Here is a 60,948-nt window from a genome sequence, read left to right as displayed (position 1 = left end):
CAAGTCAGGAGGACATCATTGTAGAACATTTTGGAAAAAGTAAAATGTATATAAAGAGAAGAAAAAAAGTTATCCACAATTTAAGTGCATTAAAAAAACCACTATTAACATTTCATATTTCCTTACTTTTTATGTTTTAATTTATGTATTAACAAATATATTTTATATATCTTTAGCCATGTATAATCTTAAATGTGTATATACCATGTATATGTTCAGTTAAAATTTTTTAACATTAGATCATAAGTACTTTTATATCATTAATTATTGCTCAACACCTTATTTTATATGATTGCATAGTATGTCCCTATATGGACATAAGTAATTCATTCAGTCATTTCCCAGTTGTTGGACATTTAGGTTACCTAAATTTTCTTATTATTGTAAATTCATCAAGCATAAATATGATACAATGGAGGTATTACTCAAAGGAACACAAGCCTACAAATGATAAACTGAGCTCCTACTGAGAGAAATAAATATAATGGTGATGTGCCAGTGGATTGGATGGTAAGATCAGAGAGACCCCTAGGGGGAGAACAGGTAGTGAGGGCTAACCACAGTCCCAGCTATAGGAACAGAAAGGAAGAGGTGGCTATGAAACCGTTGTGTTAGCACTTGACAGGACTTGGCAAAGGTGAATACTCATGAGGCAGGAGTCAAGATTACTTCAAAGTTTAATTCACATGCTGGGAAAACCCAGTGCCATAAACAGAAATTGTCAGAATTGGAGGAGAGATTAGCATGTTGAGTGGCATCCATTTACCATGACCCTGATGTCAGTTGAGCTGAACTGGAGCTTTGATGGCTTCTTGGGACTGGAGATGACAGTACAAGTCATAATGGAGAGAGAACATCCAGGTGGATCTGGGGGAATAACTGATACATCTGAGGGTGATTTGGCACAAGTGGAGAAAATATAGCCCCGTTGAAATCTTTAGGAATTGCCCCTATTTTGATGAAAAGGAAGGAATAATAACCAGTGAGAGAAGAATAGGGAGAGAAAGTGAGAATGAATGAATGCACAAATTAAAAATCCAGCAATGGAAATCGCTAGGAGCCCAGGAAGAAAGAGAGTCTCAGGAATAAAATCTACAGTGTTAAGAGCCACAGACAGCTATGCCCAGGCCAGGCAACTGAGAGGCTAATTGCAACCTTAAAAACCAACCCTACTTAACAAATGATACGATGCTAAGCCAAGTCAAAAGGTATTGAGGGACAAATGGATGGTATCTATGGTTTAGAAAACTTGGAAGAAGCAGGGATGTACACGTGACAGGAGAGCCTGGAAGAGGGAATATGCATGTCCTCCTGCTTCCTTCAGTCTCCTTCCAACAGACATGGACTCTCACCAGAAAGCTGCCCAGGGAATAGAAGAGATCATTCACATAGGTCCTCTACCATGTTATCCTGAACACTATTATTAAGACAAATCCTTTATCTTTGAAGAAACTTCAAGGGAATACTTTATTCAAGGGGGAAAAATATCTTTTTCAGGCAAACAATGAGGAAACTGAACTCAACAGCCAAGAGGATGAGAATGATGGTGGAAAACCAAGAAAAGGGAATGCAGAACTTGCCTCCTCAGGTTTGTTTCTTACCACAACTAGTTTTAAGGTAAAATATGATGATAACTAGAAAGATATAATGGAGTTGAGGTTTCCTAATGAATCAGAAAGGTTAAGTAGGTACTCTACAAGGGGTGTGCTTGTGCTGCCCCCTGGAGGCTTCCTGGGGAACTTCTGACCCTAGAACTAAAGTTGCTATAAAAAGAAAAGCCCAGGCTTAAATTAGTGCTTGGTTATGTTTTGTTTGTTTTGTTTCTTGAGAGTGTGTTTCCATTATCATAAAAAATATTATATTTTCTCATATAAATAACTCTACAATTGAGGATCCTTTTTTTTTTTTTTTTTTTTTTTTTTTTTTTTTGGTACCAGGCATTGAACCCAGGGGTGCTTAACCACTAAACCACATCCCCAACCCTTTTTTAATTTTTTTGAGACAGAGACTCACTAAGTTGCTTAGGGACTCCCTAAGTTGCTGAGGCTGGCTTTGAACTCCCCAATCCTCCTGCCTCAGGCTCCTGAGCCACTGAGATCACAGGCATGTGCCATCACGCCTGGCTTGATGGTCATATATTGACACACTATAGCAGCAATAGATAAGACATATGTCAAAAAAATTTCATAAAAACTGGGCTGGAAAAGAGGGGTGGGAGGGGTGGAGGGGAAGGGAAAAAAATAACAGAATGAATCAAACAACATTACCCTATGTAAATTTATGATTACACAAATGGTATGCCTTGACTCCATGTACAAATAGATAAACAACGTGTATCCCATTTGTTTACAATAAAAAAAATTTAATTACAGATATCTTCAATTATATGTAAGAAATTGACAGGGAAAATTCTGAATTATTTCTCTTTACCGTAATTTTCCTGATTTATCTTGTTAATGTAAATGTAAATTTTTTAAATGAACTTGAGAATAATTTTGTCATGTGCCCAAGAAGGATATGGGGGTGGAAGTGGAGGGGAGGTGGATTCTAATAAATACATGAAAAATTTTAGGAGAAAAAAAAGACCTATTTCTCTGTTTGTTATAAAGTTTTGGTATATTTTTATGCCAATTTGTTATTCATAGTCATTTTCTATAAACTTCCAATTTTTTTTGCTGGGTGAATATTTTTAAATATTTTTTGTGAAATTACTTAACCCTTTGCATTCCACTTACATGGCACTTCCCAAATTTCAGGTATTTATTTATTGTAATTATAATTATTATTTTATTTTAAACCAATAATGTGTAATCAATCAGTTTTTCTTTTGTGGAGTTTAGAAATTGTTTCTTATTCAGAAATTTCTTACTACAAAAACTTGCCTATATTCTTTGCTTAATGTATTTGGTATATACTTGTTGTATTTGATTGTTTTACACACATAGAAGCATTTTGGATTATGAAAAAATAAAAAGAAGCAGGTTTGCTTTCTCAAAAAAAAAAAAAAAAAAAACTGGGCTGGGGTATAGCTCAGTGGTAGAGCATTTACCTAGCACGTACAAGGCCCTGGGTTCCATCCCGCATCACCACCACACGTTTATCATCAACCGTAATTCAGTATCTTATTGCCAGGGGAGGACCTAGACTAAGCTCTCATCGTGGCATTGTTGGAACATGGCCCCTCGTATGATTTTCTGTTTCTTCTTTCTGTGTCTGGCTCTAATTCCCTTCTAGAGCCGCAGCATTTCACAACAACGGTGACTCGATGCAGCCCGACTGTGGCCTTTGTGGAGTTCTCCTCCAGCCCCCAGCTAAAGAACGAGGTGCCAGAAGAAAAAGACCAGAAGAAGCCAGAAAATGAAATGAGCGGAAAGGTGGAGCTAGTGCTATCACAAAAGGTGAAGTACAGAGTGGAGGAAGGCGGTGAGATCCAGCCGTGCTCCTGCTGCCTGCAGCCTGCAGCTGGGCTGTGCTTGATCACAGAGATTTCGTTTTCTCTTCTAATCCGCTTTCCTATCTTTAATCTGTATTTTTCTCTGGAAACCAATAAGCTTCATGACCGTTGTGAAGAATTTATATAAAAACATACAAAGATATATACATATAAATATGTAACAAATATGCAATACTGTAATATGTAATTATATATTTAAATACACACAGAAATAGGATGAGAGAGGGATAAGCCACTGAAACTTACCTCTTTATTAGTAATACTGAGCATATATTCTTTCATCATCTTTTAAAATTTATTTTAAAATTTTTTTTAATTTTGAAGAATTCAATATACTTGAAAGAAGAACATAAATACCATTTATAAAGCCTTGAAGTTAGATTTTCATTTACCATTCATAAGCTTGCTTATTTTGCTTTTAAATCCGTCGGCATTCTAGAGATTTTTTTTCTAATATTTACCTGTTTTTAGTGATGGTACTTCGGATGCCTCTGGATTTGAATAACAAGAAACTTAGGAAATTATTATTCTTCTATAATTTTAAATTTGTATTCTTTAAATTTTCTTCCATGTTTGGAGTCTCATCTCATTTACATTAGTTTGGTTTGTTTTCAAGCACTAGGTCTTTATCATTTACCCTATTTATTCTCAACCTTGGCTACCCTGTAGATTTAAAAAATACTAAACCCACTCCAGACCATCAGAGTCTTTGGAGACAGGGACAAGGCATCTGTATTTTTGAAGACTCCCAGGTAATTCTAACAGGCCACCAAGAAAGAGAACCACTGCCTTGCATGACTGGCAAAGTCATCATGGTGGTACATCACCATTAGGATAACCCACAATTTGGATCTGACTTTAAAGTGAAAAATTCATCACTTTGTTCATTAATCTGTCATTAACTCAACCAGTACTGACCATGCCATCTGTGCCAGGCATCGCAGTAGATACTGGATATTCAACAAGAAATGCCACGTCCCTGGCTCAGAAGGGAGAGCAGTGTGTCCCTGGAAGAGCCTCTAAAGCCCATTGCCTTGATGCTCTGGGGACCTTTCTTAAGTATATAGAGAAATGTGTAGGGTTTTTTATATTATTAGCTAGTCCTCAATTTTACATAGAGAATTCAAGAAGGATCTGAAGGTCTGCAAAGCAGAATTAAATTGTAGATACAAACCATGGGTTTGGGACAGGCAGGATTCCCCACCTTTGCAGATTTTGCCTTATTCACAATAAACTCAAAGACATTTTATATTTATTGTCTTTCCAAACTCATTTTTTTTTTCATTTAAATCTAAACTGAAAGGAAAACTCTATATCACTCCTAGATTTTTTTTAATCAAACAAAATGAAAACCATGACTAAAAAGTATTCGTTGGCATTCTTCATCTGTGTCTGCTCATTGGTATAAGCCATCTTTGAATCTGAGTATCGTATCTACCCCACTATGGAAAAAAATTGTCTCCAGGCATCTTCAAGTTTGATTTTTGGTTTTTATGCCATGAATAATCAAAGCTAGCTTGTAAAGGTTTTTCTCAGAACATTTTAAGGCATTAAATAAAATATACAAGATTACTGAATTATCCCTGATATCTAATAGTACCAAGTACATACACACCCTGCATTCCATTTTGTGGACTCCACGTTAACCAACACCTATTAGTTGCTTAGCAGATAGAATGAGAGTCTTTTTACCCAGTGATTTTTCTCACCTTTCCCATGTGAATTTCTCCCATTCCCTTCCCTACTGATAGTGGCGTAGATAAATGTGATCACAGTGTTTGCAAAAACTTTTATTTATGATTTCACTTGAGGGGGTCATCTTTGTAAAACAAAGCTCCTGTGCCCAGAGGCTGGAACCTTTTAAAACAGCATCATTCTGTGTATTTCTACTAACAATTAACTATTTTATTTACAACCCAGACTTTATCTGAAACGTGTTTTTGTCGGCCTCATCTTGGAGGAAATGGAACCAGGTTAAGATTTTGAGGTCTGTCAACTTTGATAAGACTAGCTTCTGCTGTATGTTTAATACCAAGTTCATTTGGACATCTGGTTGACCTCAGTAATGATGAACGAGTTGATGAACTGTATTTTACTCTGGATTCTTTTTGGGTTGAATATATGATTAATAAAGAAAATGAAATACTATGGACAAGGAAATTTATACATTCCTTTATCCTGAGAACCGAATCACACATCGCGCTGTGATGAAAGAAGTGGTCCATTAGCCTGCCTCACCTTCAGGTCATTAGCTATCACATTAATCTACTGGGAACCACAGCTTCCAGCCAGAGACTGAGATCAGCACTAAGTCCTGCAAGCAGCATGCAAGAACGTGGACGGATGCAGCTGTGTTTTCATTCAAGATTCAGGCTCAGAGTCTACGGACTCTTGTTTTAGATATTGTTTAAGTACGTTTGAAAATCTGGTCTTTAGCAGGAAGCACGCAAGTCTGTAGAGGGTGCTTCTATGAAGGGTCATTAGATTAGGGTAAAACAAATAAAATAAATAGTAATAATAGAAAAATCCATTTTAACAAAGCAAACATTAGACTTTTTAGAGTCCTGTAATTTTGGGACTATTGACTATAAGGAAAGATGTCCAAAGTGTACAAAATTCCCTAAGGGGCATCAGTGCTGTGGCACTGTTTGATAGTGGTTATTTCTAATAATGCTCTTTGCCAACAGGCAAGTATATTGTCTTTAATGTGCTTTGTATAAGCTTGTGGCTGTTTGAATAGTGTCTTGAGAATAATGCTCATTAAAGGTAATATTTCTATAATGTTAGCAGCTTACAGAGTAGATTTTCTTTTAAGCATCTTAGGTGTTATATCTCATTACCTGACATTATGGATTTTGATATTATGTGGGACTAGAGGAGAACATGTGATTGGCCAATAAGAAAAGGAAAGAGAGTAATGTATAGTTTAGACAGTCTACCTGTCTTCTGGGGCTTTGTCTACTGTTTTTTTGTTGTTGTTGTTGTTGTTGGGGGGTTTTTTTGTAATTTATTTAGAAACAGGTCTCACTGAGTTGGTTATAACCTCACTTTTACTGAGGCTGGCTTTGACTTAAATCCTCCTGCCTTAGCCTCCAAGAGCCACTGAGATTGTCCTTTGGGTTTGAAGGGAAGTGATCATCACATTTCTTGCTCTTATTGATTTCTCGGAAAATTACCCTCTGTATTGATTGAAAAGCACGAAAGGGGTTTAGGGAAGGGGCAAAGTTCCATTTAAAAATTAAATATTTGAGCTTATTCTGTAATAGCCAGGATCCTTCAACTTTCTTTCATGTACATTTATTAATAGACAATGTGTGTAACGTGTACATCTGTTTCCCCTGGTCCAGGTGATGAAGCCAAAATCCCCAGAACCAGAAGCAACCCTGACATTTCCATTTTTGGACAAAATGCCTGAAACCAACCAACTACATTTGCCAATCTCAACTCTCAAGGTAAAGAAAAGGAAATGTTGTAATTTTATGTCTACATATTCTGCTGGGCCCATCTCTAGTAAAATATTTTATTTTAAAGGATGACTACACCCTTTATTGTGATGTCCCTTTAGACAGGGTGTATTTGACAGAGTCCACGATAACTTCAAAATGAAAAAACTGAGGCCACATTCCCTATTTGATCAAGCTGAGGACCCTGTCACCAACACCAGGCATTATAGGGTATAAAGGGCCTATCCAAATGTTTGAGGCCTTAAACATTTTTTGTATTATCTCCAAAACATAAAAAGGCAATTAAAATGTTTTTTAAATCAGTAAGTGTTTTGAAAAGTTTATAATCTTAATATCATGTCAAATTTATTATTGATTTTGGTCTTCATAGAATGTCCATTTAACTTGACAATGATTTTGTTAAAAGTCAGATTTTTTACTCCATTAATAATTTCTGGGTGTACATGATGATGAGGAAGCATTCACTATACAGATTAAACATGTTCCTTGCAGGCAAACAATTTAACCTTTCTAACAATTCTTTCTAGTAAGAGGATACTTGAAACAAACAAAAAAAAATCCTCAGTGTGTATGTGAGAACATGTTTTAATATGTGTAAAACACATACTGAGGATATATTTTAATGTGCTGCATATATTTTGATACATTTAACATAATGGGAGAAGGGGTGACCTCTAAATATAGGAGGGTAGGGCCTATGAAGGTCTTAGAATAGTACCTACTACTGCCATGGAAGATCTCAAAATAACACCGACCCCCCAAGTACCTCATAGGCCATCTATGGGTTATGAATTTACCCTTTTGCTCTTTAAGAACCCAAATTTAATCCCTTGTCCTTGTGAGAAACTCAGGTGTTCATACCACCAGGAAGGACCCTTACAATGTGAACTCTGGAGGATGGGTCCTAGGGTTCCACCATCTGTGGGGATTTTCTTCAAAACAGATAGATCCCTGGACTGTACCAAGGCAGTTCTCTAGAAGGGGAAACAGCGAGAGTTTGGGAGGCCGGACAGTAAGATTCCTTGTGTTTCTTTTAAATTTTTGCTTTCCCCACTGTGTATTATAGATTTGATTTATCAGTCCAGGCAAAGAGAGGATGGTATGAGTTGTAGTACCTGGGACTTGTCATTACTTCTCTTTAAAGGGTGGGGCAGCTCTTTGGAGTCACTGTTGGCAGAATCTATGTTGCCTCCCATTAGTCTTGGTTGATAGTTTTTTGGGCCCTACATACAAACAAGGGAGCACTTGGTGAGGAATTAACTTGCACATGTACATCTCTTCATGTGGAAGTAACCTCATACTATCTTCAGAGTATTTGCTTTAAATTGTCAGTCCCACCATCCTGAAGGGAATTGGCAAAAATCAAGTCTCACAACTGGGCCAGCAATTGGTTATATTTAGACAGATTTTAATTCTACCCTATTTCTATCACTTGTGTAGATAAGGAATATAGAGTGGGAATAGAATATTTTAAGCCATATTAATTAGTTTTATTGTCATATATTTATATATTCCATTACCTATTGTAAGGCATTTTGATTTGGGGAAATGTGCTATTGAATTAAGAACTTTATGCTTTAACCTACGCTGAATGATTAAAAAAACAAAATTTAGGTAGCACTGGAGCATTTCAAAATTTGTTCTTCAAGATAGAATTATATTTGGAGTACACCTTTTCTGTGCTCTTTTCTGGAAATTGTAGCTGCAGAAACTACAGCTGATGATAGAATGTCTGGGTTCAAATTGTTGCTCAACTGGTTCTTCCCTGTGCGCCCATCAGGTTCTCCCTCATGTCTAATTGCTACCTGTAAATTAGAAATGATAATTATACCATCCTTTAGGAATATCAGAAGTATTGCCTGAGAAAATCTGTAGAAGTGTTTTGCTTAGTACCTAGCCTGGAATAAGCACTGATAATGTAATCTAGTGGTTGTAGAATAGTAGCAATAGGAGCAGAGATGTAGAACGAGATGTCCAGCAGAAATAAACTATTCCTGAATGCTTTCCTTAAAAGAAAAGTACTCACATTACAGAGTCATGACTGCAAGCAGGAGTTCTCAAATGTGAGTGTATGCCCAGGCCCTGTGGGGCACAGGGCCCACCCTCACTGGGTCTGAGTCTGTAGTCTGGACAGGAGCCAAGAACTTGCATTTCTTACAAGTTCCCAAGTGGTGCTAATGTGGCAGACCTAGGGACCACACCCCAAAAACCACTGACTCAAAGTATTTATTTAAATCGTGCCTCAAAGACATCATTGATAGTTTAAAAAATAACAGTAATACTTATGTGGCATTTATGAAATTCTTATCTTAAAGGAAGCAAAAGAACTTTAATAAATGTCACCTTAAAAAACATGGTTTGTCTTTTATGAGCTTGGAGCAGGAGGGAAATAATGGGTCTCTGCCCAGATATAAAACGTCAATATAGCCAGGTATGGTGGCACACACCTGTATTTCCAGGAGCTCAGGAGTCTGAGACAGGAGGATCGCAAGTTCAAAGCCAGCTTCAGCAACTTAGCGAGGCCTAAGCAACTCAGTGAAAATCCTGTCTCTAATAAAATACAAAAAAGGGCTGCGAATATTGCTTAGTGACTAAGTGCCTGAGTTCAATCCCTAGTAGCAAAAAAAAAAAAAAAAAGTATATTTAAGTGACTAGTCTTAAATCCAGCACCAGTCCAAAGAACCATAAGGTTAAGATCAGGAATCCTGGAGCCATACCTAATAAATACTCTCAGAAATAACAACAACAACAGTAATAATAATATTACCCCAGAAAGTGATATCACCCATATCTCTTTAAAGTCATCTGTTTATGAACCAATCACACTGCCACTAAAGATCTGCAAGTAAATCCTAACTGTTGTTCCACAGGTTTCCCCAACACACATGTATACATCAATTCAGTCTTTAAATGCTATGAAAACTTTCATAAAGACATTTAAAGGTGACCAACATCCCTTTCTCAACTCTCACACAACAGTAGAAAGATACCTCAAAATTGTTTCAGTAAAATAAATGCACACTTTAAAAACTGGACTTGTAAGGATATGAACACGTGCCATGAACCTCCTTCACCGCATACAGACGCGGACACTTCTTTTATCGACCATAGACTTGCACACATAACCTTCATGAAGTGACATGTGTATAAAGTAATTAAACGCCTGTCTCTGCTGCCTTTTATACTTTCTAGTGTTCTCCCAAAGCAATGTCAACTGTGCATTTTTCTCCTGCCTAGCATATTGTTTTATCATTTTGAGACATAAAGTTTAAACAATAGCATTGTTAAATATGAGCCTGTAAAAGTTCACCTCACCCCAGGAAGACAGACAAAAGAGCATAAACTGCCCCAGTTCTCCCAACTTTTGTCATTGTCTTCAGGCTTATGTTTTTGTACAACATTTTGTGCTTTGGGGTCACTGGCTCTCAATTCTCGTGTCGACTGTAATCAAGCCTTCTTTGATACATGGGGACATGGCCCTATTCAGTTCTCACTGGTTTCATGGTTTTCTGTTCTGTTCTGCCGTCCGATCTAGAGTCGCCTGGCACTGCCAGTGTTCCGCTTAGAGTTCAGAACTCTTGGCGACGTTCCCAGTTTTTCTCCCAGTCAGGTAAACTGCTTACTGGGTAGCTGCATTTCTTCTGTGCAAAAAATCCATGTTGGGGGCAACCAATGATGTCTCTGGCATTTGTCTTCATTTCTGATTTCAGGGAAAAATGCTTGTTTTCTGACACACAGTTAGCAAAGAGCTTGCTTTTTGAGAGCAATACCAGTTACACTAAAATTGAAATTCATAGAATTTCATGTCAATTTTGAAAATCCAAAGAAATGATATTATCCACCACATTCTTTATTGTCCACTCCCACCTTTTTCAAACCAAGATTAGAAGCATTTACCAGAAACTGGTAATGGTTCTCTTGTTAACTGTGTTACTCTCTTTCCTTCCTGGATGACATCTGACCTCTCTGTATCCTCTCCATCTAGGCAGGCAAGGAACTGCTCAGTTAAGACAGAATGCAAGGTGTATTGAGACCAGCACTCAAAGGGATAGTTTTTGCTCCTAGTGTAGTACCTGGTGCTAATTGATGTGGTCAATCATTTTACACTGGAAACCTGTGCTTCTTTTGGTGATGGGTACCACCTGCTTCAGGGTTTGGGGGTCTGCTTTATTATGATTTTCTAATGCTCTTGAATTTTATATATATATATATATATAGTTTTCAAGCTGACCTACGAACTACACACTACTTTGAGAGGATCAAAAAGAAAGATAGGAATAACTCACATCATTAATCTTTTTTTCTTTCTTTTATTCTGTGCAGTAGATTCTCCAAGCAGTGGAAAAGTCACCTGCAACTACACCTGTAAGTAACCCATTTGAAAGAGCAAGATCAGTCATGTGATTTTACTTTACAGCATATTTGAGTTTGTTTGTTTGTTTTTAACAATATTCAGCCAGCCAGGCATGGTGGTGCACTCCCGTAATCCCAGTTATTGGGAGGCTGAGGCAGGAGGACCACAAATTCAAGGCTAGTCTCAGCAACTCAGCAAGACTTTTCTCAAAATAAAAAATAATAGGGGCCTGGGACGTGGCTCAGGGGTAAAGCACCCCTGGGTTCAATCCTCAGTACCACCAAAAAAGAAAGAAAAAAATCTATATATAAACCAAAAATAAGACCCAAATAATTGATTTTAAAAGAACAATTTAAAGTCATGCATAATACTGTCAGGCAAATTATGAATACATGGATTATCATTATGTGAGGTTGGAATCAAGCCTGGAAACCAAATGATAAGTCAGGAATATAAAGTCTAAAGAAGCACTTAAAATTAATGTAATAGTAGGATTTAGTACTAAAATAGAAAATTTCTGTAGTCATTCAAACTTTTTTTTTTTAAATAAGGACCATGCTTCAGTGTGGCAAATTGCTGACAGAGAGGACCCAGACTGGGCTTTTTCTGGGAGACCACCAAGGCCTTGACTCATTCCCCTTCTCTGCATCAGGATCTTAAATTATATCACTTGTACATATTGTTTTCTATTTTTTACTTCCATGAAGTAAGAAAGTATTTGCTAATGAAAATATCAAGACACATGCTTGCTTCTGAATTTTATCTGAAAACTGAATTGGTGTTTCCAGTGCTTGGTCTATCATCCTCCTTCAGCCTCTGAAATCCCCATCCACCTGGTGATGTCCTGTAGCATTGCCTCTGATCCACTTGGGGGCAGCCATGTGATCACTGTTATACCTTAGATTCCAAATTTATTAGCCATGTGACCCTGAAGATATTATGTAAGTTCTCTGTACTCCATCTTCCTTGATTGTGCGATGAGATAATAATAGCTGTCTTTCATGGTTGTTGTGAGCCTTAGTTGAAGAGCCGTTTAGCACAGTGCCTTTTAGTGACCTAATCATCCCTCCCCAATGGCTAATCCAAGAGACAGGCTGCAGCCAATACCAATTCTTAACCTCGAGGCAGATTGTCTCACCTTGGGACTCCAGAAGTGCCTGTGTAGAATGGAGAAGGGACCTATCATTGTCATATAACCTTCAATCTCTCCTGCCATATTCCAGACTTAGGGACCATTTGTGGAGACTCAGGTACAAGCCAGTACTGGTAATCCCAAGTTTCTGGGAAAGCTGAGTTCACCTGTGATGGATGAGAACCCCCAGAGATATCCCAAAGCTGGCGTTCATGATACAGATCTGAAGAGCGGGACGTGCCCACTGGTTTCCATTTTAAGCTGCATTCAGAGCAAGGGTGTTCAATTGTTCACTTGCCCCCTGGGCAGGAGTAGAGTGAAAAGGCACCCCAAAGAGATACATTCTTATTTCTGGCTTATAGAAAATAGAACAAGGAAGAGAAAAATCACTGACCTATTTAAGTAAATTCTCTGACAGTACCCCCCTCAAGCATGATGTTCTTTCAATAGTAATTGGCTCCCCATAGGATAGGAAAGTATAAGAGACTTGGAAATAAGGAAAGCCTAAGGAGGAACTAAGCGTGAGATGGTGCCAACCTCAGCAGACTGACTGATTTCAGTGGGACCATGTAGTACTGGAGGCCACAGGCCTGTGAAGGAAAAAATCCCATCACCCCCCATGAAGTGCTTACGTTCACTTATTCAACAAACATTTATTGAGGGCCCAAAACAACAGACCTTGAGAAACTTAAAGGGAAAAGAGGCATCCCTGCCTTGTAGGAAGATACAGACCTATGAACAGATGCATTGTGGGACTAAGTTGGGCTCAATGCTCTCCAATGTGACCTCCTCTAGCACCTCTTGCCTCTCCTTGAGACGGATGGTCACACTGTCTTCTGATGATCATTATGTACACTCAGCTGTGAGCTCCGCAGGCTGGGCCTCTTGGTGGGTGACCCACCCCACCCCACCTGTAGTAAGAGCTCAGCAAATAATCACCAAAGGAGGAAGATCGCTCTTTCTCCCCTCTTGTTTATTATGCAGTTGTCTTCCTCCTCATCTTCCTCCTCAAATGTTTTCTCTCTCTTGCTTTTTAACCAATATTTAGTGCTTTCTGTGCTAAATTCCCACCCCACACTTCCATCTTTCTACTGCTTATGTGGCTTACTCTTGAGATTACCGCTTAGCATTAATCTGAGACTTGAATATTCCTAATAGATTCTCTCATTTCCCTTCTTTTGGACTTTCCTCACTGATCCCCCTATGTTTTTAGTCACATAAACATCCCTCTTCTACACAAAGAAGGGCCATGCCCCTGAGCTTCTAGACATCACAACTGCCTCCAAGTCCTACAAGAATGCCAGCAACATTAAAATCCAGTACAATTTCCATTGGAATCCACACTAGGATGACATTTCATGGTCATTTGAGGACATTTGGGAAACTTTAGTTTATATACAATTAAGTACCCCCTCCTACCTTGCCGTAGCCTATGGCATGCATATGTGCAATATGAACCCCAAGGGTGGAAACTAGGAAGTACATTTCCCTATCCTAGAGACCTGTCTTTCTTTACTATTCTGTGAGCATCATGGCCATTCCAACTATTCATGAGAACCACAGCAAGAATGAGGCCCACATTCCATCTACCTAAATACACTAAAGTGATGGCAGCCTGGTCTGCACTCTCTGCCTGGAGAGGCTTCCCTGGACCAACTGGCCATCAGGCACCTGAGTGATGTTACAACTCTTTTGGGGATAGAGCAGGGTGCAAGTGGGCTGGCCCCAGTATCCTGGAAATAAGGAAACTAGACCTATTGACCCCTTAGACAGGACTGACCCTGGCCAGCTTCCCAGATGCTGGGGGAGATAGATTCTGCTGGCTCCCCACCCTGCCCCACTCAGCCTCTCCCATCTCTCCCCAACTCCTTCACCTTCACTCTCTTTTGCCACTCAAGATTCCCAGGCAGTTTCTAAGTGCCTCCCAAAAACTGCTCTATCAGAACAGAGAGAAGGGGGAGAACATAGTTATTGATGGACTTGGTCTGCCTGGCACCTACCCTGGTGACTGGGTGGCTGGGCTTTAAATGCAGGAGCCTATCCTTTGCTAATTTTCCAGGGACAGGCTGTGATTTCTCTCCTTCCATCCCTGAACCCTCCTAGTCCCACATTCTGCAGCATGGGTACCTGCTTCGGTCTATGCCTCCTTCTGTAACTACAGCCATCCCTTAGTGTCCTCAGGGGACTGGTTTCAAGCCTTCCTCAGATACTCAAATCCTTGGATGGCCAAGGCCCTTATATAAAACAGCACATCATTTGCACATAACCCCTTACATAGCTTCCCATATACTTTGAATCTTCTCTAGATTATTTATAATTCCTAATCCAATGTAAATGCTATGTAACTAGTCATTAATTCAGTTGTTTAGGGAATAATAACAAGAAAAGGTCTGTATATTTTCAGTACAATTTAAAAAATTATTTTTTTTTTCTTTTTCTGAAGGGCTGTGGATGGAACCCAGGGCTTTGCACACACTAGGCAAGCACTCTACCACTGAGTTATACCTACTCCCCTTTTGAATTCTATCTGTGATTGGTTGAACCATGGGTTCAGAGGACTAGCTGTATTCCGGTTCATTCAGTTGATTCCCAAACTTGCAAAATCCTTCTGCCAAGATTTTTTTTTAAGTCTTTGAGTTTGAGTGTTTTGTCAGCCTCAGGTCAGGGATTTGCCTTGCCTGGATCCTAGGAGCTATAGGTGGACATTGGTGAGTTAAATAACCCACTTTAGGGAATGCTGGTATGGAAAAATAATTGCAATGTAAAGTATTGGCTATATAGTACAGCAGACACTTGTTCTTACAAAATGCATTTCTGCTGAAATAATTGGTCCCATTGGCTTGGATCTAGGATCAGTATGTAGATCAAACATCTCGTGCTCAGGAATGTGAATGCAATTAAGACATCACTTCTAAAAGAAATGAAGCAAAATCTTCCCCCTCCTCCACCCCACAGCTACTTATGTTTCATTAGTTCCCAAAAGCCTCACAGAATCACACCAGCACCTTGGAAGTACACTGAATAGGGAGTAAGACCAAACACTGGTCTCTAACACCAAAAAGCACATTTGGATATGTGCAGGCTTGAGCTTGTGCATCTCCATTAGCTGGAGACAAATTGTCTTCTTTCGCCCTGGCCTATCCCTGAGGACAGAGCTCAATTCTGATCTTGTTTTTATTTCTCTGAGCAGTTTAAGTTCTGGGCATGGGACCCAGAAGAGGAGCGCAGGCGACAGGAAAAGTGGCAGCAGGAGCAGGAACGTTTGCTCCAGGTAGGAATGGGTTTGCTGCTGCCCTCTCCCCTAACCTTCCTTAGAAGATGTTCTCTTCATTTCTGCTGCATTAAATCTATCTTTAGCACAGGAAACGGATAGAAGCCAGTTCTTCTCCGAAGTTGGTGAGTCTAAGTCAATGCATTTCATGTCCAGGTAACAGCATCCTATATCTAACTCTCTGCCAGAGGTGCAGTGATGAAAGGAGAAACCATTCACATGAACACTTTAAAAACCTCCGTGTACTGATTAAGGCCCAGTCTATCCATTCATCACCTCCTTAGTTACTAATTTCCAGTGCAAGTGACAGTGAGATGAATTATCCAAAAGCTATTTGTTAACATGTAGTGGAGTAAAATTTGGCCTCAGTCTAGTTCCTCAAGCAGAAATGTTTATCACCTTTAAGTAAAAGCTGCTAATTGTCAATTCTAGAAAAATTCTGGGAGTACATTTATCATGCCCCCCGGCTTCATGCCTGCTTCATGGATTAGCAGGGCTTCTAAAAGTAACCTGGTGCCTGGCCCAGTGGTGCACACCTGTAATCCCAGTGGCTCAGGAGGCCAAGGTAGGAGGATCACGAGTTCAAAGTCAGCCTCAGCAACAGCAAGGTGCTAAGCAGCTCAGCAAGACCCTGTCTCTAAATAAAATACAAAAAAAGGTCTGGGGGCTATGACTCAGGGTTTGAGTGTCCCTGAGTTCAATCCCTGGTACCCCCCACCAAAAAAAAAGTAACCAGGTAACCTTAGAAACTAACCTATGTTGACTACCTAGGATGTACCAGAAACTGTGGTTGGTGGTGACTTTTATCTCATTTAATCCTCATGTAGCCCTTCAGAGTATGTCTTATTAGCCCTTGTTTGAAACTTAGGAACTAGACTCATGTCAGTTAAATTAATTGTCCAAGATCACACAGCTAACAGGTGTCGAGCCTGGATTCAATTCCAAGTCTACATGACTTTAAAACTTTCCATTACACTCCCAATCATGCTAAGACCACCAGAAAGTCATAAAGAAGAATGTTGAATCTCATTAAGTTTGATGACTTTTTGCTGCTGTTATAAAGTGATGCTTAATGCAAGTTTATTTCACTTACTTTTTATTTTTCTTTTTTATCTTTCTTTTCCCATTGTTTTACTTCTTTTTGGCCTAACTTCCAGGGTTGGGGTTGGGAAGTTAGATATTTAATCAATTGTAATGTGTATTAGCTCTGCCAGTTAAATTTGGCATTTTTGAAAATTGCAGAGGGTTAGATCTTCAATACCAAAATGTCAGGAAGAACCTAATTCATCAAAGTTCCAGAGTGGTTGGACTTTTAGGACCGTTGGGAGACTTCAGACCAGCACTAGCCATCTGCTGTTGTCTTGGAAATGAACTGCTTATTTCTCAGGCAATTGGGAGTCACAATTCCACAGAGAAAAGAAGACAGAGGAGTATATGTCCCATCCTGGCCCTCTGTCTATCACACTCTGAAGGGTGGTCGTGCTCACAGATGCAGGCAGCAGGCCTGGGCATTGCTCCTATCCCACCTGGTGTGGTATGGTGGGTTGTGAGCCAAGTTGTTTATGAAAGAAAGCAGGGTGTGTGTGTGTGTATGTGTGTGTATGTGTGGTATGTTTGCCTTGTGTATTGCATTTAGTATCTGTGTTGTGTGTGTGGTATAGTGCGTGTATGTTATAATTGTGTGTGTGTGTGTGTGTGTGTGTGTGTGTGTGCTGTCAACACATAAACTGCATCATTCACTCCCTGCATCCTCAGGTCATCCTCCTGGTGAGTGAGGCTCATGACAAGGGTTCCTGGAACTGATAAGCCTATAAGAAGCTTTGCTTTGTTTCCAGCTTTTATATAGATTTGGGTCTGTCTCCTCTGTTCTGAAAAGTTCTTCACATTCCTCTCTTAACTTTACCATACAATATTGTTTTGATGATAACTTTTATCCTGGAGTTTAAGAGCCCACCATGTGTTGACCAACAGTGGTTTTGCAAGAGCATCAGTAAGAATGCAAGTCTCTGGACATTCCAGTGAAGTCCTTTTGCTCCTAATAGAGTGGTACCTGGAAGAAATCTCAGTGCCTTCCTGGAAGGTGAAGTGCAGATTGCTTTCGTGTCAGAGAGAGGACTGACAATCGTTGGCCTCAAATAACTGGAGTCTGTGTAGCGCACATCAATGATTCCTTTGTCTCTGTCATGTCAGGATGCCGTCCCCAAGGCAGTCAGGTGTCTGTTCTCATTTCAAGCATTATTTAAATCTCCACTTATTCATTCCTTCTAGTCAGCTGTCAGGAACTCCAGTGTCTGTCCGTCTGTCTCTCCCTGCTGCTGCTGGGGATGGAGCCCAGGGTCTCATGCTTGCTAGGCAGGTGCTCTACCACTGAGCTGCAGCCCCAGCCAGCCATATATTTCTATCACTGGGCTAGCAAAACTCATCCCTGCAGGCCCAGGTGAAGCCAACTGTTGTTTTAGGACCAAACTCAAGCTCAGGAAGATTTTTGGATCTTTTCATCATTCCATCTTTTCTCTTTCCACAAGCAAACGTCTTACTTACGACACTCGAGTAAGTCCACAAAACACAGCAGGAGAAAACACTGCTCTCTTTTGGGTTTTTTGTTCCTAAAATTTTTCAGTGGCACAAAGTAGTATTTCCCTTTTATGGCATGAATCAATTAGACTCAGACTATCACCACAGGAAGGTACTCTTGCAACATAGTGTACCTGGTGGCTTAGAGGAGGAAAAAAAATCCCAGTGATGTATGCAGTGGTCAGTTCCAAACCATCTATGGACCTCCCATAACAGGAGAGATACCAGAAGGAGCAGGACAAGCTGAAGGAAGAGTGGAAAAGGCCCAAAAGGAGGTGGAAGAGGAAGAACGCAGATCTATGAGAGGTAGGAAATTCCCAGAAGGATTTGACCTTATCATCTCAGTTTCTCAAAGTCTGTCAGCACCTATTTGTGTCTGTTGGCAATGTGTATGCATGTGGCTATGTCTGACTGTCTACACTCTCAACAGGGCCAACCCATCTCTTTAAAAGAATCATATCATAGCCAGGCACAGTGGTACACACCCATAATCACAGCAACTCAGGAGGCTAAGGCAGAAGGATCACAAGTTGGGAGGCCAGCCTCAGCAACTTAGCAAGGCCCTAAGAAACTTAGTGAGACTCTGTCTCAAAATAAAAATAAAAAGGGCTGGGGATGTGGCTCATTGGTGGAGCACCTGTGGGTTAGGTCCCCAGTACCAAAAAAATTAAAAATTTTTTAAAATTTTTAAAAGAGTCATATAGGCTCTAAAAATAACAGTACCCCCAATATGGCTTGTGGTAAGGGTATGTTGAGCCACCATCAAGGCCATGAAACAATTACATCTGATCACCTATTAAAGTCTGATTCTTGATCAGGCTTAGAGAGATGATATCAAAAAGTCAATTTATTTATTTGTGTATGTGCTTGTTTGTAACAAGCATGTTTGGTCATAATGAATTAATTCTATGAGGATGATTTTGGTATTGAGGCTAATGAATATATTCTTACTACTGCGTTTACTATTTGGCACTCGAGATATATAGAGAAGAATTCTACTTTGTTTCATTTTATTTATTTATTTTTTAAATAACGGAATTTGAAGGTGGCTATGTTTTAAGTATGTTATTTAAAATTTGTTTATGATTTAAATCATCATACCTTTTTTTGGTAGATAGTCAGATCCCTAACAGCATTTCTTAACTGGGCCTCTTGAATCACACTAATTCAGACTTTGGTTTTCTAAATTCAATGTTTATTTCTAAACTATTGCCCATAAAGAGTGTTATATGATTTGCATGCTTTTGGAAAATAAGGTTTGTTTGTTTTTTTTAATGCCTTCCTTGTTTGTATGTAGCCTGATATATATTTTCCCCCTGAAGTTCCTTAGTGTAATTTTTCTCTTTACAAATACTTTTTTTAAATTTCCCCCGTTCATTGATTCCTATCCTTCCCTTCAGGAGCGTAAGATCATCGAAGACACTGTGGTTCCATTCACTATCTCTTCAAGTTCCGCAGACCAGCTGTCTACATCCTCCTCTATCACTGAAGGCAGTGGGACAGTGGTGAGGCCGCCCATTAAAAGCAATTTGCAACATAAATAAACTCAAGTAGAAGTACAAAACCACAAGGCCAGGTTCCACCCCACAGTCCATGGTTTCAACCCAGGACTAGCTGTCCCCTCAGAATCGCATCCGCGGCCACATGGCCTTTTCACTCACTGCATTGCCACTACCGTGCCAAACCCTGGCCTCTTCCTGAGGAGCAGCAGAGTCGTTGCAATGGCCAGATCTGTCCCGACAGCTTGGCAGGCTCTCTGAAGCCTCTCTCCTGCCTCTCTCCTGGGTCGCTCATTCCTTCGACAGGCATTTTCTTCTTCTCGCCATACCGTGCGCTCCTTGGCATTGTTTGGTCACAGCAGAGATGCCCACAATATGTTCTCCACCAGTCTCCATAATAATTGCTTCTAACCCCCAAAAAACTCCACAAGAAATTGATGTGTCTTTGAAGGCTGGAGAGAGCCTAGATAGGCCTGTCTACCTCCACATCCTCCAATAAGGTCATGGAGGTACTGGACAGAAGTCATGCCAAAATCTGCCTGGTCCATAAACTGCATAGGATAAAATATCCCCTGAATACTAGAAAGCTATTTGTCCTGAAATAAGCAGTCCTGTGACTTTAACTTGAAGCCAGGGGTGGGGATTCTTAACCAATTACATTTTATGATAATATTTGAGAGAAATCCAGATTGCACATTTGTTGTAAATGGTTAGAAATCATTACAGTCATCTAGTTTGAATGACTGTTCTTTAAATTGTAAGGCAATGTGGTTAAAAATTCCTTCATGGAGGAGGGGGAAGGGAAGAAGGGCGGGTGGATAGGATCAATGCACAAACTGTTTCCATATATGGAAATAGCACAGTGAATCCCACTAATTTTGGATACTTAATAGATGTTAATAAAAAATTAGAGGAAAAAAAATAAAAATTTTGTGTTTCCAAAAGAAAAATGCTTCGGATATCCCATGGCCAAAGATAAATGTCATCTAGTGCTTTAAAAATCATATTTGAGTTTGTCCTTGTTTTCCCCTTAGAATAAAATGGACTTAGAAAACTGTCAAGATGAAGAGAAAGAGAGAAGACAGAAGAAAGCATTCCAGAGGGATGACAATGACTTATTGCTTAAGACTAGGGAAGGTGATCCACTGGAAGAAAAGGACAGGTAAGAGCCCCTCCCAGGCTACCCATGGAAATGCACAAGGTAGGGCTGCTTGTTCACCCCCAGGAAGGTGCCCATTGCTAATGCAAATCATATTCAGCTTTGAAGTGATCATTCCAGTAATACATTACATAGTGCTCGAACATACTGTAATAGCTCTGAAGTCAGTGTCCTTATGCTCTTGAATATAAATAGCCTTATTTTTACATAAGCACAACCTTTTTTAAATAAGGGGAAACAGTATAAATCATCAAAGAAGGTTTTTCTTTTTTTTTTTTTAATCAATTCAAAGCCCCAAACCTAAGAATCAGTCACCTGAAGTGGTAAATGTGTCTGGAGGGACAGAGGTTGAAATGAGGCCCTGACGTACCACCTACTGTGGTTTCACTGTGGACCAGAACTTGAACTTGGTTGTTAGTATGCCCTCGCCCTAAGAAGTCACATTTACTTCGGGTGATAATATTAAGGATTATCAACTAATTAGTTGGTTGTGAGCAACTGTTGCACCGTGGGCCCCAGTATGTTCTATAGCTCAGAAAAGGAAGCCAGAAACCGCGGGGCCCTCTGAGTGCTCAGACTGGAGCAGACTCTGGTGTAGTGGTGACTGTAATGGGCTTGTTGATTCTACCCCCATGTAACCAAGAAGAAATCTGCAAAGAGCTAGCAGCATGTTCTTTACAAGATAGATGTTTGCCTCTAGGGCCTGAGATGCCATATCAGCAAGAGTACATGCATCTGCACACAAGTTCAGCATCCAGAGGGACCCAAAGACATGAAAGGCAATTAAGTGTCATTTCAAACACTGGTCAATTCAAAAGGTCGTCTGGGAGCCAAGCTCTTCTGGTGGGATTTTCCCTCAGAATTTCCCTGTGCTTATCAGCTAGAAGACTCAGTGAACTGTAAGCTTTAAGAACTAAGAGCCTATGTCCAGAGACTGCATTGTCTCTGGATAAACACATCTGTTTTTAGTTGATGCTGTTTAAAGGGGCTTCTCATTTTATGAAATGAAAATTGCTAGTCAGGAAGACTTCAATGACGCCAAAAAGCATTTACATAAAAAGCATTTTCCCTGGTTCTGCAGACAGGCTTTTAAAATGAACGTTGCTAGTTCCCCAGACTGCCCTTGTCACTAGAAACTCCCCCATTTTCTCCTTTGTATCTCCTTTCCTTGCACACAGAAGTTCCTGAAAAGCCCATGAATTGCCAAAGGATCTCTACCATAATCTTCCTCTTGTGAAAATCTGAGAGATTCCAGTTAGCTCCTGCAACCCTTGAAATTATTTAGAATGCAGAACTTGGTGGGCAAGGAGAACATCAGAAATGATCAATGTGGAGCTTGTTAGATTGATGGATACTAAAAATGCATAGTATTTTATAATATTTTCAATCTAGTTTAAAAGTAAAAAGTATATATAAGCAGTCTCATTTCTTTTTTCAAATTATAATTAGTACTTCTATGCCCTAAGGGATAGAGTAAGTAAATTCAATCCAGTTGTTTTTTTCCTTGTTCCGAAATAATGTTTCTTTATTTTAACAGCCTAACTCAAGGACCCTTGGCTGACTCTGAAACTTCCATAGCAAGAGAAATCCATCAAGAACATCAGCTGGATACAGAGGCTGGTGCTCCACACTGTGGGGTGAACCCACAGCTAGCTCAGGGTAAGAATGGAGAAATTTAACCTCAATGTTTAAATTATTGTAAGACCCTTCACATTGTCCAGACAAATATGACCTTTGTTGATGAAAGCTTCTCTCTAAAAGCCTGGACTTCTACTCTATGCTAAATATATGATAAACAAATTTCCCCACATCTGTAGATGCCATACAATATCCTTGGGGACCAGTAAGACCTGAGCAGGTTTTGGCACTTAAAAAAAAAAAAAAGTAACTTTACAGAAAACCATTGACCTTCATGAGCAGTGCATTTTGAGCCACTCTCAAATTCCCCAAATCCACCAATGGATATAATCTCCCCATAAAGTGCTTACAGAAGAGTAGAATCCCCACAGCTGAGTTGAAATGCAGATGCTGAAAGTTGAGAAGGTCCCACCAGCTCCCCTCCACGAGCCACCGTCATTCTCACCTTTGTCTCCCACACACCAGACTCACCACTGAATAAAATCCACGTGCATTCCTCAGCAAAGCAATCCCACTCTACAGGATCATTCCTTAGAGGACTGAAGCTTAAATGTCAAATCCATGAATGCCTCAAGGCTTCTGCATCTGGACCACTTTTTGAGTTTGAATTTCATGTTTGTGCGGGTTTTTAGCTTATTTGTTTATTTACTTATTTTATTTTTTAACCACTAAGGACACTTTGAGAATCAGAGTTTTTAGTACTGTTGTGAAGCAGAAGAACCTGGTCTTACCCAAAGTATTTAACCAGTTAAGTTCCAGATCTCTTTTCCTTCCATGACTAATTCACAGTGCCACAGATACCCAGGCCTCTCTAGCCACTGTGTGCCCACAGTCTGTGAAATTGCCACCAGACCTCAGCAGGCATTAGCCCTTTAAATCAAGTGACTTATTAGGCAATATGGTGATTTTACTAAGCACAGAATTTATGTTTTTTACTTGGCCTTAGATCCATCCCAGAATCAACAGATATCAAACACACCAATGCACATGTTGGAAGATGTAAAGCCAAAAACCCTCCCATTGGATAGAAACATTAACCATCAGATTGAGTCTCCGGGTGAAAGGCGAAAGTGAGTAACCAAATAAGATGGATCTGAGAGTTCTTTTCTAAAAATGTGTTGACTTGGAAGCAGAAAAATTGAAACTTTGAGATGGCAAGATGTCAGCAGCATTTTTCTGCTTTGTCTCAATTTAATCTCATAGACAAAGTAAAAGATATTTATGGAAGTTTGGGACAAGTAAATATTCACTCTGACTGGATCAGTATACAAAAGGCAAAGGTATACTCTTAACCCAGAAATCTAGTAATTTATTTTGAGTTAAGTTATCTCAGAGGGTACAGACAAAATTTTCTTTTAAGGAAAAAATTGTTATTCTGTAAGTTGTTATGCTTTTGTTAAGGATGCATTTTTGTTTTGTAAAAACTGTATTTTGGGGTGGGGTTATAGGCCACAGGTAGAGTGCCTTCCTAGCATGCATAGGGCCCTGAACTTGATCCCCAGTGCCATGAAAAACAGCAAAAAAAAAAAAAAATCTATTTTCTCAATAATAGTAGTTCCCATCATTTTTAAACCTTTCAATATAATAGGCACTGCCTTGAAGAGTTTACAAATATTTCTCTCCTTTTCATACATTAAATCACTGAACCTCCCAGTAATTTTATGAGGTAGACGTTCCTATTTTACAGATGAGGAAATTGAGGTACAGGGACGTTAAATAACTTACCCAAAGTATTTGACCAGTTAAGTGGTAAAAGAGCTCAAAATTAACCCAGTTTTATAGCAAGATCATATTTAAGCCAGAGGTTCTTTATCATCACCATTTCAAAATATAACATTCATTATACAGTGATGATAAAGAACCTGTGGCTTAAATATGATCTTGCTATAAAGGTCCTAGGGAGGCAAGTGCCAGGGCCAAAATTTGAATCCAGGAGGCCTGACTTTCTGTGTTTAGACTCCAGAATCAATGGAAGCTAGAGTCACTTGGATGTACTGTTATGTCCGTATGGCGGTCACTTTCAGCCTTTCTAAAGCAGTGGTGCCTACACTGCAGGTTAATACATGCGAGTGTAACATTTTGGAGAAGACAAGCTGCCTGAGGAGAAGGCTAGGGAGGCCCAGGGCTCAGGGAAGGAGGCTGAGAGCAGTCAGGTGACAGATGGGTTTGCTCTGTCTGCTTCCACCTTGGCATTTTCTTTTTCCTTGTTCTTCTCTATGCTGCACCCCCTTTCTATACTCTACTAATCTAAATGGAATTAACTTTTAAAAGCCAGAGCAGCTGAGTCAGGCAGGGTTCCTCTGTGAAAGCCTGCTGGCGGCTTCTGGCTGGGGCCCGTAAGATTCACCACTGCCCGTGGCATCATGGCTGTCGAGTTCTTTAAGCCCTTCGTGGAATGTATCCAAGGTGGACACCCCCTTGATGAAAAAGAGCTCCTTGAAAGTCTGCCCATTTTTCTGGGCTCTCCTAAAGAGTCCCCCCTGGGCTGGGACTGCAGCTCAGTGGCAGAGCGCTTGCCTGGCATGTGTGAGGTACTGGGTTCGATTCTTAGCACCATATAAAAAGAAATAAAACAAGGCAGTCTGTTAAAAAATTTTGTTTTCAATGTATCCCTACTTACATTTACCCTCCCACTAAGTCCATAGTTTTATATCTTACTCAGTGTGCAAAAGCAGTTCAGCAAATAAATTGAAAAACTCAACTAAAGAAGATTTCAACTAAACAGAAAGATTAGAAAAATATTCTATACAGTAATGCCAGCCTGGTTTTGATTTTAAGTAGCCAATGCATGGACGATCCTTGCTGGACAGAATTACTATTTCTGTTTTTTGTTTTTTTTAGGGGGGTTTTATTTTTTTGTTTGGTTGGTTTTTTTGGGAGTTTTGTTGTTTTTTGGTTTTTGTTTTTTGGTTTGGTTTTTCTTTTTTTTTTTTTTCTTCCTTTCCTTTTTTTAAGTACCACTAGAAGACTGTGGTCTCTAATTTGGTTATCATTGGTTATCAAGGAAGTTTTGTTTTCTAAAATCTAAAATGTCTTTTCTTGTGGGGTTGGGCCTCTCTTTTCTTGTCATAATTTTTGGTTCCTTTACCGTGTTACAGGAAAAGCCCTCGAGAGAACTTCCAGGCTGGGCCCTTGTCCCCCTGTTCTCCCACCCCTCCTGGCCAGTCACCAAACAGGTACAAGAGGTTAGCGAGCCTTTTTGAGGCTGCTTTGTTGGGTCTAGATCTTGCCAAGCAGAATTTCAGCCAAATAAGCCCTTGCCAAGTGCTTTTGAGGCATTTCCTCTCCCACGTCTCCTCTGACACACACAGAGCCCCCGTCTGCCTCCAGACTCATCAGCTAGCCTTAGCCAAAGTCAGGTGTGTGGCACTGGCATGGTGGCGGCCACAGGACTTCGATATTATTGTGTGGAACCTATAATCTAATAATAAAATCCACCAGACAGTCACTGGGCTCCTCTGCTGGTGCCTTTCCCTGCAAGACACGTGGCCCTTCCAGTCAGGATCCACTGATGCTCTGGAGAACCAGGTAGAGGCTGGGGAAGGAAACTCCATTCTTCTCTTTTAACCTCTCTAGCCCTCTAACAATTGCTTCTGCATTAATTGGGCCCCACGATATTTTTAAAAGTTGTCTGCTCCATTCACTGGAGAGACATAGTAGTTGGTACCCAGAGGTTTTCATTGATGTAGAAATTTCATTTAACTACTAGATAAGAGGGAAATACTAATAAATAGGGTTTGATTAGGCCAACCCTCCTTCTTTCCTGTGGTCTTCCTTTCTGTTTCCCCTGTCCCGCTGTACCATGTTAACTTTCAAATGATGTTGCATATTTTACGCTTCTCAGGGCTGGGGATGTAGCACATTGGTAGGACACTGGCCTTGCCTGCCCGAGGCCTGGCCCTGAGTTCAGTTCTCATGCTTTTCTAGCCGTGGGCATCACTGCGATCTGATCTTAGCTGTAGAAAGGCCGCATCTAGCCATCTGCTTTCAGATGGGGTGTTGACCGTGACCTCAGCTGGTGTTGTTCTATTGAGTTGGACTCTAGTCTGTTGCTGGGTCCTGTCTGCAGGGGTAGAGGGAGGAGGTAGGGTACAGCCCTGCCTCTAGAGACCTACTCAGGGAGGAGTCAAGTGCCTGAATTACAGATTCATAATGTTTGCACTGGAAGATGTGGCAGAAATCACCTAGCCCAGCCCTCTCATTCTGTAGGGGGAAGGAAATCCCAAATGAGTTCTTTATGGCAGATCACAGAACTTAGTGACGGAGCAGGAATCACATCCTGTAACTCAGGTCCTCTGCCTAGTACCTATTCTGCTATATCACAACTGACTGTCTATTTTTAAACATTTCTTCCCTTAAGTAAAGAGAAATGCCCTAGTTGGCCAATGAACCTATTTATGGAAAAAATTTTAGAGCAACATTGAAACCTTAGCACAGCTAAACTTGATTTTCTTTTAGGGCTTTTGAAAACATATGATAAACATATTGAATCATTCCAAGGTGTTTGAATAGACTACCACACAGAATTCTCGGAACAAATAAACACACACACACACACACACCCACACACACACACACAAGCACACCAGAGTCAGTACCACCATGGAGGACTATTGTATTCAATAGTCCTAGCAGTTGTTTGCAATTTATATTTAATGCTTAATTTTCTGTTTATTGTCAATTTGGTCATTCTCATTTTGTTCGTGATATAAACATTTTTTAAAAATCCACAATTCCATTTTCACATGAGGTTACGTGTTTACATATTTGACTATTCTAAACTGAAGGTTTTATTATTACATGTATTTTTAAATCTAGGTCTATAAGCGGGAAGAAGCTGTGCTCTTCCTGTGGGCTTCCTTTGGGTAAAGGAGCAGCCATGATCATCGAGACCCTCAATCTCTACTTTCACATCCAGTGTTTTAGGGTACGTACTCAATGCTTTTCTCTCCAAGTGCAATTTTGTGATGTCTGTGGCCTCGTCCTACACTGAGAAATACCTCCTGAAAATCCAGGAGGCCTTTCTTGTGAGCCCCACCACAAGTGGTACCGACATGTGGGTAGACTCCATCCTTCAGGATTAAGCTCTCCAATCCCAAATCCCTCTGGAATGTCAGGGCAGAAGAAGCAAAACAGACTTGTGCGATTTGTCTTCACTAAACAGTTTTTGATGCTTAAGAGTACAGCAGGAAGCTGAGAATACCAGGAATACCAGGAGACAATGAAGCTTTCAAATCTTTTAGGGCCATCTGGATTTATTTGGAATGTAACATCTTGCTGTTTCTTAAACCCTTATGATTCCATATCCAAGAGTTTTAATCTTTGACCAATGGATGATTTTCTACCAAATAAGTGGTTACAACTAGTTGCAAAGTTGTAGTTCTCAGAATGAGTATGTCTATAATCTCAAGTTGAATACTGATCTCTCAGAGAAGCTCATTATAGACCTTTATAGAGCCTTTCATGGTCTTTATCACTCATTGTCAAATTATTTATCATCTCCTCTAGCAAACTATAAACTCCATATGGCAGGGAACACATCTGTCTTGCTTACCACTGTTTCCTCTATATCTAGCAGAGCAGGCATCAATTCATATTTTAAAATGAATGAATCAACAAAATAAAAATGAAGAGGCCTAGATTCTAGTACCAGTTCTCCTACTAAAAGTAAGGTGAACTAACCAGTTATACCAGAGGTGTTATAAAATTTATAAGTGGAACTAGATCAGTATTCTTTTTTTCCACTCAAGGACACATTTCAAAATAATACATAATTTTTGAAGATAAACCTTTTGTCTCTGAATAAGAGTCATTTTTTTCTCTGCATAATACTGATATAACTTTCTTTTTCATTCTGGAATTTGTCCTACTTCCTATTGATAACTTTCTTGGCTATAAAGTAAACTTGCAAGAGTTTAAAATAAATCTCACTTTGCCTATAAGCTAAGAGATAGTCAATGAAGTTGTTGCCAAAGTATTAATTTAATACCTGTAATCACATGAAAGCTAGACTTAATCATAGACAAAACACAATGTAGTTACAGCTTGGAACTGTATGAAGCCCCCTCTGCTCCAGGTGACCTTAGAACATGAATCAGGAGCTAGAGCCTGGACTAATTCCACTTTGTCTGATACAAAGAACAGAGCATCTCCAAAGCCTTCTTCTGCACTCAGGTTGATTGACTGAAAGGAGATCTGTCCCAGTAGATTTTTTCCTCTGGGTATCATTGTCTTTGATGTGGAAATACAAAATGGAATGGCTGTTCCCTAGTAATTCTGATCTGGTGATACCAACAATACTGCAAAGCCTTTGAAGGCTATTGATAGACAAGTTTTAGTTGATAATGCACTGACCATATGTTTATTCAAAACCACCAAGGTTTAATCTAATGAAAATGGTTCTTCCATCTTGACTGAGAAATACTATATCACAAATGTTTAAAGGATAGACTTTGGAGTCCATGACATAAACACACCAACTTCACAACCTTGAGACAAATCAACTACCTTCTCTGAACCAATATCTTTCTCTGTAAAATACTAGGAGTTAAGATGAAATCCTGAAAATATATTTTATTTTTGCTATACATTGACTCCCAGTGCAGTATCTAACACATAATTGATGTTCAGCAAATGTCAAGATTGTAAGCCAGAAGTGATGATACAAGCTATTAAGGAGGCTAAGGCAGGAGGATCTCAAGTTTGAGGCCAGACTCATCAACTTAGTGAGACTCTCAGCAACTTAGCGAGACAACTTACCTTATCTCAAAATAAAAAATAAAAAGGGTTGGGGATGTAACTCAGTAGTAAAGCACCCCTGGGTTCAATCCCCAGTATTGCACAAAGAAAAAAAATGTCAAGATTGTAAAAATGATTATGTGTTGTCCATGTAAACAGTAAGCATGATAAAGAATATCTTATGCATCTTATAATACCTGATCCTTTCTCCTCTAGTGTGGAATTTGTAAAGGACAGCTTGGAGATGCAGTGAGCGGGACAGATGTTAGGATTCGAAATGGTCTTCTGAACTGTAATGATTGCTACCTGCGATCCAGAAGTAAGTGCTGGGAGAGTACTCAGGATGAGTGAGTGTAATCACGTGCCTTTCATAGGATCCAGTTTAGGAGTTGATATGTTTTTCTGCATCAGTTGACACTCCTACCTGAGAGAAAGGATTCTTACGAGCTAGGTAAAAGAAATGATAATGAAATAACCTCTTATTTACCTCTGGTTTCTTACTGGAAGTTATTGCTAATGTGAAAATATTTTTATCTGGTTTATATTTTATCATTTATATTCTGATACCTGAATGTGCCAGCAGATAAAAACTATAGACAAAGTTTGAGATGTTGCCTGAGCCCACCAAGGGGATTTCAGTGAGCTAGAAGGAAGATAGAAGGTCTGGAACATTTCGTCCAGGCATGTTTTTCCAAGACCAGTGCTGTTTGGAGATGGTTAAATGTGAAGACTGACTCTCCACCATTTATCAAAGCAAGCTCCAGTTCCTCAGTGTGGCTGTGCCCTACGCTCAGGAGTTTCATTACATAATATGCAGTTGTTCTCAACAAAATGATGGATTCTACTTCTCTGTGAATCCTCCCAATCCCATTCCCCAGTCCTCCATACCTTAGTACATAATAAGATCTTCACAAATATGTGCTGCCCTGGAGCTTCTTTGAGCAGCTGCCTTTTAAAAGCTCCTACCTGGGTCTAACAGGAAAGGTTCATGTTCCTTTGAGAGACACCAGGGGGTGCTGTGGCCCAGCTGCTGTTCAAAAGATCAGAATATAGTGGAGGCTTGCCTCTGAATCTTTCCTCTGTGGTTGGTAGAGTCCTCCACTGGACAACAGGAGACCTTTGAATGCAACTTGTTCAGGCAGAAACGACTCTTTAAAAAAAAAAATTTTTTTTGAGTGAAAAGATGGAATTTGAAATTCAGAAATGCTTTATACTTTTTCAAAGTAACATTTTAATCACTTTTTTACATGGGTCTTTAAATCTGCAAGACTGAAGACTTCAAAGATTGAAATTAAGTTGTTTTATAGCTGTAAACTTAGTAAATTCAAAGAAATATATACCTATTAATAAAATTGCATAAAATAAAAATTAAATCAAACCCAGGTGATTTTGATGTATGATAAATCTTTGACTTGAAGTCCAACAGTTCCAACTTAGAACTACTGCCTTCAAACTGGACTATTTATACCCTGTGCAAAATATATGACAATAGTTTTATATATATACATATATATATACACATATATAAACATATTAGAATATGGTGTAAATAATATACCATAAATATCATAAACATATACACACGTATACATATACAAATATATAAACACATGTATAACGTATAGTAATTATAAATGTATTCTTTAACCTGGAATTTTGTTTTGTTTTGACACACTAGAAAGGAAAACTAAACACTTTTTTGCGGGTTTCACGGTGTTTTTTTCCATCATCCTCTAAAAATTATTCTTCTCACAACCTCAGTGATGCAGCTGAATGTGAATCACAGAACCAGAAGAGGGCAGTGTTAGCTTGCAGGATGTGCAGGAAGATTTGAAAAGTGCTGTAGGTCTGAATTTCTTTCATCATTTAGAGTGCTTGGAGAATGCCAACAGAGACCAAGCCTGAGCCCATCTCTGGGTGACAGTGACCTGTTTCCATCCAGATTTTTTTTTAATTGACAAGCTGGGTGATCCACTGTTGTTTCTTTTGGAAATTAGCTTGTTGGATCTAGGCCAGGAATTTTTCTCTTTATGTGTAAAGGACATTAACAATTTTTAATTCCAAATCTAAAGAACCATGGAGTTACTGCCACAAGATGAAATAAGAAAATGATTTGGAGGTAGACTGTGGCTACAATTTTTTCCTTATTTTACTTCTTATAAGATCAAATAATCCTTGCTAGGATTTTTTAGAATTCTAAGAAATACTAAAGAAGAAAGAAAAAAAAAAAAAAAAACCATTATCTCTCTGCCTATATACCTCTATGGATATTCAGAAACATGAATGAATAAATAAATGGAAGTTATAAATGATATAAATGAAAAAATGAATTGTTTAGAAATATAACAAATTGAAAGTAAAAATCTTCAAAGTTATTACTTTCTAATAATTTCTTGGTGGCAGGGACAGAATGGATGTTCATATATGTTTACATACACCTGCACACCTGGAGATACATATGTGTATGATGGAGATACCTGAGTATGTCTTGGGTTTTACTACTCAAACATGGTAATCATATAGTCATGGTATTCTGTACTTTAATTTTGTTACTATTGTTTTTCATTTGCTATACATAGCAATTTTTCCATTTACCATGCTCATTTTCCTCATTCCTTCCATTTACCATGCTCATTTTCCTCATTCCTTTTCATGGCTTTTTAGTAGCTGGCTACAATCCTATTGTATGAACTTACTATCATTTAACACCAATTCTCAGTGAATGAACACTTCATTTCCAGTTTTTAGTTTTTAGTGGGTTTTTTTGTTTTGTTTTGTTTTTTAATGCTCCAGGGAACATCCTTGTCTCTACCTTGATGAACATTTGAAAGCATCTCCAAAGATAGATTCTGAGCAGTAAAAAGCAGAGTTAAAAGGCATGTGCTTTTCAAATTTTCAGCTATCTTGCCTAACCATTGTTTAGAAAGCACAACATCTCCCCTCCCCTTTCCTCTTCCACACCAATAGCAACTCTGGATATAGCCATGTGGTAAAAAATCTCCACTCTAGCTGGGCACAGTGGAACATACCTGTAATCTCAGCAAGTCAGGAGGCTGAGGCAGGAAGATAACAAGTTCAAGGCCAGCCTGGGCAACTTAGAGAACCCTATCTCAAAATAAAATAAAAAGGGTTGGGGATGTAATTCAATGGCAAAGCCCTGCCTGCATTGAATCCCATTACCAAACAAACAAACAAAAAACTACTCTGGCTGAGGCATAATCCAGTTATAGAACACTTGCCTAGCATGCACAGAACCTGGGTTCTATTCTCAGCCCTGCAAAAAAAAGAAAAAAAGATTTTTTTTTTTTCTACTAGCAGAGAAAACTCATTGCTCTAGGTCTGTATTTCTTTATGAGTTTGGACATCTTATCATGTGTTTAGTCAACACATTTTGTTGTTTGTTTTTTTTTTTTTTTTTTTTTTTTTTGGTCTTCCTTTTGGGTACTGGGGATTGAACTCAGGGCCTTGAGCCTACTGGGCAAGCACTGTACCCCTGAGCTGCATCTCGGGTCTAAGTTACTTCTCCTTTGTCCATTTTTCTGTTCGCGCCTGATTTGAGTTCTCTGTGGATTAAGGACATTTTCCCTTTGTTATGTTTGCTGCACATTGTAGTTAGTATTGGTTCTTATACTTCATGATTTATTTTCAGACAAAAAATTTTTACTTTAGGTAATTTAATTTTTTTGTTTCCTTTTTGGATTCGAGGTTTCATGTAATACTTTTAAAAAATGCTTTCTCTTCAAAAGGTATAAATAAACTGAGCTGAGATTTCTCGTAGAATTTTTTGTTTTCTTTTTCATGTGCAAATATGAGATCATCAAAAATTACTTTGGAATTAAAAATTAGCTAGATATCCAGCCTCATTTTTTCTCAATTTTTTTAATATCACTTAATGAACAATTCCTTTTATTCTCACTGATTTGAAATGCTAAATTTCTTATAAACTAAGTCCTCATATATATTTAAGTCTGTTTCTAGATATTTTGTTTTATTAACCGATTTACTCTCCATTACTGAATGGTTTTAATTATTATAGCTTCATCATATGTTTCAATATTGTGTAATAATGGCTACATTCTCTCCAATTATTTTCCCAAAATTTTCCTAACTCCTCCTATGTTAATTTTTCCAGATAAACATTAGCATCCTTTTAGGCTAATTTTAATTAAGCCAAAACACATGACAGGAGAGTGCCCAGCATATGAGAATACTGCTCATTTCTTTCTTGGTGTCCTAAAAAATAAATATATTTACTTATACTTATGACTAGGCAGAGGAGATAATAACTTGACTTGAGAAGCATAAATACACTTGAATTGGTTGAATATATTCCGGATGCAATAAAAGAGTCAGAATGGGAAGAAATGGCTAAAAATCATTTTCCTTTCTTTTTTTGTTTCCCTTTGATCTGAGTTGAGAAGAGGGGAGATGGATTGGGGTGAAGGGTGGTTTACATCATTGGCATTCCAAGAGAAACAAAATAATACCGTTTGGTGAAATAATAAGACCTGAATATATAATCCTATTTTCTCCAAGTAACTAGTCACATTTAAATGAAATTTTCCTCTTGGAGGGAAAAGTAGCATAACAACATATTAAAATGCAATTCCTAAAAGCAATGTAAACAGTTTTAAGTTCATATGTAAATGGGAATGGAAGTGCAAAACAAATTACCTGTCATGATTCAAGCTGTCACGTGTTTAACTTGTGCCATTTGTGCTTGGGTGTTGGGTGCCTGTGTCTTTGAACATGGGTTCTGTTCCATCACTCGCTCTCCTGAAATGCATTTAATGCAAACCACTGGGGTCTTTTCCAATGCTGTGATTTACCTTGGCACAAGGAACTTAATCCCTTCCTGATAGGGATGTCAAATAAAATTCAAGATGCCCAATTAATTTTTTTAATTTAAATTTCAGATAAACAATGTATTTTGCTATAGTACTATACATACCTTTAAAATATTGCCAAATCTTGCCTGCTTTGGATTTAGCACAAGCATGTTCCAAATTTGCCATATAAAATACACTTGTCCTAAAGAAGTATGCATTGTTCATCTGAAATTTCACTGGATGTTTGGTATTTTTGCTAAGTCTAGCAATCCTATTTCTAGATCATATGTCAAATTCCTCCCTTTTCAATTGGCTTGTTCTTAAATCAAAACCTAAAGAAACTGAGAAAAAAACATTTTCTTGCTTATTTGCTGCAGAAGACAAAATAGAAAGCATGATGGGGAGATCCCTTGGTTTAGGAAGAATCCAGAGAAGTTGAGCTAAACTTCAGTGGGTTTGTACCACCTGGGCACCTTGCTAAGTGGGTCTAAGATGCTAACATGGATCTGAATTACTCACAAACTCCAGGCGTACTGTATGTCTTTAGACCATGCTTTAAGGAGCAGGGTGGTGCATGGGGAAGAGACTTGGGCAAAGGTCATTGCTAATTTGGACATTTTTTTAAAAATATTTGAAGCAATAAATGTTGATGCACCAAGGCTGCTCTGTTTGCTTTCTTACAGGTGCTGGCCAACCTACAACATTGTGACTTGGTTTTCAAGCTTCCACATCACTCACTGTTCTTTATTGAGGGTGTCCCCTGGCAATTGCATAACAAAACCCCCAAGTTCAGGGGCTTCTCAACATTCATCTAATTTCTGAAAGGCTCTTCAAAAAGGTTCTGTCTGTTCTTTTATAGCACAGTGTTTGTGTGTTTCCCGATTTTCTGTTGTTGCTTTTGTGAGGTTATTTTTCCCCCATGTTCTTTTGCATACAAAAGAATAAATACTGAATTGTAATGATCCTGAATAGTTAAAAAAAAAAAAAAAAAAGGTTTTTGCATGGCCAAACAGGCTTGCAGTTTAAAATATTATTCTCTTCTTTGGGAGGTAACTAAAGGATGCTATAAACCTGTTATGTTTTAGTATTTCTAGAAATTAAACACTTTATGTTTACAGAATTGAGCTGCAGAAAGTGCAAGACATGCCAATTTGAGACATGTGGTGTTCTAAGACAGGAGCATAAATTTAATGCATTTCAGAAAAACTAAGCATCACAGTGAGCTCTGTCTCTGAGCTATAACTTGTTTTTAATGCAAAGACACAAGTCTGATAATATATACTGTAATCCTGAAAACATTTGTGTTACTTATCTTTTGAGGTAGAAAAACCAATAAATTATTGCACTGTTAGTATTAGATTTTGTGTATCTTGGAAGTTACATCATTAATATAGGCTGGTCCATCAAATAAAGAGAACCTTTGCAATATTAGCTAGACTTACACTCTAGGACATTGCCAAAGGGTAGGAAGACACCAGAGGGAAATACTTCAGTCATCGTTTCCAAACTTATTACCAAAATCTATAAGAAAGTTTAATCTTGAAGACAGTGGTGGGTTCATGATAGCCATGAGACCTGAGTTGCTTGCTTCTTCCCAGACACTAGATCAGAAGTCTTCAATAAGAGGCTTAATATGAGGGATGGACATGAGGCCATCTTTGAGTATGATCACTGCTCACCCTACCTGCAAGTTCTCCTTGAGGGCACGCTGCACAGGTATCTAAAGAAAAGCATTAAATCAGTCCACTCTGATGGAATCCACATGATATACAATGCGATAAGCCACTGATATGTGATCAGCAAGAACCTACAACTCAGATTGTGTCCTGCCTACTCCAGTGGACATCTGAGCTCCATTTTTCTCCTACATCACCTCCTTTACTATCGAGAATTCTGGACCTTGCTCATGGAGTTTAGAAAGAACTCTTGTGGAGACCTGGCTTATTTTCTGCCCTCTATGATAAGTTTCAGCTGGACAAGAAAGGAATCAAGTGACTAAAAACCATCAAAATTTAGATCTCCAGGCTGTTTAAGACTGGGGAAAGGGGGACTATTTATTCTGCCTTAAAATGATGGCAAATAAGTGAAGATGACCTCTTGTGAATGTAGGATATGGATACACTCCCAATAGGTTAACGTAGTCATAAAAAGAGGTCAAGTAGATTTTTCTTTATGTAAGCAATAATTTTTTTCTGTGTTCTATCGAGTATGGCTAGCAATTATTTATTTCCATGCTAGACGGTTCTTTGCATGTGGGTTCCATGTAGGTACAGAAATTTCCTCAGCCACTGGTGGTATTTTGACCACTTTGTCATTTGGATGAGCTGTCATTGGATTGAAATCTATACACCATTTCATTAAAAATTGTGCCTTAGAAAATGCAAAGCTGTTGCACATGGTCAGCAATGAATTATGGATACAGTATGTCGCAGAGAGATGAAGTCACTTCCAAGTTCCCATGACTTCTCATGGAGGTGTTTGCTGTTTTACAGGAAAAAAAAAAAAAAGTTAAAAAGAAAATAAGGAAAAATTTAAAAGAAAAAAGTTTTGAAAATGTACATATTAAGTCCAATATTTTGATTAACCACCTGCATGTTTTATTAAATATTTTGATAATGTGGATGTTTACACTTTGCATGATATTAGCAGAGTACTTTATGCACAAAACATGTACAATATGGTCATTCATAACTGATTTTTATAGAATACTTTTTACATGCGAAACTCCATCCATTATGTGAGGATTATATGAATATTGCACATTCTCTTCTGGTTTCACAGACCCATTTATACATATTTCTTAGTGAGACTCATTGTACATGTATTGAAGCTAGAATTGAGTCAAGAAAAATAAAGCCCAATTCTCCAACTGCAAAATGTGCTTTCCCATAATGAACACTAGTCACCAGCACAGAATAATCTCCAACATTTTCTAAATTCTAATTGCCAACTGTTTCTATTTCTATTTGATTTATATTTCATTTGGAGTCGGTTACATGGCAGCTTAGGCAGACTAGATCTTGTTTTTCCAATGCAGTAAGATGAGTATGATCTATTTCTTTTCAAATAATCTTTGAGATCCCAGGAAAAAAAAATGTTCTGCGCTGTTGAGCTATAATGTAAATGTGTTTGTTTAAAAAACAGATGAGGCAAGTGAGTGATTTATTGTTCCTGAGGAAGTATATCTGATTTTATTTTATTTTATTTTTTTGCTCATACTCCAGAAGCTAGTCCCTCCTCTTCCCTAAGGAAAAAAAAAAAAAAAATGGGTAACTCTTTGTTTTTCACTAGCAAATTTTCATGACATTTTCTCATTCTTTCTATGTAGTGTAATTAATGCAATACATATGCTACTTATCTATACACAGTGTAAGATTTAACGAACTGAAATGATCCACCTCATGTGAGTCCGTCCAAAAGATGTTACTGTTCTGGGTGGGCCAATAATGTTCTATATCAGTTACACTAACTTTCATTTACAATATTTATTCTAAAATGCCTCTGAGAAATAGTAAAAAAATTTTAAAAAAAAGTTGTCTAAAAATGCAACAGCTTTTATAGTAAATGTACATTTATAAATAAAATACTCAAATCAACCTTGTATTCCATGCATTATTTTTGGAGGGGCAGGTTCTTTTCTTACCTGGGGAACAGAGAATCAAGCTCTGTGGCTTGTGGTTCGGAGTTAGGCAGATGATGGCAAAGATGCACAGTTGAGATCAACTGTTTAAGACAAACCAAACTTACCAGCTGGTTGTCAGGGTCACAGAGGAATGGCCTTTCGGGGAAGGATTTGAACTTCATAGGATGAGACACATGACAACCAAGAGAGACCATCACATGCCAGTGGAAGTTGTCAGAAACAACCAAATGACGTCAGCTTTCAGCTCTGGTTGTAAGAAAACAAGGCAGCACTTTGGAGTCCTTCCATGTGGCCACCCCAGCATTGCACCAATACAAGTAATGCATTTCACTAAGGACCTTCTTCTCCGTCGCCCAGGGACTGTGATGCAGGGAATATGCTGAGAAAGAGTCATCCTGCATACTGTGAACTCTAAAGCAGCTGTGCACTGTGCCCCACACTCTGTTCATTTGTTGGAAGTAGCAATAGACAGCAGACAGATCCCTTGGAGTTTTCAATTGTTTTAAGATGTAATTTTCTCATTACTACCACAGGTTGTATTCTGCTGCTTCTTGCAAGTTCCATGGGCAGTTAGTCATTGCAACTGTTTCCCATGGAAAATTGTGTGCTTTCCCCTTAGTGAGAGTTTTAGTAGTTACTGGAGTTACTTAATACATCCATTGTCATTTAAATGAAGACCCATTTGGCTAGAATGCATTTCAAAACAACAAAAGAAAGACTGTTACTCTATGAAGTCCATAAAGAATATCTTTATTGAAAGAAGAACATTTTATCTCAGATATATTGAACTATCCATCCAATTTCTTCTAGATATAGGACTTCATTTTAGAGTCTAATCTAGACCACGGAGGCTCCTTCCTCCCTCCAGGGTATTAACTGAAACAGAGCTTACAAACTAGAGTGACTAGATGGGTTGTAAACCCAATGACCACAGAGGACTTGTAATTGAAAACCAGAGAAGGACGATAGAGAATAGTGTGGACTGTGGCAAATTGAAAAAAGAACAATTGGGTCTGAAGGAACAGCTACTTGACTATATCCATTTGTTTTCCTGTAAAATCTCCAGTTTTTAAATGTTGACAATTCAAAACATTTCCCAATATAGTGCTGTCCAAAATTGTAAGGCTCAAAAATATATGTCTACAAGTCCAGAATATCAGTTTGCAATCTGTGACCTTTTGCTTTGCTTTTCTATCAACTGCTGCTCATTTGCTCTGCTGTGAGTCATTTCATGTGACAAATAAATCAACAAATGGCCATGCAAAATATTTGCATTTCAGAATGTAGTGAGTCACTAAGAGAAAGGAACTAAAGGAAGATTGAGCAGAGGGTGATATTGCTAGGATTCATAACATTTTGGGGTGATATTTTTGTGCACTGTCATCGAAGGCTGCTCTTCTGCAAGCACCCATTTCAGAATCTTCCCAAATGTACTCTCTCTCATAATAGTTTCATTCTTGCTTCTGAGTGACTCAAAAGGATAGAAAAGTGTGGAAATGAACAAAGTAGAATTTTTCCTAAATTTACTTAACATTATTTTAGCAAATGCACTCTTGAAAACTTTGTTTTATTGATAAAGTAGCATTTCCGGCATGTGAGAAGATTGATGTGTCCTCATTTTATAGGCAAAAAACTTATAGAAGAGGGATAAGTGACTTACCTTGGATAAGTACAAGGTTTTATGTAATCATGTATTTCACCAACTGTCTCCAATTAGGATTGGCCATGATAATTTCCTATTCTTTACTCCTGGTCCCCAGTGTCTGAGACCTCATGTGTGCAAGATCAACTAGCATGGCCCCTGAGCATAACTGGAACATGACAGAATTTTATCTGCACTCAGTGTTTTAGTCAGCTTTTTCAGTGCTATAACTAAAAGACTTGACCAGAACAATTGTAGAGGAGGAAAAGTTTATTTTGGAACTCACAGTGTCAGTCCATAGAAGGACAACTCCATTCCTTAGGGCTGAAGGTGAGGCAGAACATCATGGCGGAAGAGTGTGGCAGAGAAAAGCAGCTCACATGATCAGAAAGCAGAGAGACTCTTCTCACAGATACAAGATATGTACCCCAAAGTCACACCCCCAATGACCCACCTCCTCCAACCACACCCTCCCTCCTTCAGTTACCACTCAGTTAATTCCTTCAGGGATTAATCCACTGATTGGATTAAGGATCTCATAGCCCAGCCATGTCTCCTGGAAACCTTGCATTGTCTCACAGCTTTTGAGGGACACCTCACGTCCAAACCATAACACTCAGACACTGGAACACTCCTGGTAATTGTACTCTTACAAATAAAGACTCAAATAGACTTAGTGTTCCATTTTGAGGTTTGATTTTCTTAGTCTGAAAAGAGAATAGAGCTCTTTCTTGTGGCATAGCCTTGGAGATGGTGTTTGCTGGAGTATGATTGAGGGGCTTCTCCATGCCAATGGCAGCCCTGGCCAGAACTCACTGACCTCTCTCCCAGTACACACCACCTCCAACCCTTCCCCACATCTGGTTTAAGAAGTTCTTCCTATTCTGAATCCATAAAGGCATTCTGCTACATAATCTTTAAAAAGTTTTAAAGTTTTCACTTCACATTTGGATTTTTTTTTTTTTTTTTTTTTTTTCTGGTGCTGGGGATTGAACCCAGGGGCGCTTCACAGCTGACCTACATCCCCAGCCCTTTTTATTTTTTTATTTTGAGACAGGACCTCACTAAGTTGCCAAGACTAGCCTTAAACTTGCTAGACTCCTGCCTCAGCCTCTCAAGTCACTGAAATTACACCAAATTACAAGTCACTGAAATGTAGCACCATGTCTGACTCACATTTGGACCTCTATGAAGTAAATTAAATATCTAAAGTCTTTCTCCTTTGGATAGTCAATATGCTAACTTTCTGTCACTGTAACAAAATACCTGGTGGTCAACTTAAAAAGAAGAAAGGTTTACTTTGGCTCACAATTTTGGATTTCAGTTCATGGTCTGTTTAGCCCATTGCTTTTGGGCCTATATACATCATGGTGGAGCAGGTGGCAAAGGAAGCTATTTGCCCCATGATAGCTGGAAAATAAACAAAAGGGCAGGAAGGGGTTAGGGTCCCAATATCCCCCTCAAGGGCACACCCCAGTCACCTGACTTCTTCCCTCCATCTCTTAAAGGTTCCACCCACCCCAAAACAGCCCAAGCTGGCAACAAAGCCTTTACATATGGATCTTTGAGCCAAACTTGTCTAAACCGTAGCAATTTTCCCAGAACCACTTAGTAAAAACTCAGCCTTGCCCTGTTGATCTGTAATGTCACTTCTCTAAGAGAATCATTTTCATATAGTGGAGGGTCTGTGTCTGGGGATTTATTCCATTCCATTGGTATACTTGTCTACCCCGCCTCCCTATCACAGCATTCTAATTACTACATCTTTATATTAAGCCTTAAGATCTAGACAAGCAAATGTCCTTCCCTTCTCAAAAGTGTCTCAGCTCTTCTTGGACCTTTACTCTTTCATTTAAATTTTAGGCTAAGCTTATAAAATTTCCTTGAAATGCCTCTTGGAATTTTGACTAAATTAAATTTATGGGCTATAATTTTCTAATTAGTACCGCTAGTGTACAAAAATGCCAATGATTTCTTTATGCTGACCATGGACCCAGGCATTTTGTTGGACTCTCTTATTAGTTCTAGCACATTGTTTCTCATTTCTCTTAGATTTTATATGACCATCATTGTTGACTCAAAAAAGATTATTTTCACATTTTTGCAATTATGTTCTCATTTTTTATATCATGTTACATTTTTAAGATATCCAGGAAATGGCAACAATGGACACACATTGTCTCACATTATTATTTATATGGCAAATTTGAAAAATATCCTAGATGTCTAACAATAGGGAATTATGTATGAACAAAGTTTTAGTCAGCTTTTTCACTGCTGTGACCAAAAGACCTGACAAGAACAATTTTAAAGGAGGAAAAGTTTATTTGGGGGCTCAGTTTCAGAGGTCTCAGTCCATAGACAGCTGGCTCCATTCCTCAAGGCTCAAGGTGAGGCAGAACATCGTGGCAGAAAGGCGTGGCAAAGGAAAGCAGCTGGGGACATGGCACCAGGAAGCAGAGTTCCCCATGCCATGACAAAATATAAACCCCAAAGGCTCGCCCCCATGACCCGCCTTCTCCAGCCACATCCTACATGTTTTATATTACATACACAACCTAAGTGCTGTGGGGTGCAACTTAAGAACAGGCTGATCACCACTAAGAAATCCAAATTTGAGAGTATCAGGTGGCCAGCTGACTGTCTCTCACAATGCCCAAAATGGCTATTGGGAGAACAGCCCTGAGCATAGGCTTGCAGGGGTTTTTATACCATGAGTCAGTACATCAATCATAAGTGTCTGTTGCTATGATTCAAAACTACAAACTAACATCATGAGATCTAAAATCATAAGCAGAAGGGGAAGTGGATCAAAATGACCTTAGACGGGTACAAGTTAAAGAATGGGTACTAACATCTAGACAATCGTTCTTGACAGGGTACATTGTCCAAGAAAAATAGGAACCAAAAAGAGAACAATTTTACCCTATAAGAATTGCCATTTGGTGATGCCAAACATGCTATGCTAAACAACTTGGCGGGTACAGAGGCAGGTTGCTCCCATGGGAGAAGCATGTCCTATGGGACATGGAGTCTCAGGGCAAAAGGGAGTCTCTTTGGTCACTGCCCATAGAACCTGGCCCGTACACAGGGCTACAGGAAATCTGACCCTCCCTGCAGCTGTTTCTGATCTTCAGTGTGCCCTGGATTTGGTTTCTCACACTTTTTGTGTGAAGGCTGCCGCAGGCTGCTTCTTCCCTCACTTTTGCCTATTTCATCATTTCTTCCCTGTGCTATTCTCTCTCTTCAACACACTGAAGCCCCTGACATGGGAACAACCTGCCACTCTTTTCTCCTTCATAAACCAGATAACAGAGGGCTCCTGTGGTTTACTAAGCTCACTACAGCTGGAAGACAGCACGGCCAAATTATGAGGCTAAAAAGGAAAGCAATAAATTAGAATTTGTGTATTCTTATGATTCTTGTCCACACCAGTACCCCGAAGGCCATACACTTCCTCCTTCCTGGGCTCCTAATCTCCACCCCTATTGGTGTTGATGGACACACTCCTCCAAAAAAGCGTTCTTTGCTTTTTCTCTCTCTCCTCCCCTCACTCCCCACCCTTGCCCCTAGGAGGGCGCCCCCATATCTGAACATGCTAACGGAATCAGAATGGAGCCAGCTGACATCATGATGATGTTTTGGGCTACACCCAGCCCACAACTAAGGCAGCCTCTACCTTACTAAACACCTCAGCCTAAAGAAGGACACAGACCCTGCTTCTTGTCCACAACTCTGCTTGGAAGGTACAGGTTCAAATCCCAGCTCCACCATTTACTACTTTTGACCTCGGGCAAGTTGCTTATCCTCTCTGTGATTTAGTTTCCTCCCCTGAAAATTGCAGATATTAGTAGAATATACCACATAGTATTATTAGGAGGATTAAATAGGAAAATGCATTTAAGATAGGACCCAGTCTAACCATTTCTATTAGGATTGCCATGTAGTAGAATTAGTAATAACATAACAAAACTTGTAGTAGCAGAATTACTTTCCCAGTATTCAGTGTTATAGTATGGAAAAAACTCTTGATTCACTTGTGTCTGAATAGCTGGACAGGCTCACCAGACAAGTTCTTCCAAGAAGAGAGAGTACACCCCCAAAATAAATTCTAGCCTGGAGCATTAGGGCTGTAAAGAGTTCAGAAATATTCTCAGAATGCTTTGCAAAATAAATGTGCCAAGTTGAAAAGAAAGAACATATTGAACTAGACAATCCAAAATATTGATAGCTATTCCTTCTAATTAGTGGAACTTTTATTTCTGCCTGAAAACTTTTAGATTTTCCCCACACTGGGTATCTATTACTTCTGTAATATGAAAAAATAAGAATATTATAAAAGAGAGAGAAATCCCTCTTCTATGCCAGATAAGAGAGTTCTTTAGAATTTGTTAGAAAATTCTACAGTGACATGTAGTGGATGCTGGAATAAAGTGAGTATTCAGCCCTGGCAGGGCCTCGCCAGCCTGTGGCCTGAAAGCTTTCAGCTGCTGCTTCTCAACACTTAGTGTCCCCATGGGGCAGATTTGCATCTGAACGTGAACTTGTAGCTGAGACGAGATCCTCATCTCCCTTGCGGTTTTCGTGAGCAGCATTCATCCTCCCCTTAAGAGTGGGTCACAAGAAATGCATCCCCGAAACCTTACATAAGTTGTCTGAAACCAGTGTTACCACTTTCTGAGTTCCTTATGGACTCGGCATGGTTAGATAGCAGAATATACTTTAAGATGGGAAAAGGGATCCAGTTAGAGGTTAATGGCAAATGTTCTCCGCCTTCCGAAATACAACAATTAAGATGAATCAGAGGCTTCTCATTCTGAATCAGATTTACTGTCCTTGAAAAAAAATAATTGGACTTTTTTCCTTCCTATTCTTCGAAGAAAAAAGGGGGGGGGGGCAAAAGCTTTCCTTAATGGATTTCACCATAAACTAGAATCCTAGGGACATCTAATAGCAAAGGCTGAGAAGGGGCAAGCAGAAAATTGACTCACAGAACACATGGTGATTTGACAGAGAGAAGCATTTCCCAAAATGTGTTCCTCAGAGGTGTTATATGAAATGATCTTCAGGAAAAGGATTCCACGGTCAAACAGGTTCAAAACACTGCATATCCTTTTTCTTGGAAATAGAGAATGCATAACTGAAGACTGAGAATTCTTTGGTGGTTCATATGAATGTGTTAAACTCACATTTTCCTAAATATATTTATTTCATCAAGAAGTTCTCCAAACAGAGAAACAAGATGTATCCCATTTGTTTTCAATAAAAATAAATTAAAAAAAAAAAAAAAGAAGAAGTTCTATTACAGCAGGGCATGCCTATAATCCCAGTTGCTCAGGAGACTGAGGCAGGAGAATTGTGAGTTCAAAGCCTATATCTTAGCCTCAGTAACTTAGTGAGGCCCTAAGCCACTTAGTAAGATCCTGTCTCAAAATACAAATATAAAAATGGCTGGATAGCTGGGGATGTGGCTCAGTGGTTAAGTGCCCATGGGTTCAATCCCAAGTACCAAAAATGAAAAAAAAAAAGAAGAAGAAGAAGAAGAATTAGACATTCTATTCTAGCCTCTTCCCAAAGTGGGTTCCATGGTACTCAAGAACACACTTTGGGAAACATTAATTGAACATTTACTATTTCAAGTACTTTGGTAACATGCAGACACATTTTTAAATTCTTAGACCATTTTTTTAAATTTATGTATTTATTTATTTATTTTTGAAGATAACCTCAACGTTTTATTATCTTCATAACAAAACAAATGATGAAGCTTGGAACTGGATCCCTTGGCCCTTTCTCTTCTTATCCCCTCCCAGTTCAAAATGCTTGCATCTCTTAAGAGCCAGCAACCTCTTAGATCTGCAGTTCTACACACTCAAGCCTCAGCACAATCTTCTTTGTAGTTTTAGCCTTTTTCCTGAAAATTGGCTTAGTCCGCCCACCGTAGCCACTGTGTTTCCTGTCATCTGTCATAATGCCGCTTTCCCTGTGCATACAGAGAATCCTTGCCCTTCTTGTTCTGGGTCACTTTGGTGTTTGCCACACTTCTTACGGAACCTCCGGTGGGTCTTAGGAACGTTCACCCTGTTTGTGGGAGTGTTATCGGCAAGGAAAGCAGGCCATTTTTAAATTCTTAATTCCCAACCAGCAGAATGGGAACCATCTGGACTGCTTCCATTTGGAACTGTGGAAGCAGGAAGGGGGTGCTCATGTGAGGTAAGGAATAGGGCAGCTGTGAGCCAGGAAGGAACATGCTGGAATTTGTTAGACTTACTGCTCCTAAGAAATTTTCAGTGGAATGTAGTACTTTCATCAGGAACCCTATTGAGAACATGACTGAAATATTCATTTCTTGGAGCAGAAATAATAATAACACCAAACAAAACTTTAATTGAATGTCAAGAGGCTAAATACTGAAGGAAAGACTAGCGTCTATATCCAACACACTTTTCTCTCTCCTACTTTCCCTTGGGGTTCAGGAAGGAAAGTTCCAGAAGTAGCATGGAAAGAGCTCAGGCACTGCACCATGGGCAAAGCTTTCCAAAGGAAAAGCAAACAGTGAATAGCCTTCAAGAAGCTGGTGATAAAACTCCTGTGAATTCTGATCCCATAGATTTTCTATTTGACCTGCTAAACCAAACTCTATCCTAGACCCATGGACTACCTACCTTCTTCGGTATTTCAGAAGAGTAACCAGCATATGCCCTTGTTTCTTCTGTTTCAAGACTCATTTAGATAAAATAAATTTGTTCTTATCTAACTTCTTAGTTTACCTTGGTTAAAAAAAAAAAAGCATAAGGTAAGAAAACATTGATTGCTTTAGTGAACCATTTAATAAAATACTTTGCATTTTTAGTGAACAGACTTGTGGTAATTCCCAACTTCTGTGTCATTGATCTTCATCCTCTGACATATAGTTTAAGAATATTTTTTACTCTGGTTGAATTAGTGTGATTCTGCATATCTCTGTGTGACTCACAGAAGAAAAGTCTGAATAACACAAATGAGAAGGTCTGCTGAACAACCTCACAATCTCGTTTTCTCTAATATCTGTTAGCAATAGGCCTTAATAAAAAACACTGCGGATTCGAGTAGCTTGCAAGTTACTGCTATATCATTCGTTGCCTATTGTTTAAAAAACATAAAAACACAAGGGACCCGAAATTCACTGCAGCCTGGAGTGTCTGCGATGCCTTCCCAATATCCATTCCACAGCGTGACCATATTGTCAAGGTGAGATTAACCCCTGTCAGCTCCGGCAGGCTGGGCTCTGATTGCTATAATCCATCAGAAAAATCGTACCTCCTTGCCACAGATACTGGTTCAAGGAACTTGGGTTTAAGTCAATCAATGATTCACACAGTGGGAATCTTGATAGAGTTGAGGAGAACTTTTGATAGAGTTGAGGAGAACATTCTATTTTTTTCCTCTGGGTGAGAAAGAAGAAGCCTGTAGACCTAATTGTACTGATAGTATCCTGTAACCTCAAGGGACCCAGCCTTAGCATGGAGCTCACATTGTCGGCTGCAGATACAGATAAAAAGATGGAGGAAGCAGAGTCCACAAGGTCGTTATTGATCTCCAGTTCTAGACTTACACTACTGCAGTTTCACAAAAACCTATAAATTCCTGTACTGTTTATTCCAAGATGAGTTGACTTTTCTATTACTTACAAGGGAGATCTTAAATGAAGCAAAAATATGAGGCTATCGCACAGTCATTAAATCACATTAAAATTGGCACAGATGCTTACAATTCTATCCTTGGTAGTACTTAGGTTTTGTGTTTTTAAATAATATTATGCTTAAGTTCAAATTTTAATGTGTTCTGCAGTTTTTCTTTAGTCAATTTATCCTTTCTTCTTATGTATCTTTCCTCAACACCAACCTCCTGACTTTCCCACTTAGGAAGGTAATAAAAACAAGAGAGAGAAGTTTGATTTCTCTTAAGTTAACGCAATTTCTCTACCCCATTAAAATTCTAGAAAGTTGTGTTCATCCACAGGTAAGGCAGCTTCTCTGATTAAGAGTGACCTATATAAAAAATGAAGTCCAGTTATTCCTCAGGCTAGCAGTGTATGGGGAAAGGTTGTGCCCCGGGGCAATTGTGTTAAAAAATAAAAATGAACAAAGAAACAAAAAGATGATCAATTGTGATAAAATTCAAATCTATGACGTCTCCTCGTAAATCAAGCACTGATTTCTTGGATCTTCTAAAAACCATACAAGTTTCTTGGCTTGCCTTTCCTAGAGATTGGAGGACCAACTGATATGGAAAAAGATTATATATATAATATATATAGAGAGAGAGAAAGAGAATATATAATAGTGAAATATCAAGCCCTGGAGTAGAGAGGCCACTATAGACAGACTTGTTGTGGGTCCTTGGAAAGGCACTCCATAGTTTTCCTTCTTGGAGCCACAAGGCAAGCCTCTGATTGACAGTACTTAGCCAAAGCACCAGAAAAATGAATTGCTGTGCATAAGGAGACACATGAGCACTTAACCAGAAGAGGTTCATACTACTTATTTCAAAGCCAAGGTGGTTCCTTTCAGCAACCTGTGCTGGAGTTGATGGGCTAAAGGGCACAGTTAGTGAGAGGTTAAAAGAGTTATTTCTACCTGGTGCCTAACCCCATTTGATCGTCTTAAGTGTGTCTGGCATCTAGAGTGTGCTTTTATTTCAGATGATTATGAATGTTCCCAGGGGACTCATTGCAGCCACCTGGCTTAAAGACTGTAAGGCACTTCGGAAATCAAATTCCAGGAGAGAAGATTGGTTTGCGAAACAATGAACAAGGAGAAATCTTCCCTTTGCAGAGATGCTCTGTGTCAGAGTTTATCCTCATTATATTATGGTAGGAAGAAAAGAACAAATTAAGACGTTCAACTGCTTAAAATTTGAGACCCAATTGCATTTAACAGCACAAATCTTGTTATTGGGCCTGTGGGCTTACCTTTTCCTTGTGTGAAGTCTGATATGTGTTAGCAAATAACTGTTTTCAAAATCAGAGAATGATCTGGACTGAGTGGATAATCACTGCTCCCAATTCTGTACCATGTAAGAGAAGATCCTGTAGGAGCCCAAGAGTTTCTAAATTATATTAAAAGTCTATAGAGAGGAAGACCTTAAAATCACCTTCTTACCTGGCCACAATTGCTAGTGCCAGCATGCTTTAAATTAATAGCAATTATATGACGGTACAAGTCCTAACTTTTAATATGAGGGTCATTCGAACACTCAAACTATCCTTTCAAATTGGTTCCATAATGAAAGAACCATTAAGGGCTTAGTGATGTTCCAAGAACTTCTCTTCAAAAAAAAAAAAAAGAAAGAGAGGAAAGAAAAAAAATTGGCTCCTTTTCTTTGGCCAGTAAACCACATTTTAATTGAATTTTGATGAGATGATGGATGTTGTACTGTATTCCAAGTCTATATGCTAAATTAACAAGGCTGTCTGCTTAGTTTCCTCTTTTGAAGGCACACTGAGATGAGTTTCTGCTAATTCTCTTACATAAAGCATGATGTGGACATCTCAGATTGTTGTTCGGTGCCTGGAATCGCCATTTTCTTCAAGCTGGTGCTATGCCGGAGCCCAGACCATCTGGCCTGAGGAAGAACTGCCGGCTGAATAATGTTCAATCAGCCCGGGAGAATGAATCTCAATATTTCAAACGTATCCACTAAGGCATTTTAAACTTTCTAACAGTATTTTTAAAGACTTATTTGTGCATCTCTTTACAGGAAGAGCATGTCTCTAATGCTGAGTGCAGGTAGTTCATATTTGTCTACAAAATAAAAGTGATGAATGGAACGATCAAGAGAAATAGGTAATTTCAGCAAAGGCTGGCACACAATTTTTCATTTGCTTCCCCAGCTTTGTACTTTTAGAAAACTTGGGAGTAAAGCTCTGTAACTTAAACTTTCTCTGTATTCTGAAAAAAACTCTGGTCTTGGACTTTCACCAGAAACATGAGGGCTCAGGAGGACAGATTATTCCTTTTTTGTTATTTGGGTATAATGAGTGTAATCTGACTTTTTAAATTTCTGGGTGCAATAGCTCTGATTAATTAAAATACAATATAAGTTGGCTCATTCTTCTGACAACAAAGGAAAAAACAGCAAACCAAAGGCAACTATCCATTTGGTACTGGGTGAAGGAGTTACATACAAAGATATCCTCTAGAGAAACCCAGAGCTGGAGTTGACCTGAGCAATCATGGCCACAAGATTCCCAAATGGCCTTGGACAGGCATAGAGCCAGAGTTTGGGTTTTTTTTTTTAAGTGAAACTGAGCCCCAGTCATACTAAGAACTGGATTCAAAATTCAGGCAAACTCCTTGATCCACACCTTATTTCCTGACATAGACCAGCCACCCAAAGTTTCCAAGTCCATTTACCCCATAATTTCCATCCCTGGACTGGGGATATAGCTCAGTTGATAGAGTGCTTGCCTCACAAGCACAAGGCCCTGGATTCAAATCCCCAGCACTGCAAAAAAAGAAAAAGAAAATCCATCCCCTTTCTTGCGATACCAACTGTTAAGGGATGAATTAAATTACATCTGCCCTAAGTGCTTATGGTGAAGTCCTAATATCCAGTACCTAAGAATGTGACCTCATTTGGGAATTGAGTTGTTATGGGTCTAAACACAAGCATGAATCAGGGGAGGTATGGTTCCTGGGAGCCAACTTTGGAGACTAGCTACAACATATAACAATACCACTCACTATGAAAAGAAAACTGGAGGAGGAGCAGGTTTGAGGGAAGCAGAGGTTATAAGTTGAATTTTAGATGAACTGAACTTGGGATCCATATGCAATATCTAATAGGCAAGTAAATAAATATAGGGATCTGACAGTGTGAACAAAGACCAGGATAGAAGTACATATATGAGAATCCTTATTATGTGGTAATTGAAACAGAAAGACTGTATAGGATGAGAGAAAAGGAAAGCTCAGGGTAGGAACTAAGAAACTCTAATATTTAAAAACTGGAAAGGGGAAGAGGAACCTTAAAGGGAGACTGAGAAGATGAAATCAAAGGAGTGGCAGGAATACCAGGAGACCTTTGAGTTGTGTAATCCAAGGAAGATATGCAGAGTCAGATGCCTCCAAAAGATCTGTGAGTCAGAATAAGCTAGGTGGTGCTGCAGTAACAAAATACTCCCCAAGCCCCTGTAGTTTTATAATGAAAGTATATTTTTCCCTTGCACTCAGTTTACTGCAGGACTCAGGAACCTCACCTCTGAGCAGTTATCCAAGGGTTCAGGCTGATTCTATTCCATGTTTCTGCCATGTTAAGATGTCAACAATCACCCAGTATGGGGTGAGAGAAAGCATGGGGCTCACACATGCTCTCTGGTTCATCCTAGAAATAACACGCATCACTTTCCTTTAAAGGTTTTGACCAGAAGTAGGTTTCAAACTAATCAGAGGGCAGACTTGAAAATACAGTCCTCCTATACATCCAGGGAGAGGAAAATAAAATAAAATAGAACACAAAATATTGTCTTTGCCACAAAGGTCAAATAAGATAAGGGTTAAAAGTGTCTTTTGAAAGAAATAACAAAATTGTCTTTGTATTCCAAGCAGCTCACCCCAGAAGAACCTCAAAATAGATGCTTAATTGAGATGTTTAAGCACCTACCACATGATCAATAGTGTCCCTAAATCTCTTTGTGAAATAATCCCTAAGGATCTTGGCTTTTAATAAGGAACTCTCTAAGTCTATATTATACCCACCAAAAGCATGAAGCACCCACAAGTTCTCCTCCATCACAGTAAAAGCCAATTTGAATGAGCACATGGTCAATCTGGCTGACTTTGCCTTTTCAGACAGTAAAAAATATGAATCAGTGGAGGCGGTGGCTGCGTGGAGGCTCTAGTCTAAGCCAGAATCTTTAATTGCATTGTCTTCTCTTATGACAAGTAATTAGAAATGACTGTTTCCTACCAGTCTGAATTACAAGATGATTATTTCCCTTTAACATTCACTAGCTGCTTGGCACTGCAAGACTGTGGTGTAATTTTTTTTTTTTTAATACACTGATTACCAGAGAAAGTGGTCAATGAAGAGCAATTTTCCAAATTCTGGATTCAATTTTAGTCGCAAGAAAGGAGCTGGGTGGGAGAGAGCAAGGGTCCCATGAGGACCCCACTTGTGGATTTTTGAGAGGTCGTCTTATAACTATTGGAGCGTCACTGCTCAGAAAAGCTCCTTTTCAAACCAGTTCCCCTATTCATGATTTGATTAATCAAGAACACTAATCAATGGCAAGGGAGTGATGAACGAGAAAGAAATCTGTGCTTGCAACAGAAGAAATGACTAATCAGTCCCCATTACAGGCTTAGACCACTCCCTTCACCATGGAAGAAGAATTTCAGTCTTCAGTAAATGAAAAGGAAAGAGGCCTGGAGAAAATCAGTCCAGAGAAGTATTTCAGGGTGGTGGGTAAACATCATGCTGTCTCGTAGCACTATTTTCTCTAATGATGGGAAAGAATCAATTATTTAAAAAAAAAAAAAAAAAGAAAGAAAGAAAAGAAAAGAAAAAAATAAAGAAAGCATTAATGTGGAGAGTAAAAGATGCATTCAAATTACAGCTCTCTCTCTGTCTCTCACAAAAAAATAAATCCAAGTTAGAAAAACAAGAATACCCAAGAAATAGGAACACACATCACAGACACTTCTCACATGACCAATTCTTCATAATTGCAACTAAGAATTTTTGCCATTAATAATACAGCCTTTTCTGCTTTCTCCATGACATCTCAGAACAAGAAAAGCTGAGTTAAAAGTTTGCAATTCCAACACATTTAACCTCCTATAAAATACGCTCAAGTTTGCAAAAACAAGGTGGATCCATGAATGTGGCAGCTTCTTTGACACAGGTATCCAAGTAAGGGAGAGGTGAATCCACACGGTGAATCTGTGCTCCCAGCATAGACTCATTGGCTGACCCCATGGGGTCCCCTGAAGGATAGGTGAAGCACCAGGATGCCCTGTGCCAGACCATTTGCAAATCCACATATTTAAGGAGTAGCAACTTCTTGTTTTGCTACCATATAACGGGTTTGCAAGTAGCCATTGGTGGGGTTTAGTATGGCTTGTTCCCCAACCATTCGTTTGTTAGAGGCTTGGTCCCCAGTGTGGGGGTACTGGGAGGTGGTGGAACCTTCAAGCAGTGGAGCCCTGTGCCCCCTTGGGCAGCACACATACCAGGGCTGAGTGGGAGACAATTTGCCATGGGGCGCTGCCTTCATGAATGGATTAATGCTATCTCACAGGAGCTCTAGCTTTGGGGGGACTAGATTAGTTCCCCCGAGAACAGGTGGTTACAAGGGAGCCTGACACCTCCCTGTGTCTCTCTTCCACCTACACCACTCTCACATATACTCCCACCATTGTCATGCCATTCACCACAAGACCCTTGCCAGAGGCTAGCAGATGCTGACATCATACTCTTGAACCTCCAGAACTGTGAGCTACACAACCCCCTTTTTTTTATAAAGCACCCAGCCTCAGATATTTTGTTATAGCAACACTAAATAGACTAAGAGAGCCACATAACAACCACAAAGCCATCACTGTAAGCATATAATAATCTGTACTTACCAGTACAATGAAAAAGTGATTGTAAAAAGCAATGAACAAAGAAAATATTTTTCTGTTGGAAAAGAAACTAACCAACTTCTGAAGAGTGACACTGGTAGAAGCGACTAGGAAAATGTACATTAGCATGTGAAGCTTTGTGTCACTTTTGATTGACAAAAATCTTGCTCATATTGCCAATTACTGGGGTAGATGACTAGGAACATGACAAAAGGACAGGCTGTCACTCAGCTGATCTGTCAGTCCCAAGAGAATAAACTCAGTCACAGCTGTGTAGTTTTTCTTCGACCTTGTATTTGTTTGGCCTCTAATGAGGTCTAAAGCAAAGAAAATGCATTTGTCCTTCATCAGTTTTCTTTTCTTTTTAAAAAAGCCAGAATGACTACCTTTTCTCTTCTATAATTGTTTCTAGGCCCATTGACTGAGGTAACATTTACTGTAAAGAGATAAAAGTGTGTGGGTTTGCAAAATGTAAAAATATATTCAGAAGATTCAAAAGGGTTAGCTATAGCACACATGAAAAGGTGCATTGATTACTTAATTCCTAATAGTAGATTATGTTCTTTAAAAAGAAGGGGCTTTTTACAAAGAAGGTACTATTCCTTTAAAGTTGAGCAAAAAATGTCTTCCAACCTCACAGTATCTTCTGAACCATGGTGAAAAGTAATTGTTTCTTTTTATGCTGTGGACAAGGGATTTCTTGCCCATGGAGGTGAGTACTCTTTCCCTGCATCCACTCTCCTACTCTCTGATTTTAGATGGACCAACCTCACATGTGTACCCTCCCACTTTCATTTTACTGGAAAGAAGTATCTAATGGGCAGGAATGTTATTTTCTTTTTTGAGGCAGGGTCTCAATAAGTTGCCCAGTCTGGCCTGGACTTAAGCAATTCTCCTGCCTCAGCCTCCTTAAGCAGCTGGGACTACAAGTATGCACCACCATACCTGATCTTGGGCAGGTAATGTTTTAAAATTTTAAATTGTATTTACATACCAAAGAATGCCCATACTGAGTGAGTGAAAAAGTCACTAGATGAAAGAAAGAAAGAAAAACAGACAGAGGGGGCTTGGTATATATCTCAGTTGGCAGAGTGCTTGTCTATTAAGCACAAGGCCCTGGGTTCAATCCCCAGCATTGCAAAAAAAAAAAAAAAAAAAAGAAGGAAAAGAAAAACAGACAGTTACATAATTTCCCTCATCTCCAAATATGTAAATATACATTTGCATATTTATACTTGTGATGGCATAGAAAACAATTCCTAAAGGTAATACTTCAAATTCTTGACTTTCTGATGAGGGATGGATAAAGGCATAAGAGATGGGATTTTCATTTTTTAATTTTATCCACTTAACTATTTGTTTTAAATTTTTCTCAGTGAATAATTGCTACTTTGGAAATTATTTAATTTTTTAAAGAAGAACAAAATTAATAAAGATATTTATCCATGGTAGTAGAGGTATTTCTAAAAGACAAACTATTTTTTAATACAAGATGTCTTTAACTTCCAGAAAGTTGTGATTAAAATTGTTCTGGCCTGCTTAGAAATAATGTTCACCTACTTAATGTAGTTCAACTACCATACATTTGGGACTAAATAAAGAACAAAATATTCATTTTTAAATTAATGATTCAACAGAGAAAATAGACTGAATTTGAGGTTAGGGTTTCCTTAAGCAGTTTAATTAGAAGCAGATGATATTTCTGTAGAGATTGTATGATTTTCTTTTGTTTTTGTTGATTGTTTTGTTTTTGTCACATGATGAGAGAAAGAGAAGAAGTGGAGGAAATTGTGTAAGAGGGAAATACTCAGGAAAGAAAAAGAGCTTCCGAGACCCTGGGCAAGAGTTGAAGAAAGACAACAAAGAATGTGCTTGAAAGATTTTTACTTATAGATCTGAGGGTAAATTTAGCCTACATAAGTAACAGAACAATAGCTGTTGTAAAACCCAGTTTGGGAGGAGCAGGTAGACCCTCCAGAAGATCAGAGGTTGTTGGGTGGCACAAGGGTTTGAGCAGTTCCAAAGATTTGCCAGAAGGTGGGGCGATTGCCTTCATGTGGCTTGGTTGCTGTCCCCAGTGACTTCTGAGGAGTTAGTAGGGAGATTTAAAAAAAAAAAAAAAAAATAGAGTGCAGCAGTCTATTTGCATTATAGGATTCTGTAAGTTAGGATTTTGAAACCTGAGACGTCCTTGTAACTAATTCCTTAATAGTTTCAACCATTTTGAATAGAAGTGGAAAATCCCTATTAATCATCTGAAATAGAAAAGATGGCAGAAGGTAAGTTGACATATCCTAAATTCAGAAAGAAAGATCTTTCAAACCATCCAAAAGTCATAACAGGGAAAAAAATTAGACAATAATTTAAAAAGTCACTTTGAACAATGGTTAGTGCCTCAGGACTCTTAAAATCCTATCTGAGTTTGCTTCTTCATGTGGTCTTATATATCCAAACAGACATAGTTTCTAATGTGACTTAAAAACTTATAGACCATAGTCCTTTAAATTTATCCTTATTGATTGATTCTCAACAACATTGATTCTACTGTCTTAGATTGAGTGGTTTATTTTAAACTACAGTGCAGAATGCAGTACTTTGCTTGAAAACAATAAAATAATAATGATAATCATTTTTCCTCTCCTTCTCTTTTAGGCTTTGACCAGTAGAGTATAACTACAAGAAACTACTAATTTACAAAATGTGCAGATGACCTAGTTTATTCATAACCATAGGAGTTTTAATTTATTAAGCAACAATTTAATATAAGCAGTGCCTAGTAATTCTACTTTGCTGTGTGTTTTATGGGAGAATAATGTATTACTTAATGGGGAAGATAAATTTATTATTGGAAAATTTTAATAATGAACAAAATTATGTTTGGATATTTTCAAGGGAAGTAATTAGTTGCAAAACTGTCCTTCCCTGAAGTCTGGTGGTATTGGTGGCAATTGCTATTTAGTTGTGAATTCCCTACTAAACAACCTACCCATGTCTTGCTACAGTGGAGTAGAAAGAGGATCAGGAACGTAAGAACTCATGTGGGAGGTCCATGGCCAGGAAGGGAGCTTATTAAAATAAGCTCCTGACATCCATTAGTTCCAAGGCTCAGCTCCCAGCTGCCAGAGTGGGGATTTAAATAAATTTAAAGTAGAGGTTGCCAATGGAGGATTCTACTTCACAGCCTCAAATGACTTGAGAAGCCAAGAGAGCCCAGGTGCCCCAGCAAATCTCTCTACCTTTGACTTACTAAACTGTCTACAACTTGTTCCCTGAACAAGTTCCCTGAAAAGACTCAAGGTATAAGGTCCACAAGGCCCTTGGTAAAAAGCAAATGTTAAACCATTTGGAGAACATATTTATTATAAATCTGTAAGTTTGGGGGCATTAATTAGCAATTGTTATTGATAAGCTCTGGAAACTACTATGTATTATTAAAACCCTACAAGTGACAAGAGCACAATTTAACCCAGCTTAAGCAAATAAGGAAATTAATGACTCACAAAGCTGAGAAAAATTTTGGGGTAAGTGGTAGAACAAAGGAGAAGGCTCAAGATAATGTTCATACAGTCCAGAATCAATTACTCAACACCCCAGCATTGTCTCAACCCAACTCCCAGTTGTTTCTCTCTGGGTGTTGATATGCTAAAGAAGACTAACACAGACTATGGATGCTTATATCATTCTAACTTTACAACACCAACATTAGAGAGATTTCTTCTTTCATCTAGCATCTATGTATTCATGTTAGTCAGCACCCTATCACTATAACAAAATACCTGAGATAACCAACTTAAAAGAGAAAAGGTTTATTTTGGCTCATAGTTTTGGAGGCTCAAGTCCATAATGGGCAGGCCCCATTGCTTTGGGTCTGTGGTGAGGCAGCACATCATGGCAGGAGCATGTGACAGAGAAAGACCACTCCCCTTGTATCAGGAAGTAAAAGAAAGATAAAAGGGCAGGGCTCCCACAATCCCCTTTGGAGACACATCCCCAGTGACCTAAGGACCTCCGGCTAGACCCCACCTCTCAAAGATTCCACAGTTTCCCAGTAGCACCACACTGGAGACCAAGCCTTTGACACACAGACTTTTGGGTGTCATCCAATATCCAAACTACAGCAGTATCAATCCCAGGAAAGGCCATGTATGACCCGGTGGGTCTTTATTCCATGGACTAATAACTTTCGGAAGGGGCACTGTGATAGGTTCAATCTGAAACAGGTGACTATGTTGACAGCCCCAATAAAGTCCTGAAGTAGAATACAAGTTCTCACAAAAGGAAAAGGAAACTATTACAAACATAAAAGAGACAAGAATCTATTATTCCTTACTGTCAAGAAGAAAGCCTGAACTCATAGCAAGTCAGAGTCCTAGGAATGAAAAAGTTAGCAACAAGCACCCTCTCCAAGATTCAGAATTTTAAGAATCCCATAGGAATCTGACTTCTACTGGCATAGACTATCTAAAATAGCACTTTCCCCTAGCTTTTTTACCTAAATGATAGCAACTATTGTAACAGTATTGCAGATGGAAAGCTCTAGTTGACTCTTGACTGATTCCAAAGAATTTCTTGACTGAGAAGACAATATAGGGACCCTCATCGGAGAGTTGTGGTTTCTGAAGTTAATGGTGGCCCCTAATTATCAATCAACCTTGCAAATGGATTTCAAGTGACTGACACAAGTAATAGACATATTCTGTGTTCAGAGGAAATTTTTTTCAAAATGTAGCCTTCATGTGGGATTAACTCAAAGGAGTCCTCCATGAAAGAATGGAAAACCACTAGTGCCAGGTGTGTCTGGAAAAGAGGGGCAGTAGGCAGGACCCACAGCTAGGACTTTGGGGTGGAGGAACTGAGTGAAGAAGAGGTATTAGTAAATGGAAAGCGGTTTCCACAGGGACAACAGGTGATCACTGTGAGCTAGCCTATCAACTTCCATTGTTGGCCAGATGTCCTCTCCTGAACGCCACATGCCAGAAACGGGTTTTATCCTAAACTCCTCACTCTTCCTCAACCAGCACACTTATTTACCTCCAATCACAAGATCCCACCTCCTAACATTCTTTTGTATACCTCTTTCTTCTTTAGTTGAGGCCACTATTATCTTTAACCTGTTTTCTACCATGGTCTTGAAACTGGTATCTCGGTCCCTAATTTTACACCCCATCCCAATCCATTTTCCACACTCCAGGGTAAACTTTCTAAAATAGATATTGGATCTTGTTACTCTCTTACTCAACACCCATCAATGAATCTGCCTGTATTCAAGTCAAGTCACTGAACATGACTCTAACACTGATCTCTCCCCAACTAGCTCTTGACTTACAGTCAGCCCTCGGCATCCATGGGTACGAAATCAATGAATTCAAGTAACCGTGGGTGGGAAATATTTTTTTTTAATTGTGTCTGTACTGAAATGTACAGACTTTTCTCCTTATCATTATTACCAAAACAATGCAGCACAGCAACTATTTGCATAGTATTTACATTGTATTAGTTATTGCAAATAATCTAGAGATGACTTAAAGTATACAGGAGGATGTAAATAGGTTGTGTACAAATACTACATCATTTTATATAAGGAACTTGAGCATCCACAACTTTTGGTATCATTGAGATCCTGGAACCAATCTTTCACAGATAGTAAGAGATGACTGTAGTTTATTTAACTGTAAAAGCTTTAATTTATTAAACGATGATTTGGTCAACCTCTTCTCTCAACAATCTCCACATACAATTTATTCTTTGTTCATTCAGAATCTCTCTCTCTCTCTCTCTCAGTTCTTAAAACACTTTGAATTTTGTTTTATTTTTTTACCTTTACAACTTTTGCATATTCCATGCCTTTTGAGGAGTTCCACTATCCCTCTTCTCCATTCTGAAAGATGGTAAGCTATGGGAACAAAATCACCTTCCCATTCAAGGTGGTCACTGCATCTTTGGCATGCATCCCAACCATCAGGAAGAATGAAGTTGCAAGAAGAACCCTACTGATTTCTTTTAAAGGGACAACTTAGAAGTGGCACCATCCCATTGGCTGGCACAAATGCATGATCATACTGAGGCTCAAGGAACCTAGGAAATATAACCTCTGGTTAGGAAGCCATGTGCTAAGATAAAACTCCAGACTTGGGCTTATTAGAAGAAGAGAAAAATGGATGTCGGTAAATAATTAGCAGTCACTGCCGTAAAGCATTACTCCCCAAGACTTGCAGATGAATTAGAAGGTCAAAGAAAAACTGAACAACGCCGCAGGGTTACATGTAATCCCTTTTGCAGTCTTCAGAAGCAACACCATCCCAGTCACCTGCTGGGAAGAATGGGAGCAGGACCTCTAAGCTAGGGAAGAAGGTCAGAAGCGGGGCCAATACTCAGTTATACTCAAGCACCAATATGGCTGCACTTGTTCTTAAAATATTAAAATAGAGCTGTACCATTTCATAAAGAGTCATTCTGCTAAATTCCCTGAATGACTCCTTGCAAACCTGTCCACCCCAGATCCGCTTCTGAGACCCTCAGTCTTCTCCCATGATCCTGCTACTGGAGGACTAATATCTGGCTCAGAGATGAGGCCTAGAGATCAGACCCCCTGACGAATACTCCACCCCACTGATTGACCAGAGCTGATTCCTGATAGTTCGAAAACCACGCGCCCACACACACCCACCAAGCCAGAAGTCTAATATCCAGTACCCTGCCTCAGTTATTGGATCCATTGCAAAATAAAGACAGAAGTGCAATGGACAAAGGTTATGGAATCTCACCCTTATCTTCCATTTGAAATCTTGCTATAGTTTCTAAAATTCTGAAGTTGAGCCAGATCTCCCACCCCTGTGGCCATGTTTGTTTTGACAGAAGAGAAAAATACTCAGCACATTAGTAAGAGAAGCTCAGACAATATGTCTAAAAGAATGCCAAGAAGCCATCAAGAAATCAAAATGTGGGAAACCCAGAATTAATCTAATAGCTCTTCCCACCACCCAGTCCTTCCTCCGGCTGGGTTAGAGAGTTGCAATGGAGTAGCAAGAACACTGGATTTAGGACCAGGCTCTAGCCTGAGTAGTGGAAAAAACAAATTTGTAGCCTCGTCCCTTGATAATCTTTACAACTAGTCTCTACATGGAAAATGGATGATAATAATATTTACCACAAAGTACTATAAGGGTTGAATGAAACGAAATATTCCAAATGCCTGTCATATAGCAGGCACCCAGCAAAAGTCAGTCCATATTACTTTTGGTTTTACTTCCCTCTCTTGTCCTTTCAAACCTTACCCTTCTCACCCTATCACCACCCAGACATATAGAAGGCACACGTGCATATGTACCCATAAGCTGTCACAAGGAGATGTAGTGACACCACAGCCAAGTCAGTTAATATATTTCTCAGTTTTTTAACATGAAAAGCCAAGAATAATGCAGGATTTCTTGAGTAGTGAATGAAATTATAAATACAAAACAGGCTATAGATAGGACTGCTAGTTGTGACCAAGGGGACCCAAAAGAGATGATGGATTTGCATACTTTCCATGCATAGCTCCACAGTTTCTACAGCATAACTTGCAAAACCATCTACACTAAACATTTCCATTTTCCTCTGGGTTAAGGCAAGGATGTACAGTACTGGATGTGCCCACCATTGCAGCAATAATCCCATCATACAGAACGTGCCTGGCTCAGAGCAGACACCCAACAAATATCTGTTGAGTAGAAGACTGGATTAGTGATGAATCCACAGATTTTGTAATGCAAAGGCAGCATAAAGTGGAGTGTACTTAAGGTATGTGTGGGCTCATTTCACACCAAACTCAGACTAATGTTTGGAGAAAGAAAAATGAAACAGCTCATGAATTATGCTGAAGTTTACACTTCTCTTCCAGCTGGTAATGACTTTAAGAAGAGCTTTCTGCTTTAGTCATTGTCAGCTAATAGATGAAAATGT

At 39.0% G+C, this 60,948-nt stretch overlaps 1 protein-coding gene across 1 annotated transcript; it reads left to right on the top strand.

Annotated features, from left to right (window-relative positions):
- Positions 1-767: 767 nt before the first annotated feature.
- On the top strand, positions 768-36,666 carry LOC306669832 (LIM and calponin homology domains-containing protein 1-like; the record flags this gene model as incomplete). Its single annotated transcript, XM_079153980.1, is given in 20 exon segments — positions 768-830; positions 1,393-1,588; positions 3,235-3,398; positions 6,802-6,889; positions 6,892-6,906; positions 10,406-10,528; positions 11,242-11,258; positions 11,260-11,283; positions 15,592-15,675; positions 18,466-18,504; positions 18,510-18,550; positions 18,552-18,555; positions 19,650-19,754; positions 20,783-20,910; positions 22,445-22,566; positions 23,492-23,615; positions 25,644-25,721; positions 27,364-27,472; positions 29,500-29,602; positions 34,796-36,666. Coding segments are annotated over 20 exon segments (1,653 nt in total). The 3' UTR covers positions 34,822-36,666.
- Between the last annotated feature and the right edge of the window lie 24,282 nt (positions 36,667-60,948).

Source organism: Sciurus vulgaris (assembly GCF_902686455.1).
Source record: "Sciurus vulgaris genome assembly, chromosome: 9".
In the NCBI taxonomy this organism is placed as follows: Eukaryota; Metazoa; Chordata; class Mammalia; order Rodentia; family Sciuridae; genus Sciurus; species Sciurus vulgaris.
The sequence above is the reverse complement of the archived record's forward strand: the minus strand, read 5'-3'. Positions and strand labels throughout refer to the sequence as shown.